The 59,512-nt window shown below is 38.0% G+C and overlaps 2 protein-coding genes across 4 annotated transcripts; both read left to right on the top strand.

Annotated features, from left to right (window-relative positions):
* Positions 1-8,664: 8,664 nt before the first annotated feature.
* On the top strand, positions 8,665-40,668 carry TMEM30A (transmembrane protein 30A). Its single transcript, XM_054493102.2, has 7 exons — positions 8,665-9,243; positions 25,845-25,952; positions 28,252-28,359; positions 32,672-32,759; positions 34,112-34,255; positions 34,617-34,823; positions 37,301-40,668. Exons 1-7 carry the CDS (start codon positions 8,710-8,712, stop codon positions 37,492-37,494), a joined length of 1,383 nt encoding a protein of 460 aa, XP_054349077.2. The 5' UTR covers positions 8,665-8,709; the 3' UTR covers positions 37,495-40,668.
* A 5,579-nt stretch (positions 40,669-46,247) lies between these two features.
* Positions 46,248-56,014, top strand: LOC129039380 (cytochrome c oxidase subunit 7A2, mitochondrial). Of its 3 annotated transcripts, none has more exons than XM_054493098.2 (4): positions 46,248-50,095; positions 52,528-52,617; positions 53,407-53,491; positions 55,813-56,014. In XM_054493098.2, exons 1-4 carry the CDS (start codon positions 49,982-49,984, stop codon positions 55,869-55,871), a joined length of 348 nt encoding a protein of 115 aa, XP_054349073.1. In that variant the 5' UTR covers positions 46,248-49,981; the 3' UTR covers positions 55,872-56,014. The 3 variants fall into 3 exon arrangements, 2 of the variants coding, with proteins under 2 accessions (XP_054349073.1, XP_054349076.1); XR_010126732.1 differs by having other exon boundaries at positions 49,941-50,095; positions 53,407-53,906; positions 55,316-56,014; XM_054493101.2 differs by lacking the exon at positions 53,407-53,491 and having other exon boundaries at positions 49,941-50,095.
* Positions 56,015-59,512: the final 3,498 nt, after the last annotated feature.

Below are 59,512 nucleotides of genomic sequence, written 5' to 3'. Positions count from 1 at the left end.
AATGTATGTATATCTGGATTTGAAGGTTTTTCCCCTGGATTTATAATGAATTTGGAACTTACAAGAAAAATGAGGATGATGGTGCAATTAGAGTCATTTAGATAGATGCTGAGCTTTTTCTGTCCATGCTATGATTAAGTCCTCTGTTTAAACCCAAATGCAATCTGGGTGACACATGAATAAAATTAATTAGATTAATTTTGAAATTAGAGAATATGCAAAATTAACCAAAAAAACCCCAGAAAACACTGGTCATCTCCTTCTCTAATGAATAAGGAAATAAGATCATAAATAGTCCCATCTCAACATGCATATCCAAATGAAAAAACTGCCCTCACAGGCAATCCTAGCACAATCCTAGGCTCATAAAATTTCTCTGTCTTTTCTTGTAAATAAGTCTCCAGTCATCATTCTAAATGGGAATCATTTTTAATGAAATAATTATAATTGTTTTCTGAAATATAATCATAATCAGTGTTTCTAGTTCAAGGTACAATTGAACTAATCCATAATTTTACCCTTTTCTTTTTGATAAGAGAGTGTTTCATGAGGGTATCTTTGGTAGAGATCTTTTCTCAAGTATTTTATAAAATATTCGAGTTTGATGAAGATAGTAGATAAATACACCAGCTGTCAGATGCCTATAATTTTCACAAAATGTGAAGAATTCATTGTATCTTAGGATGACCATAAAAAAATTAATGGTGTGGAATCTAAGCATTAATAGAGACAACAACACTACTGCAGTAATACACAGCTACTACAAATCAGTGGCAGAGCAAGAATAAGTGGTGTATCAGGCAATGTAAAGTTTTTGCCTTTTCTCCTAATGCTGTGGTTGAGTATTCCTGGAAATGAAGGAAAAAAACATAGCAAAAGTAGGGTGTGTTAATGAATCTGATGAGCAACAAGTCTAAAAATAGCAAAAGTGCAAAATGGAAATTAAAAAAACACAACTGGTACCTGAGGCATATTTCCCTTTCTTTATCTCCAGTGCTATGCCTCTGCTAAAAACATGAATCACAAAGCAAAGGAAAAAGAGAAAAAAAGTGTTGTAATACAGTAAAAATCACTATAATAAAAGTTTATAAAAATTGAGTTTTTTGGAATTGACTTTGGCCTAGTGACCATTAGTATTTTTTTCTTAATTTTTCAGCATTTATTCCATAATAATGTGATAACAACTGTGTGTGTTACCTAGAAAAATGCTGTAGATCCATACATTTGAACGGAAATGTTTATCGATGCCATAATGTGATACATTTGCTTTCTGGTGTTGTTTTCTGTTTATATTATTTAGGGCAATTTTACCTTACCATCATAGATTTTGTTACTTTAATAATGCAGAACTGTATTTATTTAATCTAGATTTTGTTTTAAAATTATCACGTGTTAGCTTTTACAAATAAGAGGCTGATAATGTGGCCAGATATTCTTAGAATTCTTTTAGGTCTAAGGGTTTTCAAAACTTTAAGAAATACATTCTATTTTTGCACCATTTAAAATTTTGTTTCCTTTAAGTTTTATTAAGTACACGAGAAGTTTATTATTTTTCATTGAATCCAAATGAATTTATGGATATGTACTTATCTTTTATATGAATGTAATAGCTTGCTTTCAGTTCCTCACAGGTCATTGAAATTAACCAATGAAAACATTCTCTGTTACTTCCAAAGTCAACTATGTTTATCAAAATCTCACTAGTGTGAGAAAAATAACAAGTGTAATATTAAAGCATTGTGCAATATCTTGAGTTGGAACATAATATTCAGAAAATTAAAACCATTTAAAATGAGTACGCAACCTTCTTTTTATTTAAAATCATTTGCTCTAAAATAGTTTTCAACTCTGCATTTCATATTTTCTTAAAAATATGGTGTCTTTCACTATGGATAAGCAGATGTGGTATAGCAGGGCTACGAGGATGAGGGATGTTCTTCCTCTGGATTACATCACGGTTTGATTCTTTAGTAAGATGAAAACTTTAAGACACCAAGAAATGGAAACTGGTTAAAGGGTTTCCCTCCCTGCTTGATTCCCACAAACTGCACTGTCAATCAACATTTAGATGTTACTCCACAGCTGCTGCTGACAATCTAAAGGTAGATCACTCAGTAGAGCAAAGGCTCCTGAGGCTTTGCCAGCAGTCCACAGCCCAGTATCTACAGAGGCATTTGGGTCATTGTTTTTGCAAAGTGGGATGTGGGTGAGAGTGGGGTTGTGTTCTGACTTCCTTTATTTCTATCAGCCTGTGCCAGAAATAGGGATCTATATAGCTACATCCAATCCTAACTTATCTTTGCCTTATTTGAAACAAAGGAATGGGTTTCTCTTAGTAAATAATAAAAACATTAGTTTATTAATTCCTGCTAGGAAGTAGCCTTTTCTTATCCTTCCTTCAACTGCCCTGTCTCCTTTTCCCTGTTATTCAAAGACCTTTCCCATGACCACAGCCACATTCTTTTTTGGCTGTTCTGGTTTTCAGTACACAGTTCTTTCTTCTCCTTGACAGCAAGACATGTTTAGTTAAAATAACAGAGTGTTTTGTAGGCACCTAATAATTGACTCCTAACCCCAGAGGATTGCTCCTTTGGGAGCAATACCTCAGTCAGGGTATTCTGTCCCAAATCTTCCTCACCAAATTATTCTGGTTGTTGTTGCTTTCCTTGCAGAAATTTCTGTGCCCACGGAAGGTTTCAGAGGCAGATCATCTGGATTAAATAAGAAAAGACCTTCAATAATCACTGATTCTAAGGGAAGGTATGCCTTTAAAAAGACAAGAGTTTCATCAGGCCTCAAGATGGTTTGTACTGCTTTATTGAGAGAAATGTGCTCATTTTTGCTTCACAAAGGGGCATGTATTGGTGCCCACGTGGAGCAATGACACAAGTAGGCAGTGGGACAACAAACTGATTATCTCCCAGAAATGGAGGGCACCAGAGATGTCTGTTTCCATGGTCACCACAGTCTGATGAGATCCTGCTTGAGGAAAAGAACAGGATCACCCAGAGTACATACACAGTCTTGCTTAGCATTTATAGTACATGTAATATTAGCATAAGACTCTCTTTTCTCTATTTTCCTACATGGAGAACCACAATGTAACTCTGACCTTATTTCCAATTTCCTCACAGTTTAGTTTTTGACATTATAAGGCAGATGACATGTGGTACCTCCTCAGAGCTCCTATAACCCCTTGAACCCACATCTTGTGTGGCACTGACTTCATTATATAATATTTCAGTTGTCAACGAGGTGTCTCTCCCACTAAAATGTGGGTTCACTGAGAGTAGGTTAGGTCAGTTCAACAAGATTTATCAAGTACCTTTTATGGCCTAGGCACTTTGCCATGTGTTGGAGATGTAGAAATGAATAAAAACAGTCTCTGACCTTGAGGAATTCATTTACATCTAGTAACAAAGACAGATATAAACAGAGAGTTTTCAATACTACACAGTAAGTGCAAGGACAGACGTCATATATACATTACCTTGAGCTCTGAAAGTAACTCTTAACTCCACCAAAGGGGTCAAATAAATATTCCTCAAATTGGCTACTGACCTGAATCTTGAAGGATGAGTGGGGATTAGCTAGCAAAGCAGTTAGAGTGGAGGTGGGGTGTGAAGTCAGGGAGCAGTGGGTTACTGAGTGACTGGGTTAAGGAAGTAAAGACAGCGAGTGCAGATTTCTCCTCCCAGATTCAGTGACAATACAAATGATGTTGTGAAACAGTTTGCTGAACCTATCTCGTGCCTTATGGTGTGCTGGTCAAAGGGAAGCCCTTGGTCTTTGCCTTTGTTGTCATAAATATTTAGTGCTATCGACTGAAAATGTGTTTGATTTCTTTTTTTTTTTTTTTTTTTTTTTGAGACAGAGTCTCGCTTTGTAGCCCAGGCCGGAGTGCAGTGGCGGGATCTCGACTCACTGCAACCTGTGCCTCCTGGGTTCAAACGATTCTCCTGCCTCAGCCTCCTGAGTAGCTGGGACTACAGGCGCATGCCACCACGCCCGGATAATTTTTTGTATTTTTAGTAGAGACGGGGTTTCACCATTTGAGCCAGGATGGCTTCGATCTCCTGACCTCGTGATCTGCCTGCCTCGGCCTCCCAAAATGCTGGGATTACTGGCGTGAGCCACCACGCCTGGCCCAATGTGTTTGATTTCTGAGGCTCAACAAAAGCCAACTTTCACATTTAAGTCCATTTTGTGAAGATCCTTCATGAATATGTTGGTTATTTTAATGACTCAAGTGACTCAAGTGTTAAAAAAAAAACATGATGAAATGAACTCCCCCTCATGCTGGCTTTCTAAAACTTGGAAAAATAGAAAAGTATAAATTTAAAACAAGTCTAAAAATGGTCCAGACATATAATTTATAAAGAATTAATGTTTTTAGGCTGGGTGTGGTGGCTCACGTCTGTAATCCCAGCACTTTGGGAGGCCGAGGCAGGCGGATCAGCTGAGGTCAGGGGTTCGAGACCAGCCTGGCCAACATGGTGAAACCCTGTCTCTACTAAAAATACAAAAATTAGCCGGGCATGGTGGTGGGCACCTGTAATCCCAGCTACTCAGGAGGCTGAGGCAGAAGAATTGCTTGAACCCGGGAGGCGGAGATAGCAATGAGCTGAGATCATGCCACTGCGCTCTAACCTGGGCGACAGAGCAAGACTCCATCTCCCAAAAAAAAAAATTAACGTTTTTAAAATATCTACTTTCCTGTATCCTTGATGATTCTCTTGGAGTAAACTAAGCCTCTTTCCTCCTCTGTTCCCCTTTTTAAAGAAATGAACTGTTATACATGTAACATGTCAGTTGGCTGTTAACCTAGAGATGGCAACATCATATTTGAAAAAAAGACCTTATCTATAATTGATGGCACCTAATGAAAAAATACTTGCCATGGGGATGTAATCAACTGAGAGATTCTATGCAGTGGAAGTCATGAAGTCTGAAGTCTTGTGAGAATCACATTCTTTCATTTAAAGTATGGAATTGGCCAGGCACGCCTGTAATCCCAGCACTTTGGGAAGCCAAGTGCCTGAGCTCAGGAGTTTGAGACCAGCCTAGGCAACATGGCAAAACCCTGTCTCTACCAAAAATACAAAAAATTAATTGGCTGTGGAGGCACGCACCTGTGGTCCCACGTACTTGGGAGGCTGAGGTCGGAGAATCGCTTGAGCCTGGGAGGTGGAGGTTGCAGTGAGCCACTGCACTCCCACCTGGGTGATAGAGTGAGACAGCGTCTCAAAAAAACAAAAAACCAAAACCAAAAAGTATGGAATTATGAGAAATGAAGCCTTATTTCCATCCAAAACAAAGTTCTTAGGCTGTCTACTAAAGAATTTTGGTGTAATTGCTCTTTCCTCTAATGACACTAATCATTAAAATATCTTGCTTGACTTGTATTTCTGATGACTGACTGGCTTTTCAAGAACTTGCAAAATTTTCTATCACAACACCTATGACCTCAGGCTAATCAGTCAATCTGTCAATGTGAGAACAAAGGGATTTTCCTAAATATCTAACTGAAAGTATTCAATAAGTACACTACATAAAAATAAGGAAAAATTCAATTTTAAAAAGTAATTTTTAAAAGCGAGTTTGAATCAATATCTGATGCAATAAATACAGGAAATGAAGTTTATTATACAATTTCTACATCACTCTTTCTCCTAAAAGTCCTCTGAGATAATTAAAAATGAACATTTTGCAGTTCCACCAAGCTGCCATGGTCAACTGAAAAGGAAAAGGTATTTTTTTGTTGTTGTTCCTGCAAAAATATGACCCAGCCACTGAAAATAATTCAAACCATTTCCAGTCACTAAGAACTTTCTCTGAAACTCATGATGGTAAAAACTATGGCACATCTCTCAGCCCTCTTCAACTTTTTAAAATATCCTTGTTACAGATGTGAATGAAATGGTTTGAATATGGTTAGAAGCTAGAGACCTACAACAGCACCCAACATAAAAGGAACCCAACAAGCAAATTTGTGTGGCAAATCTACTTTGATTAGGCAATGAAAAGACCAGTTGCAGTTTCCTCTTCCTTGTTCCCAGAGATACCCAATAGTTACTCTTCTGTGTTTTTTTCTTAGATGTTTCTGGTTACCGAATTCAGTGGCACAACACAGCAACTGAACTAAAAAATGAAAATTGTATAAAACTTCCCAACCAAAGGCTAAATATATACACCTTTTCAGATTGTTGGGCTTGCATCTGTTCTATCATTTTAGATTCACTTTTATACTGGGGCTCGTGCATTGACTGCATACTTAGAATGTTAATCTGATAGCATTAATAAATGCCATTTAGCCACATACATTCCACTTTTACCAAGAATCAGCACATGAACAATCATTTGAACAATACAAATGTAATCTAAATGTATCAACATACATACACACAAACACACACCAGTCGCTCCTAGCAATCAGTTTGAATATGCATAAATGGTAATCCATTGTGAGAACTATTCTCTTTTGTTGCCCTAGAAATGCTGAATGACACTTTCTTTTGAAAATTCCTACTTCAGCAGATTAAATGAAAAACCACCTAGTAAGGACTTCATAAAATAATGTGACCAAGAAAATCACAAAATTGTGAGTCCCCTGGGATAATAATGTGGCACTGAAAAAAATGTTTCAGCTGGGTAAAGATGCATATTGTGGAAGAATACAGTAGTGGAAAATGAAATGGAGGGATATCAAGAGATCTGGAAAAGCAATTTCATCCATCTGGACCTCATCTGAAAATGTAAGTTTTAGAGAAGAATCTCAGGAGGTTTCAATTCTGTAAATGTTTCAGTCAAAATGGAATTTCTAATAAAAAAAGAGACAAGGGATTAACTCATTTTCCTATGAACAAACAAAAATAAAGAAAAAGGAAGCAGATAAATACATCACAATCACTCAGATCACTAGAACAAAAACAAAAAAATGAAGGTAAAATGACCATTTATACAGAGTGCTGGAATAGCAGATCAGTTAAATAATTATCAAATTTAGTGGGCATGATGATATAGGCAGAAATGGGGAGGAAAAACCTGCCTTATATGTACTTTTGCAATACGCCCATATTGTGGCATATATTTTTACTAACAGAACTTAGCACAATAAAAGGACTCCATGCCTTCTCCATTAACTGTGATAGATTGTTTTCCATTTGAGCCTGGGGTTGAAGGTAAACTTAACAGATCAAAACAAAATACAGACCTAAGTATGTCAGTAGTGCTAAGAATTTGAGCATGAATGTCATGTAAGAGCAAACCCAAGCAAGTCGGTTATTAGAAGGCAGCAAGTATTATATCACTCTAAACTCTGCCTAGTAAACATGTGATTGGCTCACATTTTTGAGACCTATGGTCATTTTGAAAAAAAAACATTTAACTGTAAATTTTTTTTTTTTGAGATGGAGTTTCACTTGTTGCCCAGGCTGGAGTGCAATGGCGGATCTTGGCTCACTGCAACCTCTGCCTCCCGGGTTCCAGTGATTCTCCTGCCTCAGCCTCCCGAGTAGCTGGGATTACAGGCGCGGCCACCACGCCCAGCTAATTTTGTAGTTTTAGTAAAGACGGGGTTTCATCATGTTGGCCAGGGTGGTCTCGAACTCCTGACCTCAGGTGATCCACCCGCCTCGGCCTCCTAAAGTGTTGGGATTACAGGCGTGAGCCACGGCGCCTGGCCTAACGGTAAATTATGAGGACCAAGCACTCTTTATTTTCTCTTTCCTCAGTTTATCTTCTTTAAGGCATTACTGCAGACTAAGCCTAAAAAAAGTAATTTGTTTTCAAATGATACGACTTACTCTCTGGCCTGGATTTCAAAGATGTCAGTATAATGTGGATTGTATATATTGTTTAAATTTTACAAATAACATAACGCCTATTATAGAAATTTTGGAAAATACAGAAAAGTGCAAAGAAACAGAAAAAAAAATCCTTCATCCGATCAGCAGACTTACCATTTTCATTTTTAGTTGCGCTCTATATTGTACTTCTATAGTTGCTACACTACTCTAATATTCTGACTTAGTCACCTTTTACATCACGAGTATTTTCTTGGGTCATTAAATAGCTGGCACTTTTAAAGTGTTTACGAAGTATCTCATTTTGTAGTAATGCTGTATGTCCTGGTTTTTTAACAGTAAGAGAAAAAGCTACAGCCTATTACAAAACACTTCCTATATCAATGCGCAAAAGAGAAAGGTGGACACAGAAAAGAAGCGGAAAAGTAACGTGAGAATTAGCAACAGAGAAAGAATAAGTGAGAATCGCTTAATTACAGGCAAGATAATAGGGCTAAGTCACATTATTGATTCTTGACTTTAGGACAAAAGGGGTACATGTCACGCACCTCTGTTCCAAGTTTGTATTTGCACCTTGAATGGCGATTTATTAGACAAAGTCGCGGTTTTACAACCTAAGCAAATACTGCTAATTCTCCCCCGACTCAATCCCCCTCGAGGCCGCCTTTTAAATGCTCCGACTCCCTTCAGAGAAAGCCTCGAGGTAAAAAGAAAAACCGGTCTGGCAATCCAGACCTGCCGACGCCACGATAACCAGAGTAAAACACAGCTGTGTGCTAACTAAAGCCACGGCCAACAGAGCGAAGATGCGCCTACAGCGCAGGCGCTGAGTCACCGTAGCTCTAGGACCGCGCATGCGCGAATGTAGCTTCGCGATCCAGTGGCTGAGCCCGTCACAGGACAGATGTTCAGGGTGCGTCCGCTTTTTCGTTCCCGCTTCTTTCCTCCTCCCCTTTCCCCTCCCCATGTCCCTCCTTCTTCTCCCTCCTCCCTCTCTCCCTCCCTCTGGCGTCTCCAGCCTACTTTCGCTTCCCGTCAGCGGCCTTTGGCGGAAGAGTGTCCCGCCTCTTCCGCTCTACAGCGGAGGTGGCTGTGGCGGCGGCGGCGGCGGCAGCGGCGATCGAGAGGTTCCTGTCAGGGTCAGCCGGCGGGCCCCCTGGGTAGTCCACCTGCAAGTCGCGGAGCGGCGCCCCGGGGATCGATGGCGATGAACTATAACGCGAAGGATGAAGTGGACGGTGGGCCCCCGTGTGCTCCGGGGGGCAGCGCGAAGACTCGGAGACCGGATAACACGGCCTTCAAACAGCAACGGCTGCCAGCTTGGCAGCCCATCCTTACGGCTGGCACGGTGCTACCTATTTTCTTCATCATCGGCCTCATCTTCATTCCCATTGGCATTGGCATCTTTGTCACCTCCAACAACATCCGCGAGATCGAGGTGAGGGGAGGGAGCTGTGGTGGGAGTTGGCGTTGCTCGGGGGGAGGGTCCTACGCGCCCGCTCCACGGCTTTCCCAGCGCCCAGAATCCAGTTGACTGGCGTACCCCGCGCCGTCCCCCACCCCCTTCCCTCTGTTTCTCCGTTTTTTCTTTCTCTTTCTGCGGGTTTCCTGAATTTGCAGGTTTGTCCTAGCTTTGTCTTGCTCGAGATTTACGAAAACGGAATGAATGTTTAATGCAGAAGATAGGTCAGGTGGAGAACGCTTCTTCAGTGGGCGGTTTGTGTGGTTCCGTCGGGATTAGCGGGGGTTGTTCACGGAGGTAAAAAGAGAAGTGGGGGTGAGGGGCAGTTGTAACTAGGTACATGTAACCCTGAGTGAATTGACAGGGTCAAAGTGCCATTACGTTTGTGGGAAGTATCCCAAGACACAGAGATGAACACCTTGACCATTGTTGGGAAAAGAACTGGAGTCGTAGAGGTATTGACGATTCTAATGTAAAGAAGCTGTCGCATGTTATCAGGTCACATATGAGGACTTATGACAAATGTGCATAGTACTTTTCATTTTGAGCTAATTCGATATTTTTAGTTGTAGGGCAAGATGTACATAAAAGATAACCTGAAACTTCAGTTCTGGTTTTGCTTTTAGGCTACTTTTATTAATGTGCCCTACCTTTGCTGGGTTTTTTTTTTTTTTTTTTTTTTTTTTCCCCAAAAAGAGCCAGTGACCGCACTCAGGGAGTAAGTTGTGCACTGTCTACCAAACATATTACTGATATTAACTTTGCTGAATATGTAACACATGACAGGAAAACTTGGGGAAACATTTCTTTGTCAGAAGCACAGTATCTTTATTTATCTGCAGGGGTGAAGATGGTTGATAGTACACTGTATTAATATATACTCTATAGGTGTCCAGTATTAAGCGTCTCTCATCTTTTCTTGCATATCTGAGAATGTTTTTTTTTTCTAAATCTATTTGAAAGGGCAGGAACTAGTACCAAGTTCTCTTGATTCCTTCTGTTCTATTTACACACACACACACACACACACACACACATTTTAATAAATATACTTACGTATGTGATGTATTGGGACTTTGAGAGTAATTTTATTTTTAACTACTGAAATAGGGATGGGGTTCCAGTTTAATTTGCAGTGTTATCTCTAAAAGCAAGATTGATGTATTTTGTAATTCTACAGTGCTTACTTCAGTGTTGTTGACAGTAATAAGAATAGTATCTATAGAATAACTAGTTTTAAAGTTTTTTACTAAAAATTCATTCTCAATTTAATAACGAGAGTTACAGTTTTTTTTTCAGCATGTATTTTAGTTTGTTTTATCACCTTAATCTCCCTAATAATCCTGCAAATGTAGTACTTCTTGTTCTAACCATACTAGGATCACACACTATATTAAGATATGGGCAAAGCGGTGTCATGCAAGGAACATGGGCATTGGCTGGGGTCAGGCAGAGCTGGTTTTAAATTCCAGCTCAGCTACTAACCAGCTCAGTTTCTTGGAAAATTTCCTTAATCTCTCTGAGCTTCAGTTTCCTGCAAAATAGGTAGAATAATTCATATCTTCTAAGGTGTGAGAATTAGAAGCAATGTAAATAAGATGTCTGGCACTAGGTATCTGTCTCCTGATCCTTAATCAGGAGACGAGAAATAGAGAGGTTGAGATTTGACAGTAAACTAGTTGAGAGTATTGTAAAAAATGAGACAGAAACTCAGGTGTCTTGATTCCCAGCTTTAAGCTTTCACCCTACACTAAGATCCTTACTGCAATGTTAGTAAAGTAGAAGAAAATAATTTAACATCAGAAATTTGAATGATTTTATTTAAACTTCTTAAGATAATAAGATGAAAATAGCAATAATTTGGAATTGTGTATAAATTAGTATTCTCAGAACTCAGCTTCCATTAGTATTTACTATAGTATAAAAATAAATATTTAACTTTTCTAAAAATCTTTGGGTTTTGGAGTAAAATAAGGTTCTTCACGCTAAGTAGTAGACGAAATAGAAATTTTTCAAATGGCTCTCATGTGTAATTCTGATTTCAAGTTGCCTGAAGAATCTGCTGCAGTTTAGCCTGGTTAAAAGGGTACTGAAGAGTCAGGGAATTAGGATTGAAATCCCAGCTCTGTCACTCTGTACTTTGTGATCTTAGATATAATTTTGAGTCCAATTTCTTTACTTGAAGAACCAAAAGATTCAGATTAGACTACCTCTAAGAGGCTGTTCAACTCTAAAATTCTATGATTTCCAATTCAAATGTGATTTTAAAAAAGCAGGATGTGTTTAAATTGTATTGCCTTTGGAACACGAGGAAATGAAAATTAAGAATAATTGGGAATTTTTTACTGACACTGACATACAGTTGTGCAGACAGAATCCACATATATATTTTTAAAGTTTGGATGCTAAATGTATAGAGAAATGCTTCTGAATTGTGTCTGGAGATTCCCCAAACACACATACTTGTTTCCTGCTTGTTCTCTACCCTTTGTTACGCACTAGTTGTAAATGGGTAATGAGAAGTTCTTACCAACATTCGCTTCCATACTGTAAGTTACTCACACTGTATTTTTTATTTAAAAAACCCTTCATTGCTATTTTAGTTCAAATTACTAGGGCAAAGGAGGCTTGTCAAATCCAAATGCTTTTTAAATATAGCTTAAAATGCCAAAATCAAAAATCCAAACTTTTTCAAGTATAAAATCACTGGATTTTTCTCATTCCCACAGAAATGTTACATTAAAAATTACTACTTTTGAAAAGTGTCTTGGACACCCCTGGAAGAAAAAGATATTTTCACATTTTAATGCTTAACTTTGGTAGCAGATTTCCTCTACTTTTTAGGTTTATGTATCTTGTTTAGTTGGTTTTTAGATTTTCAATAATCTAAATAAAATGAGGCTAATAGAAAATCATAATTGCTTTATCATTCACGAGAAAATATTTTAAATATTTAATATCTTCATTTATTATCAGGGCAAGGAATGAAGATTTCCTTTAATTTGGCAATTGTGAGTCAGGCACATCTTTCAAAGGGCACTGATTTTCTAGTCTAGGACCCTTGTTGGTGAGACTGAGATACAGAGGTTACTTGAAAAATATAGTGAGGTTATTCTTAACTTTTGTAAAAGTATCAGTGTGAAGTTACATAGTTTTAAATTTGTGGTTAAAGTCAGATTAGGTTGTTATTCAGACTAAGTTTAAAAACTAAACATTTACTTCAAGTTAGTGTTGCCAAAACGTTTAAGGTACATTTTCATGAGATCTTAGTGAATTAGCTCCCCCTTCCCCACGTTTGATAAACTCTCAACTTTCTTCTTCACCTTATTTTATTTACTGCCCTCGATTATTTAATCCTGATTATTTTCTGTTGTCCTAGTTTCTGATAAAAATTTTTATGTATGTTTTTACTCCTAAATTGAATTATTAGATTATAAGATTTTTAAGGAGATTAAATTTCTCATCTGTATTTAGCAATCTTTGTTATACTTAGGCTTTAGCTAAGAGTCAGGGAAGAATAAGTTGCTTTGTATAAATTATTGTTAAAGATTAGGCACTTTTATGTTAAAAAGTTTAAGGTTTTAATATTCAAGTTGATTTTAGTTACTTAGAAGCTGACTTTTGGAAATTAAGGTTTGTGGTGTTTTAACATGTTTCTCAAGTAATGTTAGTACTTAGAGCAAGGAATGCGAAAGTAAATATGGCCAGCTGGAATGTTTTTGCATGGCCCAGGAACATTTTACAGATGAACATTTGTAATCGATTTGATGATAGGAGAGCACTAACTTTGAATCCCAATTATGAGAAATATCTCCTCCAAGATTTCCATTCTTCTCATTAATATTAGTAGACCTATGTTACCAAAAAATTGTACATATTATTGTTGCATTTTGAATTTTATCAATAAAAATTGTTGCAAAGTTGTTTTCTCTCTCGTTACATAAGAACCTACATACCTAATATCTTGGACCATGCTTCTGGGTCCACAAAGCCTGAAGTATTTACTTTCTGGCCTCTTACAGAAAAAAATTACCTGCCCATGACTTAGAGTTTTAATGAATCATACCAGCAAAGTTAGCATTTGCTACACAAATAGCTGTGTTTAATTTACATGTTCTAGTCCTCAATAATTGTTCAAGGTAGGTGTAATGATCACTGGCAATTGCTTAGGTTCTGTCTTTGTACAGATTGAGTAGATATAAAATTTACCATTAATCTTGGCTTAGGAACATCATTCTTCATTTCTTTGTCACAGACAAAAATCAGGCAGCCTAAACAAAGTTGCTTTTGAAAGTTTTATTTTACTTACCTCTCGAAAGGTCTCTCGAAAAGACTTCAGATAAATCATTTAGTGTGGAATAATCAGTTCAAGGGGGAGTACTTAAAATACGATTTTTAACTTAATTTGATTAATACTTAAAATGATTTACCTTATTACTCAGCATTTTGTTGAATGACCTGTTTAGGTCTTATGTTGATTTCCTTTTTGACAAATTTACATTCAAAATGGAAGTTTTCCAGTCCTTTTCCTATATAGTGTAAAAAATGCACATCTTTCAAATTCCTCCTTTCCCACTGCATTAAATTCTGAGTCTGTTTCTTAGGAATAGAATGTATTTTTAGAATTACCAAGAAGAAATGCCAGTTTGACTTAAGTGAACAATTACAGTGGTAGCAAAACAAAACTGAGAATGTGATATCTCCTATCTGCTCATCTACATCTGTTCTATTTTGCCTCTGGTTCTTTGTCTTGGATTTTAGCTAATAGGCAAGTCTCCAGACTATCATTGTAGTTTGCACTGTGCCTTGTATGCTCTTAACATTAGTAAGCATTAATTTTTCAAAATGAGAGAACTGTAGCTCCTCTTCCACTTGGTAGCCTCTTTTGTTTCTAAACATAGGAACTATGTGCTTTAGTGTGAACTTTATTTTTTGAATAAAGTTGTTACAACCCATGGTAACAACTTTATTCAAAAAATAAAGGATCGTTAGGCCCATAAGGTTTTATTAAGGTCTGGACATTATGTCTGGCTACCCTTGAATTTTAGCTGATAAAGGGTGTTGTGGTTTTATTTGATGGTGAAAACTCATAAGCTGAGTTAAATTTACAAAGGATTTTAATCAACATTGGACATTGTCTTCATACATTTTCTTCAAAGTGCATCGCTGGGAATAGTGGGAGATAGGGAAAGTTTGGGAACAGGACTTCCCTCCCTGCTCCCCTCCCCCCACACCTTTTTGGAGCAGAGGACCTTCTTAAGGAGCTTGGCATCTTTTGGGGAAGATGAGACACAATAACAAGAAAACTAAGCATTGCTAGGTGAATGGCACAGGGAAGAATATCCTTTGGTAGTTCAAAGGAGGATGCAATTACATCTATTTCTAATGACCATGGAATGCTGTGTAGGAAGTGGGCTTTGAGCTGGTACTTGATAAATAGCACTTCTTTAGGGGAGGTTTGGATGCATTCCAAGAAAGGTGATTAGTATGAACAATGATCTAGTGGCAGGAAATCAAAAAGTGTATAGATAAAATAGGAGTAAGGGCAAATTAGTTGGTGCTAGATTGTGGATAGTCTTGAGTATTTGATAATGAATATATTAAACCAGGGAAGTGACATGATTGCTACACTATCAGTTAGGAGTGGGTTGAGCAATGAGTAATTACGATTTTCATTCTCATGTAAAATGCCTTAGGAACATAGTATGAGGCTGTCATGGAGTTCTGTTTTACTGAGTCTTCACTTGATCTAATCATTTACTGCCCAGCCATTCTTAGAATTGGCTCTCATGCTTATAGTTCGGCATGGAAGCTAGGGTTCTAACTGCCTTTTCACGGTAGCAATATGGAAGAAGGGGTGAACAAAGGGATAAAGGGCTTTTAAAGAAGGTTCTTGAAAACTGTCATGTACCACCTCCACTTGGTAACAAGGCCACACAAACTACAAGGGAGGCTGGAAAATGTTTTCATTCTGATAACAAGCTTCTCAGTAAGTGAGAGTTTTGTACTGTGAAAGAAAGATAGAATAGAAAATGAGCTGAGGGGTTGCTATTAGCAGTCTCTGCAACACAGGGTTAGAGGAAGATTTATCTGGTGGTGAAATGGTATGTCATCAGGATGAGAGTTAGATCTCATATAGACGTGAGACTAGTAGTTTAGACGCTGGAATTAATGTTTGCATTTTTATATTGATTATAATAACATTGAATCCAACTTGATTTCATAGTGAAAGTCATTAATGTTTTTTCATGTGAAAAGCGAGTTAGGTATGTGGCTTTGCTGATACGTAAAAAAAAGTTATGAGTATTGAATATCACCATCTTCCTCTTGTTTTCTTCAGCCTCTTTTTTCCATCTGTTCAGCATATAAATGTGTTTTGGTTTCTTCTCAAAAAACAAAAATATCCTGTCTTTTATTTTTATTTTATTTTTCTTTTTTAGGGACAAGGTCTTGCTCTGTTGCCTGGGCTTCATTGCAGTGGTACAGTCGTAGCGCACTGCAAACTCGAACTCCTAGGCTCAAGCAACCCTTCCACCTCAGCCTCTTGAGTAACTAGGACTATAGGCGCATGCCACCAGGACTGGCCAATTTTTAAATTTTTGCTAGAGATGGGGGTCTCGCTTGGTTACCCAGGCTGCTCTTGACCTCCTGGCCTCAAGCAGTCCTCTTGCCATGTCCTCCCAGAGTGTTGGGATTATAAGCATTGTTAGCCACCACACCTGGCCTTTTTTTGAAAAAAATTAGAGATGGGCCTTGCCGTTGCCCAGGCTAGAGTGCAGTGGCATGTTCATAGCTCACTGTTACCTCAAACTCCTGGGCTCAAGTGATCTTCTTGCCTCGGCCTCCCAAGTAGCTGGGATTACAGGCGCAAGCCACTGTATCTGGCTTATCTTAATTGTATTTCATAATAAAACTATTAATAATGACTAACATTTTTTAAGAGTTTACTCTGCTAAGAGTTTTACATACATCATGTTGGTTGATACAGTGACACTTAACAAGGGTAACATTATTATTCTCTCCATTTTTTTTTTTTTTTTGGATGAGGACATTGAATCTGAGATTAAGTCTTCTGCTTAGTCACACAGGTGGGATTCATACTTTAGCCATCTGACCTCTTGTTTAGTTTCCTGTAGTTTCCTGTATTCTCTTTCCATACAATCTGTTTAGAAAGAAGGGTCCATGCTTATTGACAATGTCCATTCCCATCTCCCTTTAACTCCTTAATTTGCTGCATTTGAAGTATGTTAAATGGTAAAAAAATCCTATGAAGAAAAATGAAGGAAGGGTTGATGATTTATAATTTTAAATAGGGTAGCCAGGGGAAGCCTCAGTAAAATGGCATTTGAATAAAGAACCAAAAGAGGGAAGAGAGTGAACCATATTGATATGTGAGGGAAGAATGTTCCAGGCAGAAGAAATAGTAAGAGCATAGGTCCTGAGGAATGTGCTTAGTTAGGTGTTTGAGGAACAACAAAGAGGCCAGTATGGCTGAAGTAGAGGGGGAAGAATAGTAGAAGATGAGGGTATTGGGAAGTATTGGGAGGAATATCACATGAAGCACTATAAGAACTTTGGCTTCTCCACTCAGTTTGGTGAGAAGCCATTGAAAAGTTTTGTACAGATAGGTGATATTATTTCACTTATGTTTAAAAAGAGTCACTCTGGCCTTGACGTGGAGAATATTGCCTGGTAAATAAGAGTAAAGCAGGGTATTTCTGACAGGAAAAAGCCAAAGCATATTTCCTAGTCTCGCACACCACTCAACACTTCTGACACCACATGTGTGGAAATTTTTCCCTACACACCATCCAGTTCTGACACCAGATTCTCCGGCATACACCAATTGGGTGTCGTATAATTTCATTAAATTCTGGCACTATCTACTAGGAGATAGTATCAGATCCCACAGGGTAAGGGCTCAGTCCCACAAGACTGCCTCTCACTTTAGATGCCAATTGCAAGTCCCAGGCTGCGACCTGTACTTCTGGCCAAATTGCTATAAACTGGTGTTTCCATGACCCCCTCGAGTTTGCTTTATTTGCTAGAGCGGCTCATAGAACTCAGGTAAACACTTTATTTACGTTTACCCGTTTATTATAAAGGATATTACACAGGATACAGATGAAAAACCAGATGGAGATGTAAAGGGAGATGTTTGGAGAAGGGGTTCAGAGCTTCCATGTGCTCACTGGGGTGCCACATTTCAGGCACTTCCATGTGTTCAGCTATCTGGAAGCTCTCTGAACCCTGTCTTTTTGAGTTTTCATGAAGGCTTCATTATGTACACGATTGACTCAATCATTGACCATTGGTGATCAACTCAGTCTTCAGTCACTCTGCCCCCTGGGACTCAACCTTCAGTCCCTTTCCCCTTCCCACAGGTCTGTTCATGCCTTGGTCTTTCTAGTTACCAGCTTCCATCCTGAAGCTATTTAGGGGGCGCCAACCACCAATTGTATCATTAGCATATGAAAGACACTCATCACTCAGAGACTGTAAGAGTTTTTTTTAGGAGCTCTGTACCAGGAAACTGGGAGCAAAGATTAAATGTGTATTTCTTACTGTAAATCACAATATCACACAGGGAAACCAGTTAAGAGGCTATTGCAAGTAATTCAAGCAGGAGGTGATGGTGGTCACAGTAGAACGGTTGCAGTGAAAAGCAGTTAGATATAGAATATATTTATGAAAGTAGAGCTAATAGAATTTTCTCATGCAATTGATATATGGGGTGTAAGAGAAAGTGAAGAATCAAAGATGACTAAGATATTTTGGTTTGTAACTGGAAGGATGGAGTTGTCATTTTTCAAGATGGGGAAGATTGCAGGAAAATGAGGTTTTAAGTATGCTAGTAAGAGGATGTGGTGGGGGAAGCAGAATAAATAGTTCAATATTTGACTTGTTAGGATGAGATGCCATTAGACATCCAAGTTGGGAATAATGAGTAGGCAAACAAATATAGAGTTCAAGGGGAAGGTTGAGACTAGAGTTACACATTTTGAGGGTTAATCAGCATAGATGATGTATAAAGGCCTAATTAGCATAGATATTGTATAAAGGCCTAAGATAGGATGAAATCATAGGAGTGATTTATAGGTCAAAGAAAAGTAAGAAGATCCCTGAGTCACTCCAGTGTTTAGAGGCTGGGGAGATAAGGAGGAACTAGCAAAGGAGACTGAAAAGGAGCAGCCAGTGAGGTAGGACAAAAACATGGAAACGGGTATCCTGGAATCAAAGGAAGAGCTTGTAAACAACATGCCAAATGTTGTTGCTCATGGTTCACAGAAGAGCAGGACTGAGAACTGACTTTTTTTTTTTTTTTTTTGAGACAGAGTCTCGATCTGTCACCCAGGCTGGAGTGCAGTGGCACGATCTCCGCTCACTGCAAGCTCCGCCTCCCGGGTTCACGCCGTTCTTCTGCCTCAGCCTCCCGAGTAGCTGGGACTACAGGCACCCGCCACCAGGCCTGGCTAATTATTTGTATTTTTAGTAGAGACAGGGTTACACCGTGGTCTCGATCTCCTGACCTCGTGATCCACTCGCCTCGGCCTCCCAAAGTGCTGGGATTACAGGCGTGAGCCACCGCGCCCGGCCTGAGAACTGACTTTTGATTTAGTGACATCAAAAGCAGTGGTGAACCTTACAGAGAGTGGCATCACCATCCACGGGTTTTTCATGCCAGAAACCCTGGAAATCAACCTAAGTGTATTTGCCCTCATCCCATCTCTAGGCACTAAGTTCTGTAGATTCTACCTTCTCTTTCTTTTGTGAATCTGTCTTTTGTATTCCTGCTGCCACTTTATTAGTTTAAGTTCTCAACATATTTCACCTGGATTATTGTGGTGGCATTCTGTCTGGCATTCTCTTTAATCTCTCTGCACATTGCTGCCACAGTGATTCTTTTTAAGAGGCTAGTCTTAATGTTTCCTTCTTTTATTTAAAATTTCTCTTATGGCTGTTTCTGTCTAGCATTCATGATACTGTTCAAACCCCTTTACATAGAGTGTAATTTTCTTCATGATAGGCTACTTTCTGCTTTTCTAGCCACATCTCCTACCACTCCCCTACCTTATGCTCTAGTCATGGCAAACTACTATAGTTTCTGGAATGTGGCATGCTAATAGTTTACCTGAAATGACCTTCCTTTTCTTATTCTATCACATTTTCAAATGTAGTTCCTATTAACATGGAAAGTCTTCCTTGATTCTCCTTTTTCTACCTGGTATATATGCTTCTCTCAGTTTCCAGAAGTACTAGCTTACAGCCTGCCTTAAAATTATATTATCCTGTAATTATTCATAAATGTGACTTTCTATCCCACTTGTCTGTAAATTCTTTTGTAGCATGAACAATGTATTTTTCCATTTTGTATTCTCATCCTGTAGACAGTGCCTAGCACCTAATAGGGACTCAGGTTTGAATGAGTGAATGAAACTCAGTCAGTACCATCAAGACATCTTAACACAGTTTGTTGAGAGTTTTTTGGTCATCTGAATGGTATTATGGGTCTGAAGGAGTTCTTGAAATTACCCAAGGAAAATATTATATACTATAAATCAAGCTTGTATAACTGTGATATCCATCCATATCTAAAGGCAAAACAAATTTGCCTATTGAAGAGTAATCCAGAGAGTGCTGAAAATTTAACAAACAGGTTAATTGGCAAATGCTGCAGCAAAGAGAGACAAATATCGAAACTATATCACGTTCCAAGCCCCCAGTCAGGGGTGTAGTCTCTCTTTGTACTCTCTCCCTGTAGATAACATCTACTCAGCAGCTTTCATGGAGAAATTTGCTGACTACTAGACTAGCTTGTATTGCCATACCACCTATACTTTTTTTTTTAAATAAAAATATCCATTCTATTTTAATGTTGTTTTCTGTGTTAGATACTGAACTCCAGGAGGTCAGGTGCTAGGCTGAATCCTCTTTGCTGGGACCATAGAGGCATTCATAAATGTTAGGTGAATGAATGATTACATCATGATGGGCAGTCAGAAAGAAATGAAAGTCCTATTTCCTATCTGTTTATATGCAAATATTTGATTATGTTGTTCTCCTCAAAACTCTTCAGTTCCTTATTTCCTGCCAGACATTTTAACACTCAGGGTTACTTAGCTTGCTGAGGCTTTATTGTCAGCAGCGGTAACCAGCTCTGGCTAGCTTAGACAGGAAAGAAAGTATTAAAGGAGGATTGGGTAACTCTCACACAAAATGGATGGGACGTATAGAGAGTCAGGTTTGGAGACAAGTGGGAGGTAAGGGAGTTTTGAAAGTATAAACAGTCTGATCCAGATGCCACAGCTGCTGTTGAATTTCTCTTGCTAGACTACTACTGTGACTGCTCATTTAATCACACCCACTCTTTGTTTCCCAGGATTCACTGGTTTATGTGGGAGTGTCTGATTGCTGAGTCTAGCTCTTGTACCTTTACATTGGCTACCATGGGTTTATGGAGAGGAAGAACCCATCTCTCCCTCTGGTTTTTGAAGTGGGAGGTGGAGCCCTGCATCCTTCCAAAACTCACAATGGACAGTTCCACAAAACTTGGAAACAATTCCAGCAATTGCCAGGGTAGTTGTATTTTTAAAATGAGATGATGTGTGTTAGAAATAGATAATCAGTGCCATGAAGAAAAGTCAGCACAGAGACAGAGGATCTCTCAGAAACGCAGTCTTTACTTTCTGCAGAAAGGGCGCTCCTCGCAGATGGAACAATGGTGAGAGCACACTTGAACAAAGGAAAAGCAACATATTTATCCCTTATACATTTGGGTCGTCCTTACTGCTGTGTCCTGCATCCATTGGCTGGAGCCGGACCTCACAGTCTTAAACTGATACCCAATTTGCTAATAACCTAAAACTTTCCTAAATAGGTAAGTGCAAGGCAGAACAAAGGAGAGGAAGTTGCTTATGAAAGGTTTAAGGAAGCAATAACATTTCCAAATAAGGAAGGGTCATAAGCTATGAGCTAGGACTTGCCTGGGTCTGTCCAGGCATGCCTGAGTAAGCTGAAGCAACTAACTGGGCTAAAGTGTAAGAAATAATAGTTGATAGGAGGCTTTAGAGTAAGAAGCTATTATTTCTAGTGTCTATTATTTTATTTTTAAACCAAGACGAGCTTTGAAGAGCTTTTCTACTTTCTACATGTGTATTAAGTACTTACAATGCCTGGCACTTAGTATACATTCAGTAAACAGTAGTCAGTGAAATACAGTATATAGTTTTGGGTCCAGTTTACCTTCTTAGCTGCCTCCTTTCCTTCCAACATGAAAACTCCATAAATACAAAATGTGTATGCTATTGTCCTTAAATATACCTTGTGATTTCCACCTCTGTCTTCTCCATATGCCACCTCTTTCTCTCTTTTCCATCTTTCTTTTATGGCTCTGTTCAAATCTTTGCTGCTTCTCAGTAAGAAAGAAGTGTTGGTCCATCTATTTATTATTCCTCTATGCCATCTAGTTTGGCACTTAGAATTTAAGGTAGTTTTCTTGGTATTTATGTGTTATCTTTGATAAAGTAGTCTGCTAGAGGGCAAAGGGGACTGACTATTTTGGGGGAAAAAATGGTTTAGTAGAAGGAGCATGAGGCTTGGAGTCAAATCCTTGGTTCCAGCTTAGCACTAGCTATTACTACTTGTGTGACCTTGGACAAGTTTCTGAATGTGTTCTTTTTATATAAAATGGAGATAATGCTATAGAATTTTGGTGAGGGTCAGATGAAATATGTATGTGAAGGAAAAGGCTGTGTAAACTGTATAACCTATGATTGCTTTTGTGTGTATCTTATACCTAATGTCATGCCTTACACATAGGCTTAATATATTAATGATAATGATTTTTTTAAACAGTCCTTTCAGATTTTCATGGCATCAAAAGACATGTAATTTTTTAATACATTTAAAAAATTGTAGTCAGATTGTGATGAAGATGTTATAGCTATCTTTTATTTTGTTCATGTGTAATTTAATATTCAGTGATTACTCTTGGTTCCAATAAAATGTTATATTGTTATATTTTATACTGTAGCATAATTTATTAGATTTCAAATTCCATCAGATTATTTTTGTTCAGTTAAAAAAAGAATAGGATTTCTCTTGCAGATTTTGCCCCTAGAAACTCATTCTAAACAGAGTGATTTGAGAGGTTTCTGTTCAAAAGTGTATAATATGGGAATAAGTTCAGCTGGCAACTTTTTTAATGCTTAGATTAGTCTTAAGAGGGAGAAAATATACAGAGATTTTAAAATATAGTTCGTTTTTCCGAATGGTCTTTTCTTTCATCTCTCCAGCATCATAAAACTTGGTATTTAAGTGGAATATTGTGTATGAAAAGGCCCCAGGTGCAAAGTTGTGGCCCAACAGGTCTAATGAAAGATTACATAGGCTTTGCCTCTCTTCGTTTGGGAGACCTGTGTTTTCAGTTTGTTTTAATTATGTGACTAGCTCTTCTTTAATTTTGTAGTGAAAGAAAAGTTTCTCTAAACAATTTCATCAGTAAACAAATAAGCTTTGATGAAAACTGTTTCTATAGGAGGTTATACTGGAATTTGACAAAACCAAGTTTTGTTAAGCAAATATATGACTTTTAAAAAGCAACTAAATGTTACACCTTACCAAGGAGTACTACAGTGTCTTAATCAGCTGGGTGATACCTTCCATTGGTTGGGTTAAACAACCAATGTTTATGTCTTGTAGTTCTGGAGGCTGGGAAGTCCAAGGTCAAGGTACTGGTAGATTCAGCTCCTAGTGAGGTCCCTTTACAGGCTTGTAGATGGCTGCCATCTTCCTTTGTCCTCAGATGATAGAGATTGAGATAGCTGTGGTCTTTTTTCCTCGTCTTATAAGGACACTAATCCCATCATAGGAGCTCCACCCTCATGACCTCACCTAAATCTGATTACCTCCCAAAGGCCCCTTCTCCAAATACCATCATACTGGGGGTTGGAGCTTCAACATAGGACATTTAGGGGGACACAAACATTCAGTTCATAACATTCAGGTGGCAAGTAAGCATATAAAAATGCTCAACATCATATATCAATAGAGAATTACAAATTACAACAACAATGACATATTACCACATACCTAGTAGGATGGTGAAAATCCAAAACTGACACTACCAAATGCTAAGGGAGGATGTGGAGCAATAGGAATTATGATGGAACGCAAAATGGTACAGCTTCTTTGGAAGTCAGTTTGGCAGTTTCTTACAAAAGTAAACATACTCGGCTGGGCACAGTGACTCACGCCTGTAATCCCAGCACTTTGGGAGGCCAAGGCAGGTGGATCATGAGGTCAGGAGATCAAGACCAAAATAAGAGTTTAAGAGAAATAATGGGGCTGGGCACGGTGGCTCATGCCTGTAATCCCAGCACTTTGGGAGGCCAAGGTGGGCGGATCATGAGGTCAACAGATAGACACCATCCTAGCCAGCATGGTGAAACCCCGCCTCTACTAAAAATACAAAAATTAGCTGGGCATGGTGGTGCACTCCTGTAGTCCCAGCTACTTGGAAGGCTGAGGCAGGAGAATCACTTGAACCCAGGAGGCGGAGGTTGCAGTGAGCTGAGATTGCGCCACTGCACTCTGCCTGGTGACAGAGTGAGACTCCGTCTCAAAAAAAAAAAAAAAGCAAACATACTCTTACTGTATGATCCAGCAATAGCATACCTTGTATTTACCCAAGTGCATTGAAAACTTATGTCCACACAAAAACCTGCACATGGATGTTTAACAGCTTTATTCATAATTTCAATAACTTGGAAGCAACCAAGATGTCCTTCAGTAGGTGAACAAATCAATAAACTGTGGCACATCCACACAGTGGATATTATTTATTGCTAAAAATAAATGAACTGTGAACCCATGAAAAGACATATAAAATCTTAAATGAGTATTACTAAGTGAAAGAAACCAATCTAAAAAGGGTACATACGGTATGATTTCATATATAACATTCTGAAAAGTACAAAACTATGACGACAGTAAAAAGATCAGTCCTTTCCAGGGGTTAGCAGAGAGAGGGATATAGAGTGCAGAGGTTTTTTAGGGCAGAGAGACTATTCCGTATGATAACATAATGGTGGATACTCATTATACGTTTGTCAAAACCCATAGAAAATGCACCAAGTGTGAACCCTAGTGTGACCTGTGGGCTTTGGGTGATGGTGTTGTGTCAATGTAGGTTCGTCGGTTGTAGCAAATGTACCACTGTGGTGTGAGATGTTGATAGTGGGGGAAGTTGTGTGTGTGTCAGAGGCAGAGGGTATATGGGAACTCTGTACTTTGTTCAGTTTTGCTGTGAACCTTAAACTATAAAAATTAGTCTATTTAAAAATGTTTATGGTAGAAAAAAAAGCCTTTCAATTTAGCTATCAGGCCAGATCTTCTGACAGCAACCAGTATACTGCAATTCAATTCTGGCACTAACCACCCTGAAATGGTGTCAGACTCCACAGGTTCAAGGGCATGGTCCCCAACAAGACTGCCCCCACTTCAGACACCAGCTGCAAGTCAAGTTCCCAGGCCACTCATACTTCTTGTCAACTGGCTCCAAATCCAGGGGGTTCCCAAGACCATTCTCACTACCTCGCCATAAGATTTCCCTCACTTCAGATGCCATTTGCAAGTTCAGGGATCTCCAGGTCACCCATATTTCTGATCAACTGGCTATATATTCAGAGGGGGTCCTAGAAGACACATATAGCAAGGTCTCGAAGAGTCCTGAATGCAGAGCTTTTATGCCCTCTCCCTGTATACTTAGAGCACATTACCCTCCCAGCACATTAGTGGATTCACCAACCAGAAAGCTGTCCTTCACTTCAGTGTCTAGAGTTTCTATTGGGACTTCATGATGTAGGCTTGATTGATTGAAGACTAATTGATTGAACTAAATTTTTAGTCCCACTTTCCTCCTAAGAGATTGGGCTGGGCCAGAGGTTCCCAATCACACAATTAGTCTTTCTGGTGACTAGCTGCTATCCTGAGCCATCTTGTTAACATAAACCCTGGTGTGAATCAAGGGGCTTATGAATAACAAAGATACTTCTGTCACCTGGGAAATTCCAAGCGTAAAGCTCCTTGCCGGGAACCCAAGACAAAGACAAATTCAGCACCAGGTGTTGAAAAAACAGTAGCTCTTGGTAACCTAATTTTTTTCAAAAGTATGTCATGGAAAGCTGAGGTGACTGAAAAGTATTTAAGATTGAAAGATTTAAGAGGAAAAGCTGATTTATTGATCTCTGTTAATCTAGTATTTTAATAGTTTAGATGTTTTGGCTATGTAAATATGCAGTTTTGAATTTTGTATGTATGATTGTATGCATAAATATATTTCTTTGATAAAAAGAAGAGAGGACTTTACTTGGAAAGATCAGCCAGTAGAACAACAGAGGACCCTTTCCAGTTTTTACTACCTCACACTGTCAAACAGATGACCTTAAAAACAGTTTTTGTCTGAGCTCTAGGTCATTTCATTGGACTTAATTTTCCTTTTAATAGCAAGTCATTTCAGAGTGTTTTAGGTATCCACTTTCTCTAAGGAAGTGCTTAGTTATATTTTTCTCTTGCAGATTGATTATACCGGAACAGAGCCTTCCAGTCCCTGTAATAAATGTTTATCTCCGGATGTGACACCTTGCATTTGTACCATTAACTTCACACTGGAAAAGTCTTTTGAGGTCTGTGTTTCCAAGTAAGGTGCTAGAAAAGCCATGCTTTAAAAAATACTGATATTGTACTAAATGTCTTTTATAAGATATTTTCCTTTTATAGAGAAGTCACTTTAATTTACGGGAGTTTATAGGCTTTTGAGGAAGATCGTTTTATGTGTTTGGCTGTTGGATTTTGCTGTCTGGTAATTGAATACATTTATTTGAATGGTTTAGTTAGTACTTTGTAGACAAAATTTAAGACATTGTATTTTATCCTTTCAATAGATAATTTTATGACTGTACGAATCAGTTTTTTATCAAGTTTTATATACTTGTATTTTTAAAATTATTGCTGAAATTGTTGTGCATACTTACAATACTAAAGCAAGCTTTACTTTAGAAAATAAATAATAATTCTCCCATTACTTAATTGAATTATTTTTATGACATATGAAGCATTATAAAAAATGCAAACACTTATTAAAACCTTACTGATCATTTATGTTTTTATAAGTAGTTAGAAATCCATCTGTTTGCACTTACACTGCCGTTCTGAGCACATGCTAACGGACGTAAAGATTCAGAATAGGCATGTAAAGACCACTTTGTATTCTCCTGTGCCTGAAAATTGAGCTTAAAATAATTATTCTTAAGGGAGCAAAACTGCATTAATACATGCCAACTGTTTAGATTTTCTGAACTTCAGATTTTCTAAAGGTAGTGATGACTTTAATAGTCCCTAATAGTTGGTTGCCATCTAGTGGTTATAGATGCTCTTGCACTGACATAAAGGACAGGATAATGCTGCTTTTGAATGATACATGAAAACAAATTTTGTAGAAGACAAATGTAATTATTTAACTTTGTTTCAGCAGAAACAGAATATATATTTAAAGTATCTTTACAAGTCCATGATTTTTCAGTGTGATGGGCAGACAATAAAGATGCAATAAATTCTGCTTTTGTCAGAACAGGCAGAATTGAAGAAACGAGAGACTAGTAGTGATATAGAAGCTTCATTAATTTTCTCTCCCATTCAAAAAACACTTCAGAACTTGTTTTTTGCAAAGGCAGTCAACCTCAAATTCATTCTCTTGTGGATTCTGTGTTTCTTCACAAGCTCAAACTTTGAATTGGACTAAACTCTTCAGGGAACTTCAAGTAGGTTATTTTGTCTCAGTGTTCATTCAAATAATCTCTTTTTCAGTTTACAAATTGAATTTACTGTACTGAATCTTGAGGTAGTATTTCCTTTTGAAAAAGAATATTCATTGTCTCAATTTCTGTGATGTAATTTTGATATTCCCTCTCTTCCACAAGAAGGTTTCCATGTAAACATTTTCTTTATATAGAATGGGAAAATTTGCATGGTTTGACATTTGAAAGTCAAGCATTAAATAAATGATAGTGTATATAAAAATAGCAAATCAAATGAAGTCTACTTATAATGTTACTGAATTACTTTTAATTGAGGATAAGAATATAGAAAATAAAGGTAGTAACCAGAAAGGAGAAAATAGCTTAATGTTTGCTACTTCTAAAAATTTTAATCATTTAAGATGGCTTCTTAGCATCTTCTAAATAATTGTAATGTTTATAGGTTACCCTTCTTTCCCAGGTTATTTCAAAGTTGGCTCTATTAAATATATTAAAGTACTTCTCTTGATTATTATAAAGTGGCTTATTATCATAGAACTAATTAGTAGTTTATTAACTCATAATATTATATAGTGTCCTCTTGAGGAATTTATTATATCCCAATTCAAGTTCAGAATTCACTTGGACAAAAAAAGTGAAAGTTTCAACTGCACGTGGTGCTACAGACCTGTAGTGCACACCTCCCAGCGTCTAGGGACAGAGGCGGTAGAACAGCTCAAGCCCAGGAATTAAGGGCCAGCGTGGGCAACATAGCAAGACTCTAGTCTCTGGGAGGAAAAAAAAAGAAACAAGTTTGACCATTATCCCTGTGAAAAGTCGATGCTAACTGGGTGAAGACCGGTTTGAATTAGAGAAAATTTTAAATTGAAGGTAGCTCAGAGTAGGCTAATAGATTCCTTGAAGATTCTTTTTTAATGTAAATGGTACTTCTTTGACGTCTTTAAGGATAGTTTTAAAGTTTACTTGTGGCTTTTTGTAACATACTTTCTTTAACCTTATTTACAGTTGTGCCATTTTAGATTGCTAAGTACTCGTGGAATTTACCCCACTACCTATCACAAATTGTAAATTAATAAAAGTCCAAATTACGTAGCTTTTATGTACACATGAAATAAGTTTATACAGAATAGTTTTTATATGAAAATTTTTTCCCTCTCTGTTTCTCTAGGGCAATGTGTTTATGTATTATGGACTGTCTAATTTCTATCAAAATCATCGTCGTTACGTGAAATCTCGAGATGATAGTCAGCTAAATGGAGATTCTAGTGCTTTGCTTGTAAGTAAAATGATAAATATGAAAATATGATATCTGTAAAATAAGAATATGTAGTAACTGTTCAGTTAGAATTGTGAGGATGAAATTAAAGTGTTGTCATTTATAGTTTGTATAGTGAGGATTTTTTTTTCCCCCGAGATGGAGTCTCACTTTGTCTCCCAGGCTGGAGTGCAGTGGCGCAGTCTCGGCTCACTGCAACCTGCACCCCCCAGGTTCAAGCAATTATGCCTCAGTCTCCCGAGTAGCTGGGATTACAGGCGTATACCACCATGCCCAGCTAATTTTTGTATTTTTAGTAGAAACGGGGTTTCAACATGTTGGCCAGACTGCTCTCAAACTCCTGACCTCATGATAAGCCCACCTCGGCCTCCCACAGTGCTGGGATTACAGGCATGAGCCACCATGCCTGGCCTGTATCATGAGGATTTTTAGTTAAAATATTTTTTCCTGGAATTTGCACAGATGCATTGATGCCCAGACTGGTTTGGAAATCTGTGGACTAGGGGATCTTAGTTTCTTTACTGTTGTTCAGTTTTCCATATTAGTGGTTAGTGCCTATATATATTTTTTTATTTTTTATTTTTTATTATTTTTTTTTGAGACAGAGTCTCACTCTGTCGCCCAGACTGGAGTGCAGTGGCGCGACCTCGGCTCACTGCAGCCTCCACCTCCCAGGTTCAAGTGATTCTCCTGCCTCAGTCTCCTGAGTATCTGGGATTACAGGTGCGCATCACCAAGCCCAGCTAATTTTTGTATTTTTATTAGAGATGGGATTTCGCCATGCTGGCCAGACTGGTCTCAAACTCTGGACCTCAGGTGATCTGCCCTCCTCAGCCTTACAAAGTGCTGGGATTACAGGCTTGAGCCACTGCGTCTGGCCCTAAGTATTTTATGTTACTGTTGCCAATGCAGCAAACATTCAGAGGCCCGGAGCAATTTAGGATTTCTTAGAATTAATGAATCTCTTAGAATACAATTTAGGACTATGTTGTGAGCAGCATGGGCCTCCTAAATGTAAAATATAACTGCTCTAGGTTATCCTGATTGGTTTTATTGCTGATCATCAGTTGCTGATGTGTGGGATTTTAAGCAATACAAGTCTACTTAAAGATTCCTTGGTATACACAGGGTTCTGGTTAGGCCTATGATATTTTGAATCTATGTGGGGTTTATTCCATAGGATCCAATTTTTAGCACTCAAATCCAGAGAAGATGTTGTACTGTGAGATACACCAAGTTTCTAGACCTTTCTGTATGTATTTTTAAGGGATTATAGATTGTGTGTGTTCTAAAACCCCAGAAATGGTAGCTGATTTACAATTATTTTATTTATATATGTGCTCTGTTCACTGAGGGTAAAGAAAACTGAAACTGATTCTTTTCTTCCAAACTGTAAGCAAAGATTTCAGGCCACACCAGGAATTGATCAACTTTTTCTGTAAAGGGCCAGATATTATGTGTAAGGCCCTGTACAATCTGGCATCAACCTCATTATCTTATATGCTATTTTTAATACATTAAACAAGGCCTGGCTGCCCTGGGCCTTGTTTGCTGCTCCCTAACCATGCATTGTGACACAAGTAATCTGCTCATCTTGCCATTTAGCATTTTATTTGCTTAGAATGTCATTTTTACTGTTTCCCTGGAAGTCTTCTCATCTCAAGGCCTGCTATTTTTCTAAGTGCCCTTCCATGCAAAAATGTGCTTCTTTACATATTTACTTCATTTATTTTTGTGTTCCAAGTCACTACCACTTTTTGCTTGGATAAACAAATTGTGTCTCACATCATCCAGTCCTGCTCCTTTCCAGGCCATTCTCATAGCAGCTATAGTGATGTTTTTAAAAAGTATAAATATCACTTCCCTACCTAAAATCTTTCAGTGGTCATATTAGCACTTGTAGTAAAATCTCAGGATGATCTGAGCTATGCGTAATCCTCTTATCTCATCACATATCATCCTCCCTCTTGGCATGCTCCAGCTACATTCACCATTACCTTCACAGAAATAAGTTCTTGTTTAGTGGCATGTGGTGTTCTCTTTGCTTAAAACTCTCTTCTGTCTTCTCTTTATATGGCTGGCTCCTGGTCTTTTTTTATGTCTTAACTTAAACGATACCTCCTCCAGAGTCAAACTTTTCATTACCATAGATTCTAAAGCAGCTCCTCCTATCCTTTTTCCATTAAATACTCACATAGCCTCTTCATAACACTTACTGTAATTTGTAATTACATGTTTGCTTACCTATTGTCTTTCTTTCCAGCTATACTGTAAGCTCATGAGGGCAGGGAGCATGACTTTCTCTAATCACTGTTTACCAAGTGCCTGGCTCATGCTTGCACATGGAAGGCATTTAATAAATATTTGCTGAATGAATGTAGACATCTTCATCATGGCTCTTATTTCGTATGATAGTTGGTTTTGTAAGGGTCTGCTTCCTCTGTTACATTTTGAGTTGCTTAAAAATACGGATTGTATTCTTTTCGTTTTTAGCACCTAGTATGGTACATGCTGCATATTAGGTACTCATCAAATAGCTTTGGTTTTTGTTGTTGTTGTTGTTTGTTTGTTTTTTTTTGAGATGGGGTCTCACCACTCTGTCGCCCAGGCTGGAGGGCAGTGGTGCGATCTTGGCTCACTGCAACCTCTGCCTCCCCAGTTCAAGCAATTCTCTGCCTCAGCCTCCCGAGTGGCTGGGATTATAGGCCCCCGCTACCACGCCCGGCTAATTTTTGTATTTTTAGTAGAGACGTGGTTTCACCATATTGGCCAGGCTGGTCTTGAACTCCTGACCTCGTGATCCACCAGCCTCGGCCTCCCAAAGTGCTAGGATTACAGGCGTGAGCCACTGTGCCCGGCTTGTTTTTTTTTTTTTCTGAGACAGGGTTGACTTTGTCACCCAGGCTGGAGTGCAGTGGCACAATCTCTGCTCACTGCAACCTTCGCTTCCTGGACTCAAGCAAACCACCCACCTCAGCCTTCTAAGTAGTTGGGACTAAAGGTGCATGCCACCATGCCTGGCTAATTTTTTGTATTTTTGTAGAGATGGGATTTCGCCATGTTGCCCAGGCTTATCTCGAACACCTGGACTCAAGGGATCCTCCCGCCTTGGCCTCCCAAAGTGCTGAAATTAGGGGCGTGAGCCACCGCACCTGGCCCTCATCAAATAGCTTTTGTAAGCCAGTTAATGCAAAGTACCTAGTATTGCTTAGTTTAGTACCTGACACAGATAGTAAATACTATTTTCCTTTCTTTTAAAACTTCCTTAAGAATTTAGTGGCTAGCAGATATATTTGCCCTAATGTTAATAGCTTTATCAATACAGATAGTGCAGGGACCAAAAAGCTGAGAAGTCAAATATTGAAGAGACATGAGATACCTACCACAGACTTCCTTAGCCTTCTCTTATCTTTTCCATTCACACAACTGCTTTTTTCCAATCTAGACATGGAGAATATAGATACAAGTCAAGGTTAGCTGGTAATGAAATAGTCCTAAGAGGTCTAATTAGGGTCTTCTTAATTTCAAATTGAGATTATCTTGGTATGTTTATGTGTTTTGAGACATGGCTTGATGTGGCGGGAGGGTCCCAGCTCAGACAGGCCCCTAACCTCAGACTTGATATGATCTCTAGTTGAATCCCATAACTGCCACACCTCTTTAAGATCCTCAGTTAGGGACTACGTCAAAACCAAATCTGGACCACAGGCAAATGTTCTGCCTTGTCAGCATTTTTGTTTTTCTTGTGCCTGGATGCACAGTTTAAAGATTGATATATTCTAGGAATCTGCACTAGACTCCTTCCTTCCTTTCTTAGATATAGGATTTAACCCCAAATCACAAAATTTCAGATTGTATAGTTGGACATGTTTATTTTGTGAGGCTCAGTTAAATTAAAGGAATTGCCCAAGGAACTAGAACCTCTAGCCTCTTTAGTTCCAGTTTAAGATTTTCTTGTTATATCACAAATGGATTGGCAATAGACCATTTCTTAATTTTTCTCGGGCAGAAAACCCTTTGTGGTAATGTTTTCTGTGATAAGAAAATAAAAAAGATGTTTATTTGATATATGCATGTATGACAAAACATATGCAAGTAAAGGTTATATTAAAAAGGTAAGACAGTAATGTTCAGAATACATTTTGAATATTTAAATGTGGTGTTATCTATAGCCTACTTACATTACAGACCTGTGTATTATAAGTGAGAAAAATATAGGTGTTGAATTCTTAATCAGTAATTTAGGGATGGCTCATAGTTCTCCCAAAGGCCTGGATAATAATTTATCTCTTCTTTTCCTTCTAAAAACCAGAATCCCAGTAAGGAATGTGAGCCTTATCGAAGAAATGAGGACAAACCAATTGCTCCTTGTGGAGCTATTGCCAACAGCATGTTTAATGGTATGATATAGATACAAATATAGACATATATAATTAGGACAATTTGCATAATTTCATTACAGATTTGATAGTTTAGTAAACATGAATGAAATTGAGAAACAAACATTTAAGACTAAATCGAGTATTGAATGGGGTATTATAATGCTTTGTGATTCTCTTTTGAGCATACTTGCATTTTAGAGTGGATTTCTGTCTCTGAGAAGAAAGAAGCAGAAACATTCTGCTAATCTTCTTATTTCATATAAAAATAAAAGTCAGGCTGACCTTCCCACTGACTTTATTTTTATCATGGAAAAGGAGCTATAGTTGGTCATTTAGAGCAGCACTATCTGATAGAAATATAGTGTGAGCTATAAATACAAGTCCTGTAGGTAATTTTAAATTTTCTTTCTTTTTTTTTTTTTTTTTTTTGAGATGGAGTGTCATTCTGTTGCCCAGGCTGGAGTGCAGTGGCACAATCTCGGCTCACTGCAACCTCTGTTCCCCGGGTTCAAGCATTTCTCTTGCTTCAGCTTCCCTAGTAACTGGGATTACAGGCGCCCGCCACCATGCCTGGCTATTTTTTTTGTATTTTTAGTAGAGACAGGGTTTCACCATATTGGTCAGGCTGGTCTTGTACTCCTGACCTCGTGATCCGCCCACCTTGGCCTCCCAAGGTGCTGGGATTACAGGTGTGAGCCACTGCTCCTGGGCTGGTAATTTTAAATTTTCTAATAGTCATATTTAAAACTGTGAAAAGAAACAAGTGAAATTAATTTTAGCAATATATTTTATGTAACACAGTATATCCAAGATACTGTTATTTCAGCATATAATACTATATAAAAGTTGAGATACTTCATATTCTAATTTTTTATACTAAGTCTTTGATATCTGATGTGTATTGTACACTTACAGAACATACTGATTTGGACCAACCACATTTCAAAGACTCAGTAGCCCTGTGTGCCTAGTGGCTGTTGTATGAGAATGCAAACAGAGAAATGGATAAGCAAGAAGCTATTAGGGATGCATTATTGGAAGGAAGGAAAGGCAGATTTACCTTGCAATTATAGTTGGGTTAATATTAAAACATTCGATCTTACTGCATGTCAGCTAGCCTATGGGTAAGTGCTAGAACTCTGTTAGAGTGTTAGAGTGTTAGAACTCTGTTAAGGGAAGAGAAGTCCATCTAGAATTATAAAGTTACCATAGTTAATCCACATAGGAATAAAGAAAAATGTGAATCATATGCCTACTCTGTCACAACCACTTTTGGAAGCAAATATCAGGTCCTTATTTCTCATAGAGTTAAGCAGATGCTATGAGTTTTCAAGAGATAGTTAGTAATGTCTTTCTTTGCTTGTGTTTAGATACATTAGAATTGTTTCTCATTGGCAATGATTCTTATCCTATACCTATCGCTTTGAAAAAGAAAGGTATTGCTTGGTGGACAGATAAAAATGTGAAATTCAGAAATCCCCCTGGAGGAGACAACCTGAAAGAACGATTTAAAGGTAAAACATTACTAATATCCCTTAAAAAATTAAACTAGGAGTTTTAATGAAGTATTTTAAATTTTCTGTCTTCAGAATCTTAAAGTTTATGCTTTGAAAAACACAATTTTTCTTTCCTCAGCTTCATACCAAGTTAGGTAAATGTTCTAATGTACTATAATTCTAAAGGAAATGTATACTTTTAATTATGAATTCAGTTTCTGTGGTGTCTTATAAGCATTTCAGCTATAATATTTTAAAATTGCAGCAAAGCTTCTTTTGAATAAACCCCTATTTATTATCCAAATTTATTTATTTCTCTGCCACTTTAATTTCACAATGTAATATTTTGTCTCCTCATCCCTTCCCCACTCCTTTTAAGGTACAACAAAGCCTGTGAACTGGCTTAAACCAGTTTACATGCTGGATTCTGACCCAGATAATAATGGATTCATAAATGAGGATTTTATTGTTTGGATGCGTACTGCAGCATTACCTACTTTTCGCAAGTTGTATCGTCTTATAGAAAGGAAAAGTGATTTACATCCAACATTACCAGCTGGACGATACTCTTTGAATGTCACATACAGTATCCTTTTTTGGCTGGGTATACAGATTCATAGAGCTTGAAAGGAGTTGAGTCAAACCTTATATCTGTTATGTGGCATGTTACCTTGTGCTTTAGTTTTGGTCTCTGCATTTTTACAAAAGTATGTGTGGTATATGTGAGAATGTATTTTTAAATTTATGTCTTCTAGAAATGTTTTCAATTCGCATATACTTGGTACTGGGGTTTGAAGCATATTGTTTGGTAAAATTACTTAAAATGTAGGTGCTTGATTTATTAACAAGCTAGGTATTTTTACAAGGGAGATTGTAATTGGGCTTAATGTAAAGGCCAATGAGAGTACCTAAAATTGGGTGTTGAGTGGTACTGGGCTGTTTTAATATATATATTTTAGATATTAAAAATCAACGGATGTGTCAGTTTGTATCAATGTAATTGTTCATAATTTTGATCTATTGGTAGTATCAAAACATTTTATTATTAGCTATATTGTTCCACATTAATAAGTTCACATTCAGTGCTGATAAATACATTTATTCCGCTCTAACTATGTGTTAACACTGTGCTGAGTATTTTCCGCTCATTATTTAATTCAGGCAGCAGCATATCTCCCTATTATAGACCAGAATACAGGAATATCGAGCACTGAAGTAACTTAGCTGACTTTACACAGGTAATAATAATGAGTTGGGGTTCATAACCAGGCTGTTGACTCCAAAGGCCATAATTTTACTCTCAGCTACCAACATAGCCTGCATCTCAGCTAGTTCACTCAGTTACACCAACCCATATCTGCATAGATGCAGTCTTTTTTAGGAGGGAAATACTCAGTAATTTCTTGTATTCTAACCAAAGTCTTTGCATCTTTTAATCTGGAGTCTATATTTTACATACCCTGTGAGTGAAGAGATCTCTCAATATTAGAATCTTAAATGTTTGCTGATCTTTGCATTTTTATTTCCGTAATCCAAATGAGTCATAATCCATATGGGTTTTGGTTTTAAAATAGATTAGTAAATGGTTAAATTAATAGACCCAATTTCAAAATAAGGTTTTTTTTGGATTCTAGTCTCTTGATGTTGCACCTGAATACACAAGTATGTATGGCCTGCTATGGCAGGCTAAAAGTGACCAAGTTTTTGAAACTAAATCCACATTGGAGCAGTTTTGGGCAGACAGACCCAGTTCAAGTGCTGGTAGAAAGAACATTATCCTGAGGAGATAGTCAAACTAGAGAGTAGCTCTGTTAAAATTAGCATCCAGAAAATCTCTAGAGAGTAAGGGCAAATTTAGCAACCTGTAGCCTAAGGCACGATGAAGGGAAGTCTGTGAAGCACTGAGGAATTCTTAGTTGATAGGTGATTTCCATACAGGAATTCTGCAGCAGGGTCCCAGGTTTGAAAGAACTATCTAAAGGAATGCATGATATATGGCAGATTGAGAAGACTTGATAAGACAGGAATTTGGACCTGCAAAACATCAAGGGTTGATTATCAAAATTGGGCATAAGGTGGGAACTAAAGACTAGAATGAAGGCAGAAGCCTGTTTCTTTAGGTTTGGGAGACTAGAGAGAGACTAGCATGGGTAATTTGATACTGTATCCCACAGAATGTTTGGTTAGCTAGAGGTCTTAAAATCATTCCTGCCTCAGTTTAGGGTTGATTTAAGAAGTTAGCAGAACTGAACCTGCCATTGGGAGTTAGGGACCCATAGGGACCCATCTGTGGGGATGGAGAGTTGAAGAAACTAGAGAAACAGATAGGGCCTAACCCTAGATTCAAAAGATGCTTTTGAAAAAGTTGTAAACTTTTTGCATGGAGACTTGGTTCTGTCTTCTTTGCTGCCTTACCTCTTGCAAAATTCTACAACTGGTCCATGTAGATAATTCATCTAGTGCACTGGTGCCCTATTTCCTAAATCTCCTTAACAGCCCACCCTTCACTTCCACTGTTAGCTATCAGCTGTGTCACAGAGTGAGTTTTGTCATTGCTCCAAATCAGCAAGTTAAAACTTTATTATCATGCTTTTTGATCTTTTGCTCAGAGCCTTTTCATAGTCTCATAACTACACTCTTGATACATGTGTTCTTTGAGTTCACGGAGACTTCTAGTTCCTGATTTTTCCGTTTTCTCCTGGTCTGTTAGTCTCTTTGTGTGGGCTTCATTGTTCACTTGAAGTATTTTTTTCGCATTGCATTCCTTTGAGGCCTTTTGCCCCTTCCATGTAATGAGAGCAAAAGCACCCAAGAAACTACATAACCTTTACATTTATTTGTTTTGGTAAAATATTTTGGCTTTTACTAGTAACATTTAATTTGCTAAATCAGTCTTTCAAGATAATACTTTGTGTGTGTGTGTGATTTAGAACTTAGGAGTAAGGTACCTGTATATCCTAGAATTACACAAATGAATTACCAGCAATTAAATGGCAACTTTTAAAATTGTATTTTAAATATCAAGTAACCAGAGATGGAAAAATCTTCCTATACCCTCTTCAGATTACCCTGTACATTATTTTGATGGACGAAAACGGATGATCTTGAGCACTATTTCATGGATGGGAGGAAAAAATCCATTTTTGGGGATTGCTTACATCGCTGTTGGATCCATCTCCTTCCTTCTGGGAGTTGTACTGCTAGTAATTAATCATAAATATAGAAACAGTAGTAATACAGCTGACATTACCATTTAATTTTATATTATGAAAGCAAATCATCTGCATGTGCATCAAGGCCAGTCCTATTCAACCTAGCTTTCGAATGCTGATGTCTGGTTAGTATGTCATTTTGAAGTTGGCACATAACTTTTCTAAAAAAAAGCGGTCTTTGTTGTTTGCTTCTTCCCTATGGATGACTTCTAAAAATATATGACGGGTATAAAAAAATTAGTTATATTGATCATATCAACACCGTAACTGCTGAAATGGCATTCTAATGTTTGCTTTTTATTTGGACAGGCCACATGATGCATAGAGCCTCTTTCATGTGACTTGTGTCTACTGCTTAAATCTTTATGCTGTGTTGATGATATTATATTGACATATAATGCTGTATATGTGTATGTATTTTGTGGAGAAAGGGATTACAAGATGTATGAATATAATGACTTGCTAACCTTTCAGGATTCAGAGAAAGATGAAGAAAGACCATATCTAAATAATACACTTCATCATTTTCATGTGTATAAATGCTTAAAGTACCATCTTTGTTGAGGTGGTTCATGTATCCAGTTTATCCAGTACAGTTAGTTGTCAAGCTTAGCTTTGATTTCAAAGGACATGCTTACCTTGTCTGGCATAAGAATTAATGCTCATGTCTGCAGTGGTTGGGTAGGTCCTGCTTAGGAGAATTAAAAAATTCCTCTTTCCGTTTGGTTGAATGTTGCAGTCAGGAACCCCAACTCACTTGGAATGTTTTTATATGTAGTCATTTCCCTTGAAGCTTATACTTTATAAGGGAAGAAAGAATTCAGGTGATATGGGAAAACTGCTTGGCAGACCTTCATCTTCTGCCTCAATTGTAAACCACATGTAAATGCTTAATGGAGACTGTTTTCATTCTTGTGATATGTAACATTCAGAAAATTACTTCAGCTTTGGAAATACCTCAGGCTGTTTTTATTTTGCAGGTAAGTGTTTTGACTTAAGTACTAATATTCCAGAAATTTTTGAAAGCAGTAACCTTAATTTCCTATGTATTTCATTCCACTTTTGCATATAGGTCAAATAGCAATGTGTATGCACATTCTCTTTAGTTAAGGCACCAATTGTTTTGGTTGGTTTTCCTAAGACATACTTTAAAAAGATGTTCTATAAATTTCCTAATTAAATTATGGGGATTTTGGAGTATGTACATGATAAATTATAATATGTATATGGCTGAAGTTATTTTTTACTAACGAATTATTTTAATATTCCTTATTGAATAAATGCTGTAACTTGTTTGCTATGGAACTTATTCTTAAAGTTCTAGTTAAAAATAATTTTTCCACATGCATGAAAATATGTATTAATCAGAGGTGGCTTAATTACATTGAAATTGCTTTTTTGTTGTTGTTTTTTTACTGAAATAACTCATGTTTGTGTAGAATAATGCCTGTTTATTCAGAGTTTATATTTTCCTTCAGTTATATTTTAAATCAAAAGGTCTGGGTAATGTATACTTTTGATTAATATATACTTTTTTTAAAAAACAAAAAACAATGTAATGGTTAACAGTAGAAATGTGCCACACTTTTCAAGTTTTATATAACATATGAAATTCAGTTAAAAGAATGTGTATTTCATAATGACTTATAACTGGTAAAAATATTACTTGCACGAAGTACTTGATGTATGGTTATCCTGAAATTTCAGAGTATTTGGTGTGTTCTTTGTCTAAAAATAGTCTGTTTTGTCAGTCCTTCAGAATGTTATTTATTCTGAAAATTGTCCCTCTTGCACTTGGCAGTTTATTTTCTGGGATACATTGTTGGGGGAGAGGGGTTTCTGCCAGTCTTTCCAGATTGAGTCTGTGCTGTTTAAGGAGGACTACCATCCTGCAACTCTTTTTCTAATTGGGGCACAGAGGATGTCACTAAAGAAAAGTTGAAGAGCCCTTTCAGCACTTTCTCATCTGTGGAGAAGATGGAATCTTAAAATACATTTGGAGTTTTATCTGTTTTACAAGTACATTGATGGCCTAAGTTCCTCCTGTTTTCTGCTGTTTGATCTCTAAGGAACTCCTGTTGCTAAATATGAAGAGTATGGAACATTCATATGGTCTCTGTGAAGCATGCGGGGAGGGAAGACATTTCTTTTTCTTATAGGCTTTATGCTCAAATGTCATAGTCACCTTTCAAAGAATTGTGTTGCATTTTAAATGCACCCAGCTTAAGTAGAAGACATTGAAGGATGCATTAATTTTCAGGAACTATTTTGAATTATGAAAAGATTCCCAATTGAAAAAATTATTCAATAAGTAAAAGCTAAGAAATTTCATTGAAATCATAAGGCAGTTTAAGCATAAATTGATAAAAATAGCTGTGTACTACTAATTAATAGAAAATCATTCAACCAAGAGAAGAGTCAAGTGAATATCATTTGTTTATTGGCTAGTGAGTTTCTTTGTAACGTTGATTTTATTAAATGATAATATTCGGTTAGTATGTCCTATGTTAATAAAAATGAACAAAATTAATTTTGCTATGTTCAGGTGTCTTGATAAAATAACAGTGCCCCAGTGTTGTTGCTTATATTTAGCACTAAATTTTAACACAGGGTCAGTAAGTCCAGGTTTTAACTTCTTCATGCCTGGATGGGATAAAATGTAATTCATTGTTAAATTAATTCATATTTGTATTTATTAATCACTGTGACAACATTAACCATTTGTTCTTACCAGGAAGTGGTCAGATTATCATCTGAGTTACAGTTAGACTGGCTAAGTTTGGTATTAGATCAAGGGGAATGTCCAGTAAACAGAGAGGTAAGGATGATGAAAATAATGAAGTGGGGTGCACAGGAAAAACCTGACTAGTGAGGAGGAGCAGCTGAGAGATAGGGTCAGTGAATGTGGTTCAGCCTGCTACTTCTCCTGTCTTCATAGAACCATTGCCTTAGAATTATTGTATGACACTTTTTTTGTTGGTTAAGCTGTAAAGTTTTGTTCTTTGTGAACATGGATATTTTGAGGGGAGGGTTGAGGGAGTAGGGAAGTGCTCCTTTTACAAGAATTTTGATGCATAAATGTCTGTTGTAGGGTTTGGATGATCTAGTAAAGTGTTTTAGAACCCCTTTTTATCCCATGCACCATTCAGTAAACATAAAAATCACAATTCTGCTAATGTCATTTGGAACTTCAAAATAAATATCTTGTCTAAAAACAAATCAGACCATGGTGGCCTTATTTCCTTTTATATATCTATAAAATTTATCAAAGTAACATGTGTACACAGTTTTAAAAAATAAAATAGTAAGTTCTAAAGGCTTTATGATAAAAAATAGTAGTCCTTGCCTGAACTTTCCTTCCCTCCCAGAGGCAATCACTGGGACTCCAAAAGTTGTTTCTTCTGTTACCTTAGTGTATCTAAATAGTATGGCTATTCTGTTGCTTGATGTAACAATTTTAGACATTATTGTCTTCTCAGTAATGTTACATGATGATTTAGCTCTCTAACACACGTACTTTGCCTTCTATTATGTAGTTATTATATTTAGTAAATGCATTAGCTGTTATTTAATTATGACTGTATAAATATTGTACACTCTAGGGCAAATGTAATATGATTTTCTTTTGTATAAGTTAATTTTTCCTGGAATTAATAGTTGCCTCATTTAAAACATTTACATAACTTTCTACAAATTTACCTTAAAAATTTTCCAATTTCTCTGTCAGGTCTGTCATGTTCCCATCACTAGTTTGAAAGGGTTTTGTACCCAAATATCAGATAACGTCCCTGTTTTTAACTAGAGATGTCTCTGCTGCAGTTGTCCTTCTGTGCCAGTCTGTATGGTTGCTCTCTTGGCCTACTATATGGTGATGATCCTATGACCTCCTTTTGTCATCCTGTGTTGGACTTCCCATTTCCTAGTTTACTTTGTTTACTAGAGCACTTCCTAAAACACTTACAGCTTGCTAAGAAATAGTATATGAAAGTTAAATGTTTTGAGTTCTTAAATGTCTAAAACACCCTTTTTCCACCCTCACATTTCATTGATAGTTTGACTAGACATACAATTTTAAATTAAAAATAAGCTGTCAGCGTCTTGAAGGCATTGCTCCACTCTTGTCTAGCTTCCTTCGTTACTTTTGAGAAATTTGAACATAATCTTAGTCAGACGTTGGACTTTTCCTAGATTGGTGCTTAATTTTCTTCCCTTTTTCTCCAGTTGTTTTGATGCTATTATCTCTGTTCTTTCTAGGAAAATTACTTAATTTGATCTTGCAACATTATCTTCCTTGTATTGAATTTGTAGCACATTTCTAAAAATATTTTAATTTCTAGAACTTCTTTCATTTTATTTTGTTTCCAAAATATCCTACTTAGTTCATAGATAAAATATCTTATTTTTCTGAGGATATATAGATATATATGAATATGTATTACTACTTTTGTTTACTGCTCTATTAACACCAAAGTTTATTTGTTGCTGTTTGTAATTTGTTTTTTCTCATGTTCATATAGGTGAATTTCCTGTTATTTCTGGCTAGTCTTGGCAATATATGAGTAGACCCCAAAACACTATTTGAAAGCTCTGTGTTTGTGGGCAATGCTTCAAGGGGTCTAGGGAGGTTCTATTACTTACTGCTTTTAACTCTGCTTCTTCCTTCTCCTCCATCTCATCTCCTGATTTCCACTTCACACATACTTCCTTGTATCTGTCCCTCCCCATATTTCTTCCACTTAATTGTCTCCCATTTATTTCTCCAGATAAAAATTCTCTGGTGTTCTACCTGTGAGAGACAGTGATGGAAGTTGAGAGATCATATTTTTATGGCTAAGGGGTAGGGCAGAGGACTTTGGGGATCAGGCCATTCTGTTGTATATGCTTTCAACTAGTCATTTTCAGGCCTGTCCCTGCCTCCACTCTTTGCTGTGACTTTCACCTCCAAATCTGAGCTTCTCAGGGGTTGTGGAATCAATCAGCGTGCTTCTCACTGGTATCCGCCTTGTAGTCCCTCTAGATTGCAGCTTTCTCTGTTCAGCTCAGTCATATTCCATCTGCTTTCAGTTTTCCACAAATTTGTTGAAATCATTTGTCTGTTGCTGCCTCCTCTCTATTCAAATTTTGGGCTCATATCTTTTTTAAAATTGTTTTTCAGATCATCATATGGTAAATTTTACTTCTGTTCTGGTAGCATAGTTTTGTGAGTTTTAACACCAGAGATAAAGAAAAGTACCATCACTCCCCAAAAAACTCCTTATACTATCCCTTTGTAGTCATTCTCCCTTCCCCCCACTCATAACTCACAATTTGTTTTCTGTCCCCATAGTTTTATCTTCTAGAAAGTTCTAAATAGAATAAATGCCATATGTAACCTTTGAAACAGCCTTCTTTAGCATAATGCCCCTGAGATTCATCCAAGATGATGACTGTTATCAATAATTTTTCTCATATTTTTAAAATTTCTTTCATTTTACTGTAGTGGGATGGAGGAGAGATAAACTCGTGGGGCCAATCCACTATCTTAAATCAGAAACACCTTGAAGCAATTATGCCCTTCACCTTTTGGTGATTTTATAATGTTTTTGAAAAAATCTTAAAAGATAAACTTGTTATGTACTTTAAGTGGTATTAATAGGAGCTTGTCTGTATATCACAAGCTTTTCTATCCAGGGTAATGTGGAAAAAGATTGAATTCCCCTTACATCCCTTTCAAGCTTGTTATGTCACTTTGTTTCAAGCACAGAATTGGGGACAATAGCTTTATAAATTTTTGTCAAATAGCTGTATCTGGTGTAAAATAACCCCAGGGCATGTTGTCTTTCCTTTTCACAACAAATTTTGTGAAACAGTATGTCCTTTATATTTTCTTATCATCTTCAACTTCAGTCAGGGTCAGGTTTTCACCTCAAGATTACACCGTTTGTACTCTGTTGACTGTCACCTGTGTCTGAAAGATTCAGTAGAAAGAGTATGGGTTTCAGGAGTAGGCTGATACGGCTCCTATACTTACAAAGTGTACCTGGCAATTGCTTAAATCTTCTAAGCCATTTACCTTTCCTTGTCTGTAAAATAGGGATTTCAATACCCATTTGACAGATTTTGTTTTGAGCAATAAGGAAAGTGATAGTTAAAAAGCATTTAGCACAAAGCTTAGAAAAATAGATATTCAATGAACAATTCCCATTCTTTTCTGTCAGATCAAGTGAACTCACCCTTATATTGATCTTTTTGCTCCATTTGATAGGCATTTTCCTTCCCTCTCCATCTTTAGCATGTGGCTTCTGTGAATGACTCTCCTGATTTTTTTTCCCCTTATCTGTTCCTTAGTCTCCTTTGTATATTCCTTAATTGTGCTAACCATATAAAATATTGGGAGTTCTTTGAGATTGTGTTCTGTGCCTTTAAGTTACACATTCTCCCTGAACAATCTTAAGTACCTTATTATTTCTGTTGTCTTAACACTGACTGACTTCTGTCTTTTCTTGTGCCTTGACGTCTGTCTTGAGCTCTAGATTTTTCATTATTAATCTCTCGAGAAATAAAGGTTAATAATGAATTAACCTAAGTTAATAAGGCCCAAGCAGCAATCATTCCACACAAGCCTGGGTTTAATAAGGTCAAAACAGGAATAATCTCACACCAACCTGAGATTTCTTACATTCCTCGTTATTGTGAATGGTATAGCCAACCACCTTGAGGTAAGCCAGAAACCCTAGCTCTCTTCTCCAGCTGCCTAACCTAATCACTGTATTGTGTTGATTTTTGAATGTTCTTCCTTTTAGTTGGGTCTCTCATCCCTCCCCTTGTCTACATCTCTCTTGATGATTTAGTTTTTTTTCTTCCTCCTTGGATTACTATGAGAGCTTTCTGACAGACTCTCTGACCCTAATAACTCATGCCCAATCCAGCCTTTCATTACTAGAATGATCTTGAAATAGAGCTCCGATTTTAACAGTTTGCTACTTGAACCTCTAAGTAGCCCTTCAAGTTATTAATTCATCACTGAAATTAGCCTTCCACTGTTACCTCAATTCTTCATTTGTTCTGCAAATCAAACCATTTGCAATTCCCCAAGACATTTGGCCACCCTGTCTTATTTGCCTTTGCAAATATTATAGCTTTTGCCTAGATTTTTCTTCTTACCCAACCTTTCTTCCCATAATAGTAAATATTTATTGAGTTATTTTAACAGCCACCCAATGATGATGAATACTATTATCTCCATTTTAAAGACAAGAGAAACTGAGGTATAAATAGATTATGTATCTTACCTTCAGTCATGTCACTACCACTAAATGGCAGATTCAGGATCTGTCTGACTTCCAAGTTCTTAACAACGTATATTTTTTCTCTTTTCACTGCATCTAGGCCTCTGTTTTTGCAGTTCTACAGCACATCAATGCTTGATTCCAAATTCAGATTGTTAATCATGTTCTTGTCCTACGTCTGAAATGACTTAATTTCTGCTCCATTTATTCTACCAGATCTCAGCTCACTGCAACCTCCGCCTCCCGGGTTCAAGCAATTCTCCTGCCCCAGCCTCCCGAGTAGCTGGGACTACAGGCTAATTTTTGTATTTTTAGTAGAGATGGGGTTTCACCATGTTGGCCAGGATGGTCTCGATCTCTTGACCTCGTGATTTGCCTGCCTTGGCCTCCCAAAGTGCTGGGATTACAGGGGTGAGACTATATAATCTGTGCCCGGCCCAAAATTCTGTCTTTTTACAACCTTAGCCCACTAGTTTCTTTGAATTACCCATACAACTTTTGTTGTACCAGTTACCTGGAGAGTCATTTATGTCTGCATCAAATTTACTGTTATGTATGATATTCCTAATTAAATTATATTCTCCAGAAGGTCAGAGACTTTAAAACAATATTCCCTTGCGTGTATTACAAAGTGTTACATTCATAGTAGGTAACCGGTAATTATTGTTCAATGGGGAGTGACTCATGTTCCTGTTGGTGAAAAGAGTCAAACTCTATAAAATATTTTAAGAGATTTATTCTGAGCCAAATATGAGTGACCATGGCCCGTGACACAGCCCTCAGGAGATCCTGGGAACATGTGCCCGAGGTGGTCGGGATACAGCTTGGTTTTATATATTTTTGGGAGGCATGAGACATCAATCAAATACATTTAAGAAATACATTGGTTTGGTTCAGAAAGGCGGGACAACTCAAAGCGGGGGACTTCCAGGCTATAGGTAAATTTAAACATTTTCTGGTTGACAACTGATTGAGTTTATCTGAAGATCTGGGATCAATAGAAAAGAAATGTTTAGGTTGAGATAAAGGATTGTGGAGACTAAGTTTTATTGTGCAGAGGAAACTCTCAGAAGACTGCAGAGAGAGCAGGTTATAAAATGTGTCTTATCAGACTTAAAAGAGTGCCTGGCTCTTAGTTGATTATCTCCTGGATCTGGAAAGGGGAAAGGAGATTCTCTACAGAATGCGGATTTTTCCCACAAGAAACTTTGTAGGGCAATTTCAAGATATGGCAGAGAAACATGTTTTGGGGTAAAACATTTTGATTTTCTTCCTCGTTATGCCAGAGTCACATGGGAAAGTAAGTCATAATATACAGGGTTAAATAAAACCCATCTGATGAGAATTTGTGGTTTGTAGGGCAGGACTCCCCAGACCCTTTAGATATGAATTTGGGCAAGATAAAAAAAAATCAGAGATTAGTCCTCATTCATATGTTTTATGAAATTGTTTATCATAAGGACTTTAGAGTCAGAGAAAAAGATCATTAGGAGTTAGTCCACCTACTTAAGTTTAATGATGAAAAGACTGAGGCTTCCAATTAGATAAAGTATTTAATAATAAACTAATACAGCAACTAAGATAGCAACTATTTCCTGATTTCCAAAAGTGACTCAGAATGTGATAAAGTATGGAATTATATTGAAATGTTATCTTTTACCTAACCAGTAGTTTGTAACATTAAAGTTCACATGAAACTGTTCTATATTTTTATAAAATTGGAAGTGGATTAAGCATGGCTCTAGAATTAACAGATGTGTGTACGCACACACACACATGCAAATCACACAAAACTATTCTGGCTTCCCTCTGTTTTTGTTATTTATAGATTCTATAGGCAGGATCAAAGTCAGGGTTATCTTGTCTGCTTTTTAAAGGAAAAAAAAGATTGGGTAACTGTGCTCTGGTAAATTTGCATCAGTAATTATGAGATATTTTCACTTAGTACTTTCGCATCTGATGTCCATCTTACCGACGAGACTTAAACCGTGACCTACCTCAGGTTTCCCAGATATTTCCCACATATTCCCCCTGCCAATTTTGTTATACTGTTACAAAACCCTCCGCAGTAAGTATTTTCCAAAAGAACCATTTTCTAATTTTCTAACATTACAAAACAGCAAGGATAAAAGAACCCCAAACTGATGGTTTGGAAAGCATTCTATTTTGAAAGTAACTTCTGGTTCAGAGGATGAATTTTAAAATGGGGTAATGTTTCTAGTGTGCCTGGGAAGATCCAATAAAGTTTGTTAGGTACCCAGGCAAATTTCAGTCATTTGTTTGCCAGGATAATCACAGCTTACAGAAAGGAGCAAGAAGATAATGAATGAGGAACCCTGGGACTGAAAACATTTGGAGGGAGTACAAGTACTAAGACAGATGTTTTGAATTTTTATACTCAATAATCCATTCTTTTGTGCAGGATACAGTTCATTCATTTAACCAATGTATATTGAGCATTTTCTATGTGCCAATTACTATTCTAGATGCCAGGGATACATGAGTAAACACAACCGAGTTTAGAGCAGAGTCATATGATCCAACTTGAGTTCTTAAAAGAATCATTGCTGTGTGGAAGATAGTGGAAGAGTGGAAACAGGGAAACCCGTTAAAAAGGCTTTTGACATAATCTGAACAAGAGATGATGATGGCTTGGCCAGTAATAGTAGTACTGTTGGAGATAATGAGAAGTGGTTCAATTCAGATTATATTTTGAAGGTGCAGCCAATAGAAATTTTTAATAAATTGGTTTATAGAGTATGATAGAAAACAAAGTTTAAGGCTTGAAATAAGGAAAATATCAGAGGACAAAGTTGGGGAATAAGGAGTGGAAAGTAGAATTCAGTTTTGTTTGTAAGTTTGAGATGCGCATTAGCCATCTAGGTGGAGATGTCTCAAGTTAATGGGAAAGGCCAGGCAGGAGGTAAGTGAGAGTTGTCAGCACATGAATAGTTTTTCTTTCCTAAAAAAATTCTTTTTCTTCATACAATCTACAGGAAGTGGGAGTAGTAGTTCAATGTTAGATGAAATCACAAAATGGATGAATGTAGAAAAGGTGAGAAACTGAAATTTTAGAGGTTAAGAGGATGAGGATCCAGGAAAGGAAAGTAAAAGGAGCAGCCGCTAAAATAGGAGAACCACCGAAGGAGTACTATGGAAGCCACTTTAAGACCATGCTTCAAACTATCATATTCTTTCTTACATGTATGGTTTACCTCTAAATTGAAAAGTAAAAGTACATGGTGAGGGACGGATTAACTATGTTAAATGCTGCTAATAGATGGAGAAGGTGAAAAGAGTTTGACAGTTTATTTAGCAACGTGGAAGCTATTGGTGATTCTAAACAAGAGCAGTAAAAGTCTGCCCAAAATGGGATCAAAAAAAGATTAGGAGGAGGAGAAGGAGAGACAAGTATAAAGAAGTCTATAGGATGGTAACGGTAATCAAAGGAGTTTGTTTTTAATTTGGGAATGTGTTGATAGATGGAATGATCCAGTAAAGGGGGAAATTGTACTGAATAACGTGCATATAAGAATCTGTGTCTACTTTAGGATCTATTTAATGTGAATTCATGGCTTTATTTATTTATTTATTTATTTTTTGAGACGGAGCCTCACTCTGTCGCCCAGGCTGGAGTGCAGTGGAGCGATCTCGGCTCACTGCAAGCTCCACCTTCCGGGTTCACGCCATTCTCCTGCCTCAGCCTCCTGAGTAGCTGGGACTACAGGCGCCAGCCACCACGCCCGGCTTATTTTTTGTATTTTTAGTAGAGACAGGGTTTCACCGCGTTAGCCAAGATGGTCTGGATCTCTTGACCTCATGATCCGCCCGCCTTGGCCTCCCAAAGTACTGGGATTACAGGCGTGAGCCACTGCGCCCGGCCTCATGGCTCTTTTTGGACAGAGTCATAAGCTTCTTAGATCTGTCACCCAATGTAATTAATTGATGTATTGGTTAATACTGCCTTTAGCAGTGCTAGGGGATTGGTAAGAAATCTACATAATCTCTGCGCTTGGGAAATTCACAATCTAGAGTTGGCTAAGTGGAGAAAACATAAGAGAACACATACAACTAACAAATTCAGATTATGGACAATGTACTTAAAAAACCCCCACGCCCTAGCTATTGGCACGTGGTAATTTTGCCCAGAGTTTTTGTTACATGCATAATCCAGAGGGGTGTAGAAAACCAGGTCCTTTCAGTACCAATCTAAGGAAGACATGAATTGGGGTGTTTATAAACCTTGGTGAGGAAGAGAATTTTAACTGGGACTGGTAACTTGGTGGGCCCATTGACATACAGTAGATTGTGAAGAAGAAAACCCCAAGGATTATAAGGAATAGTTTTAATATTACTAATTTTTATCCTTTGCTGAACCTATGGGTTTCTTATTTGAAATGGCAATCAAATAATTTGTAAGAGTTTGTAGAAAGGTGGAAAGATTATTGTAATACAGGGTAGATATTTGCATTTGTACATACTTGAGGGTAAGCGCAAGAAATAAACACTTGTAATGGGGATTACTTAAGCGAAATGGATAACACCGACAGCCTTTCTGTACAACAAATAATTGCTGTGCTTCTCAACTCCAATAATGAATGTAGTGCCCTGCTGGATCTGGGACAGCAAGACTTTTGAGTCCAGATTCGCCATCCCATTTCCTGTCCCCTAACGTTTCCTCAGAAGCGAGCGAGCCTCTTCCACAATTTGGGGACACTGTGGAAGAGCTTCTTGCTTGGGTAGTTCTGCAGCAGTCGAAGGTACAAGAAGATAAAAATGGGTATCTCGACACAGCTCTTACAGCATATTCTCAACACAAGGAACAGTAATGTCCCGCAGCAATTCCTTCGGTGGAAAAAAATGACTGTATCCGTGTAAGAGGAGTAATTCTTTTTTGAATTTTATGAGGCTTCAGAGCTGTATTTCGGCCAACCCAGTCTTTGTTCAGTTTCTAGCGGCTTAAAGGTTGCCCAGTTTTACGCCTTCTTGCTCAAAACAGACACTAGTTTTCTTTGATAGCCTGGTCTCACATTGACTTCATCTAAGCTTATTACATTCGTCTCATAAATCGTTTGCTTTTTCCCCCAGCCTTAGCTCCAGGGAGCAGCCTACTGAACATCGAAAAGGTCAGGAACGAGATCACGGGACTGAGACGGCGAGCCGGCTAGAGCGGATAGAGCCGTACTGCCGCTCTAGGTTTTCTTTTGCTCTCTATGGTTAGGAGCGCAAGCCTCTCTTCGGCCCGGAAAGATATATGTTCGTGAATGCTTACGCAAGACTCGGAGGTAGTTCCGGTTCCGGCGTGGCCATTTTCGTTGCTGGTGTTCAGTTGTGGCGGTTGCTGGTCAGTAACAGCCAAGATGCTGCGGAATCTGCTGGTGAGGAGCTTCTCATCTTGCATTCATGATGGGGGCGAGGGAGTGGAGAGGAGGCTGAGGCACCACGATAGAAAACCCTCACCTAGGAGGGGTGCAGAAGGCGGCTAATGAAGTCACCTTGATTCGTGTCCTTTTCCCCTGACCTTACTTTCCCTTCCGTCTATTCCTCTCGCCCCAGGCCGTTACTGGGTAGATGTTAAGGAGTGGAGAGGCTGGGGAAGTGACCAGAGACTCGTGGGTTAGACCCGTCTTGGGTTCTTAGTCACCACCCCTAACCCTGTCGGTCATTGATGAGGTTAGTAGCTCCGATCTGAGTAAAACCAAGGCCCGGGTGGGGAGTGTCTGACACCCGGAAGCATCAAGCAGAAAGGTGTTTTTCTGGTACTGAAAGGTTTTAAGTTTCAATGGTTTTGAGCTTTGCGAGCTTGAGAAGGCAGTTTAAAAACCAAGCCATTCAATTTTGGGTGGAACTTTAGGAATAGTCATGGCTGAAGTGCAGTGTTACTTCCGTCAGGCGATTGTGTATTGTCCTTCACCCCTCCACCGACTTTGCGCATGTGAAATATTTCCCCAAATTTTGAAAAAGAAAAAAATGCGACAATGATTATTTTATTTTTAAAATTATTTAATGAAGTTTTGCTTCATTAAAATCCTCAATGTAATTTTAGAAAATCGAGAGCATATTTGTTTCATTATTTAATTCAACTGGATATGTAGTGCATGTCTCTTCTTTAAAAGATGTATACCCTCTTTAAAATTTTTTAGGAAAAATGTAATGAGAGAAGCATTTTAATTGAGAAGGAGTCATGCCAGTCTATTTGCTGTCAAGTAATAGGTTTTTTGGTTGTTGTTGTTTTTATTTATTTATTTATTTTTTTGAGACGTAGTCTCACTCTGTTGCGCAGGCTGGAGTGCAGTGGCACGATCTCGGCTCACTGCAATTTCCATCTCCGAGGTTCAAGCGATTCTGCTGCCTCAGCCTTCCAACTAGCTGGGATTACAGGCGCTCGCCACCAAGCCCTATTAATTTTTGTATTATTAATAGAGACGGGGTTTCACCATGTTGGCCAGGCTGGTCTCGGACCCTTGACCTCAAGTGATCTGCCCGCCTCAGCCTCCCAAAGCGCTGGGATTACAGGCATGAGTCACTGTGCATGGCCTTTTTAATTTTTTTATTTTTATTTTTCAAGCAGAGTTTTGTTCTTGTCGCCCAGGCTGGAGTGCAGTGGCGCAATCTTGGCCCACTGCAAACCCCGCCTCCTGGATTCAAGCGATTCTCCCGACTCAGCCTCCTGAGTAGCTAGAATTACAGGTGCGTACCACCACGCCCAGCTAATTTTTGTGTTTTTAGTAGAAACGGTGTTTCGCCATGTTGGCCAGGCCGGGTCTCGAACTCCTTACCTCAAGTGATCCACCCACCTCGGCCTCCCAAAGTACTGGGATTACAGGCGTGAGCCACTGCACCTGGCCAACTAACAGATTTTTTTTTTTTTTTTGAGACAGAGTTTCACTCTTTTTGCCCAGGCTGTAGTGCAATGGGGCGATCTTGGCTCACCGCAACCTCTGCCTCCCGGGTTCAAGCGATTCTCCTGCCTTAGCCTCCCGATTAGCTGGGATTACAGGCATGCACCACCATGCCCGGTTAATTTTGTATTTTTAGTAGAGGCAGGGTTTCTCCATGTTGTTCAGGCTGGTCTCGAACTCCGGACTTCAGGTGATCTGCCTGCCTAGTAATAGAATTATTTTTTTGAAACGGAGTTTCACACTTGTTGCCCAGGCTGGAGTGCAATGGTGCGATCTCAGCTCACTGCAACCTCTGCCTCCCAGGTTCAAGCGATTCTCCTGCCTCAGCCTCCCAAGTACCTAGGATTACAGGCATGTGCCACCACGCCTGGCTAATTTTGTATTTTTAGTAGAGACGGGGTTTCTAATGTTGGTCAGGCTGGTCTCGAACTCCTGACCTCAGGTGATCTGCCCCCCCACCCCCGCCTCCCAGAGTGCTGGGATTACAGGTGTGAGCTACCACGCCCGGCAGGTTTTTGATGATATGGCAGCATATTATGAAAATATTTGAGTTTAGTGTATTTTGGTTAAGCACTATTTTTGTAATATGTGTATGTCAATATGTTCGCATCAAGGATTATAAAATGCTACTAGTTCTGTTCAGGTAGAGATCATGATTTTATTTTTTGGTTAGAATCTGTATGAATTGCTTCTTGAATATGTTATTTGGAGACTGCAGAATGTAATTCGAAGAGCAGAGGATGGGTGACAAATTGAAAAACGTGGATGCTCTTGCATGACTTTGCTACTGACAAATCACATATGCTTCAAGTCTCCATTTACCTTTTCTATAATATGAACGACTGAAAATAGTTGGTTTTGAAGGTTTCTTTAGGCTCTAAGTCTGTTTACTAATATTTTCGTTTTAGGCTCTTCGTCAGATTGGGCAGAGGACCATAAGCACTGCTTCCCGCAGGCATTTTAAAAATAAAGTTCCAGAGAAACAAAAACTGTTCCAGGTACTGAAGTATTTTATAGGAGATTGTTACTTGTAATAATTAGATTACCAAAAGGTAGAGTTGGGATAAACAAGTATGTGTATAAATTAGATCATATGACAATATAAACATTACAAAAGAAGTCAAGGACATGTACCATACTGCTAATAGTGGTTGTCTCTTGGGGAAAGACCTGGTGGAGCAGAGCAATTTACCTTTATAAGTAGTTTGATTATGAGTGATTTTTGTTTTATTATGGTTTCTAGCTTTTCCTAAATAAAACTTAAAGTGATTAAAAATAGTTGTATCATATATACATAAAAATAAAATACTTTATTGAACAGATGTACTAAATAGCTACTGTACGCCGGATTAGATGCTAGGGATATAATTTAGGTTATAAACCAAAATCCCTTCCCCACTTTTTTAAGGGAAAAAAAGTTTCCTATGACTAAGTCTAATGTGTGGCAATTATTGGTTCTTTTATATGTAAGTTATATTAAAGTTGTTGAGATCAGTGTGTATGTTTTATAGCTTTAATGTTTATATATTCTTTGGAAAGACCATCATTAATGGATCTCAAATTAACGGTGAAAGAAAAATGCTGACTTTTAGGAATTCTTATTTTAAAAGTAGTAGGAGTAGAGACAGAATAAAGAAAATTGTAGGTCTTTTAAAGTTTAATACTTAAAATACTTTAATTCTAGGGATTTAAGGAGCTATATCATTTTATATGCCTGTTCTTTTGAAACTTAGTTGGAAATGAGTGAGACATTTATTATTGTCTTTTTTTTTTTTTTTTAAATCTAGGAGGATGATGAAATTCCACTGTATCTAAAGGGTGGGATAGCTGATGCCCTCCTGTATAGAGCCACCATGATTCTTGCAGTTGGTGGTAAGGCCTTTGGAGTGTTTGAAGGTTTATAGAAAAGTAATAGTAATGATAACTGGTAACTTTATTGCTTTTGCTGTGCCAGTATTTTAATGCAGGCAGTCTGTCTCCAGAATTTATCTTACTATATCTCATAATGATTCAAGAGGGTGACTGATACATACTGTATAAGAGCATTGTGATGTCTTTTTTTTTTTTCTGAAACGGAGTTTTGCTCCTGTTGCCCAGGCTGGAGTGCAATGGCGCGATCTCGGCTCACTGCAACCTCTGCCTCCCAGGTTCAAGCGATTTTCCTGCCTCAGCCTCCCGAGTAGCTGGGATTACAGGCATGTGCTACCATGCCTGGCTAATTTTGTAGTTTTAGTAGAGACAGAGTTTCTCCATGTTGGTCAGGCTGGTCTTGAACTCCTGACCTCAGGTGATCTGCCCGCCACGGCCTCCCAAAGTGTTGGGATTACAGGCATGAGCTACTGCGCCCAGCCTTGATGTCTTAATAAAAAAATAACACCAATAAGACTTGATGATTATCTTGTGATAGAGTTGGCTTTCTGAGTCCCATTGATGGCAGTGAAGGCCATATTTCAGTCAAAAACATCCATTATATCCCACCTCTTATAGCAAGGGCTTTAACACATTTTGACTGTGATGCAAAATAAAAGCACACTTTACATCTAAACTTTGTACAGACATATTTATGACTAAAACAAAATTTGTATGGAACAATACTTTCACTGGAAGGTAAAGAGAAGGGATGCTATATTTGAGTGATTATTTTGTGCCTATCATATTCATAGGAATGCCACATACTTGGATTTCTGTAAATCTTGCATGAAGTCTATAATATGTCCTCATTTTAAAGATGAGGAAATTATGTTAATTACCTGTTTGGGAAACTCTGCTCTCACACCACAACAATCAACATGGAAGACCTCTGTTGCCAAATGTGTGGGGGGTTTTCCCTACACACCAAGTAATGGACACCAGCTAGGTGTCCTCCAATTCAGTTTCCACACTATCTACTGGGAGATAGCATCAGATTCCACAGGTTGATGCCACAAGACTGTCCCCTCCTTCCCACCAGTTGCAAGTTTGGGTCTTTGGAACTTCTGACTGACTGGCTTTAAGTTGGGGTTCCCACAATCCCCTCGTTGGGGAAACACATTTACCAGTTTATTATAGGCTGGTATAGGTGGTATAGGCCGGTATAGGTATAGGCTGGGCATGGTGGCTCATGCCTGTAGTCCCAGCACTTTGGGAGGCTGGGGCTGGCAGATCACCTGAGGTCAGGAGTTCAAGACTAGCCTGGCCCACATGGTGAAACCGTGTCTCTACTAAAAACACAAAAATGAGCCAGGTGTGATGGCACACACTTGCAATCCCAGCTACTCGTGAAGCTGAGGCAGGAAGATTGCTTCAACTGGTAGGCGGAGGTTGCAGTGAGCTGAGATTGTGCCACTGCACTCCAGCCTGGGCGACAGAGGGAGACTCCATCTCAAAAAAAGATAAAGCCCTAAATTCCTTTTGGCCAATGTCACCATTTCTTAGACATTCTGGTAAGTAGTTTTTAAAATGAAATTCCAGTTATCAGCTTTTTTTTTTTTTTTTTTTTTTTGAGATGGAGTTTCATTCTTGTTGCCGAGGCTGGAGTGCAATGGCACGATCTCGGCTTACCGCAACCTCTGCCTCCCAGGTTCAAGCAATTCTCCTGCCTCAGCCTCCCAAGTAGCTGGGATTACAGGCATGCACCACCATGCCTGGCTAATTTTGTATTTTTAGTAGAGATGGGGTTTCTCCATGTTGAGGCTGGTCTTGAACTCCTGACCTCAGGTGATCCGCCCGCCTCGGCCTCCCAAAGTGCTGGGATTACAGGTGTGAGCCACTGTGCCCGGCCCAGTTATCAGCTATTTTTTATATTACATTTGATTACTTTAAAATTATATCACTCTTTTTTTACATTCACTTTAGGGAAGGCTTGCATATTTTAAACTCTTTTTTTCTTTGGCATTTAATCATCCTTAGCATTTCTCAGGCAATCTTGGGTTAATATGGAAATAACCTTTGTATATGTTCTTAATCTTATTTTTAAAAATTTTTGCATTTTATGTTGACAAATATATTATTGTGCTACACTTTCTATATTAAAACTAGATTATATATTTTACATATATTTATTTAAAATTTTTCCAGCACCTATCAAAACACTTTTTTGTGTTCCAATGAAGGTAGTCTTAATGCAAACTTACAACTTTTGAACTGGAATATTAAATTTATACACTTAGATCTTAGAATTTCTGGTTAAGTTCTTTTTTTTTTTTTATTTTTAGGAACAGCATATGCCATATATGAGCTGGCTGTGGCTTCATTTCCCAAGAAGCAGGAGTGACTTTAATCATCCCAGCAATCACTTGGTTCAGTTTCATTCAGCTCTCTGTGGACCAGTAATCTGATAAATAACCGAGCTCTTCTTTGGGGATCAATATTTATTGACTTGTAGTAACTGCCACCAATAAAGCAGTCTTTACCATGCTTTGTCTGATTTTATCACTTTTATGCCAATAATTTCAACTTTTGGTCAGCCTTGTAAATCTTAGGTAAAGATCAAAGAAATGATTGTTTTGCCACTAAACTTGTGAAAGCAACATTATTGCGATATTATTTTACTGAAATTTTACTTCTAACAGCTCAAAATTAGAGTCTCAACTTCAGTTTCAACTTGACATTTGAATGCATATTGCTTTTTCCCCCTACCCACTCCAGTATATCTTGGAGTATGCTAGAACCCGGGGGTAGTGGAAGCAGATTATCTTTGGCTCCTGGGGTCTACATTTCTTTTTTTTTTTTTTCTCAGCTATGTGAGAGTATGCTTAAATATTGGATGTATCCCACAGCTTAGAATTAGGCTTTAGTAGAATGGCTTTGTAAAGTATTTCAGTATTTGTTTTTTTCTACACTCAGAGTGGGTTCAGGTAGGTTTCTCTCATCAGGAACCAACCAAAGCAGGACAGTTCCTGGGCTCCCCAGCTATCATCTAATGGACCCACAACTGTTTAACCTAAACAGTAGTTAGGTGCTTAATAAATGGTAGCCATAATAGGCTTCTCATAATAGGAATGTTTCAAAAAGGTCTACTTAGGGAACACAAAATGCAAATAGATACAGAGAGTAAGAATCAAAAAGAATTACGATGCTGCTCTAGGTAGCTTGCTTCAGGGTTTGCAGAACCCTTCCTGCTTTGAGAGAACTATGCATGAAGCTGGAAATTTCATAGACTTCAAGATTGGGACTCCCTTTTCCTGGGTCCTGGTGTGCATCCATGTGGAGAGTAGCATCTTGTGAACCACTTCAGGACTTTCCTTCTATATATATCGAAATTGGTAATTCGTCAAGAGATACTGAGTGCCTACGGTGTACTAACTACGGTTTTAGGTACCTAGGAATCATTGGCGAACAAAAGCAGATTCCTCCCCTCATATGTTGTAGAAAGGAGTGGTAGGAAAGAGAGTTTAAAAATAAATTGCACAGTAGGTTAAAAGATAAGTTCTATGGAAAAAGACCAAAGGGGAGAACTGACATGGGTATGGATGGTTGGTTGCAGTATTAAAGTTAGGGTAGGCTTCAACAGGAAGGTCAGATTATTTCGAGACATCCGAAAGTGAACTGGTCAGAAACAGTCATCCCACTGTGTTAGAAATTGGTTCTGGGACCTCCCACAGATATGGAAATCTGTGAATGCCCAAGCCTTTTATATAACATGGTGTAGTGTTTGCATATAACCTATGCACATCCTCCTATATACTTTAAATAATCTCTAGGTTTGTTATAATACCTAGTGCAGGATAAATGCTATGTAAATATACTGTATTGTTTTGGGGATAAGGACCAATAAGAAAGTCTGTATGTGTTCAATACAGATGCAGCCATTTATTTTTTGCCAAATGTTTTCAAGCTGTTGGTTGAATCCACAGATGTGGAACCCACAGATATGGAGGGCTAACTGTATATGGGCAAAAGGCACTCTAGGAAAAGGAAACAGCCTACAGCAAATGTCCTAAGGTGCCTGGCATGTTCAAAGAACAGAAAGGCAAGAGTAGATACCACTCAGTGGGTGAGGGAGAGGAAGTTAGTAGGTGGTGGGCCACATCAAGTAGGGCCTTGCAGGTTATTTTAAGGACTTTGGCTTTTGAGTGACATGGAGAGCCGTCATAGGATTTCTCAATGAAGAATGACTTATATGTTTATAAAGAGGACTAGCCTGGTTGTTGTGATAAAATAGACCATAGTGGGGCAGTGGTAGAAACGGGCAGATCCTTTAAGATGCTTACTGCGGCAACCTAGATGAGAGGTGATGAAGGCTAAGAGCAGCTGTTAGCCATGAAAACGATGGAAAGTGTTCAGATTATGAGCAGAGGAGGATCTTTATCATTCACTTAAACCTTACCCTTCCTCATCCATCCATCCCACAATTTCTTACTGAGTATGAGAGTCTACTTTGTGTAAAGCACTGTTGTAGGCTCAGAGAATACAGCTGTGAAATAGATGAGCAAGCTCCTTCATGGGGCTTACATTCTAGTTGGTGGAGATAGACAACAAAGAATTCATAAGCCTGATACTGTCCTATAGTGGGAACTGCAGATCAACAGGGTGATCTATTAGGAGGAATAGCGCAGTGGAAGCTAGAAAAGGGCTGAGTAAAGTTACATTTGAACTGAGACCAGAAAAAAAGAAGGAGCCAGCTAAGAGTGAGAAGAAAAGCATTCCAAGGAATGGGAAAAGGAAATTGCTTTGCAGGGATGAATTGCAGAAAGAGGATAAGTGTTGTGGAGTATAGGGAGCTGGAGAAAGCAACTATTGTTCTCTCTTCCACAGTGACTAGCACAACAAATGGTCATGCCACTACACACAGGGTCTAGATAGATTTGTTTTCTGGTTTCATAATATGCAACACGATCTGATAACCATAATATTGATTTAGCAAGAATCCCAAATATAAATTAATGTGGACAATCTATCTCAGGCAGTTATTGTTACTATTATTAGTAAGAACTGGAAGCTGAGAACATACAGAGATCAAATACACAATAATTACATTTGAACTAGAACTCAAACCTAGATATGTCTTATTCTGAAGCCCCTTGTTTATCTGCTATGTACCATGTTACTTCCTAAATGCAGAAAAAAGAAAAAAGTACTTAGGATAATTTTACTGGTTGCTTTCCCCACAAACTTTATTCCTTTTGAATATTGTTGTATTCATGTTATGTTTGATGAATTAGCATCATAAGAATTGGCAATTTTTTTATTTCGCTCTTCTCTCAGACTCCTGTGAGTCTGGCTGTGTATCTGTTCCAGTTGCCTATTTCTATTGAAATTATAGTTTTACAGCTGCTATTTACTATCTGAAAAAAAAAAAAACAGCTTCTACAAGTCAAGGATATTTTGAAGGACTCATCTTATTAATGAGGAAAACCAATAAAAACCCAAGACATTTTCTAAATTTTTATCTCAGTATAATATACTGGAGGGAAAGAAGGATTAAATGTTCACAATTACGTTGCTTGGAAACTAGAAAATTGCCTACTGAAATGGTAATTGTAAGCCAGGCACGGTGGCATGTGCCTGTAATCCCAGCTACTTGGAAGCTGAGAAGGGAGGATGGCTTGAGCCCAGTGGTTGGAATCCAGCCTGGGCAACATAATGAGACACTCTCTCTCAAAAAAGAGAAAGAAATGGTAATTTTAAGGCATACATGAAGTCAGTTAAATGAAGGGAAATTCATAACATTAGATATTGCAGACTTAGTGCCAGAATATATGCATGTATGTATGTAAATTTGGATTTGAGTGTTGATTTCTAATTATCAATGTTCCATTAGTATAATGTAAGATGGGCTGTTTCTTGAATTCTGAGATTATGCCAGATCTTTATTGACCTCTTGGAGGAGGCCATCATCTTCCCTCTGGGGAGCTGCTAAAAATATTCTGTAGCATTAGTCTGGTGGCTAAAAGCTGGTATCCTTGTTTGGCC

The sequence above is a fragment of the Pongo pygmaeus genome, chromosome 5 (genome assembly GCF_028885625.2).
Source record: "Pongo pygmaeus isolate AG05252 chromosome 5, NHGRI_mPonPyg2-v2.0_pri, whole genome shotgun sequence".
Taxonomy (NCBI): Eukaryota; Metazoa; Chordata; class Mammalia; order Primates; family Hominidae; genus Pongo; species Pongo pygmaeus.
This window is presented reverse-complemented; position numbering and strand designations above follow the sequence as displayed.

Excerpts from the sequence above, each read along its gene's own strand:
- TMEM30A (XM_054493102.2), top strand. The coding sequence starts at position 8,710 with ATGTTCAGGGTGCGTCCGCTTTTTCGTTCCCGCTTCTTTCCTCCTCCC. Across the intron at positions 9,244-25,844 it reads ACAACATCCGCGAGATCGAG|ATTGATTATACCGGAACAGA; the intron begins GTGAGGGGAGGG and ends TTTCTCTTGCAG. Across the intron at positions 32,760-34,111 it reads TGCCAACAGCATGTTTAATG|ATACATTAGAATTGTTTCTC; the intron begins GTATGATATAGA and ends GCTTGTGTTTAG.
- LOC129039380 (XM_054493098.2), top strand. The coding sequence starts at position 49,982 with ATGCTTACGCAAGACTCGGAGGTAGTTCCGGTTCCGGCGTGGCCATTT. Across the intron at positions 52,618-53,406 it reads AGAAACAAAAACTGTTCCAG|GAGGATGATGAAATTCCACT; the intron begins GTACTGAAGTAT and ends TTTTAAATCTAG. Across the intron at positions 53,492-55,812 it reads CATGATTCTTGCAGTTGGTG|GAACAGCATATGCCATATAT; the intron begins GTAAGGCCTTTG and ends TTTTATTTTTAG.